At 40.1% G+C, this 60,948-nt stretch overlaps 3 protein-coding genes across 11 annotated transcripts; all 3 read right to left on the bottom strand.

The window, feature by feature from the left end:
* Positions 1–688: 688 nt before the first annotated feature.
* Positions 689–19,818, bottom strand: LOC309667570 (glycine N-acyltransferase-like). 5 transcript variants are annotated; one of them, XM_082476131.1, is made up of 7 exons: positions 18,771–19,818; positions 15,053–15,194; positions 13,220–13,315; positions 10,011–10,118; positions 7,963–8,089; positions 5,534–5,705; positions 689–1,236 (listed from the first exon to the last, which is right to left on the bottom strand). In XM_082476131.1, the coding sequence occupies exons 2-7, from the start codon at positions 15,053–15,055 to the stop codon at positions 834–836; spliced, it is 909 nt and encodes a 302-aa protein (XP_082332257.1). In that variant the 5' UTR covers positions 15,056–15,194; positions 18,771–19,818; the 3' UTR covers positions 689–833. The 5 variants fall into 5 exon arrangements, with proteins under 5 accessions (XP_082332257.1, XP_082332258.1, XP_082332259.1 ...); XM_082476132.1 differs by lacking the exon at positions 18,771–19,818 and adding an exon at positions 18,699–18,751; XM_082476133.1 differs by lacking the exon at positions 18,771–19,818 and adding an exon at positions 15,395–16,631.
* An 8,874-nt stretch (positions 19,819–28,692) lies between these two features.
* On the bottom strand, positions 28,693–42,861 carry LOC309667573 (glycine N-acyltransferase-like). Of its 4 annotated transcripts, none has more exons than XM_082476138.1 (7): positions 41,968–42,861; positions 39,314–39,561; positions 37,620–37,715; positions 34,069–34,176; positions 32,480–32,606; positions 30,213–30,384; positions 28,693–29,804 (listed from the first exon to the last, which is right to left on the bottom strand). In XM_082476138.1, the coding sequence occupies exons 3-7, from the start codon at positions 37,695–37,697 to the stop codon at positions 29,402–29,404; spliced, it is 888 nt and encodes a 295-aa protein (XP_082332264.1). In that variant the 5' UTR covers positions 37,698–37,715; positions 39,314–39,561; positions 41,968–42,861; the 3' UTR covers positions 28,693–29,401. The 4 variants fall into 4 exon arrangements, with proteins under 4 accessions (XP_082332264.1, XP_082332265.1, XP_082332263.1 ...); XM_082476139.1 differs by lacking the exon at positions 39,314–39,561 and adding an exon at positions 41,075–41,136; XM_082476137.1 differs by lacking the exon at positions 39,314–39,561 and having other exon boundaries at positions 41,968–42,859.
* A 5,942-nt stretch (positions 42,862–48,803) lies between these two features.
* On the bottom strand, positions 48,804–60,648 carry LOC309667569 (glycine N-phenylacetyltransferase). Of its 2 annotated transcripts, none has more exons than XM_082476130.1 (6): positions 60,577–60,648; positions 59,786–59,881; positions 54,332–54,439; positions 52,402–52,528; positions 51,378–51,549; positions 48,804–49,306 (listed from the first exon to the last, which is right to left on the bottom strand). In XM_082476130.1, the coding sequence occupies exons 2-6, from the start codon at positions 59,861–59,863 to the stop codon at positions 48,904–48,906; spliced, it is 888 nt and encodes a 295-aa protein (XP_082332256.1). In that variant the 5' UTR covers positions 59,864–59,881; positions 60,577–60,648; the 3' UTR covers positions 48,804–48,903. The 2 variants fall into 2 exon arrangements, with proteins under 2 accessions (XP_082332256.1, XP_082332255.1); XM_082476129.1 differs by lacking the exon at positions 60,577–60,648 and adding an exon at positions 60,059–60,518.
* Positions 60,649–60,948: the final 300 nt, after the last annotated feature.

The following is a 60,948-nucleotide window of genomic DNA, read 5'->3' on the forward strand; positions in this document are numbered from 1 at the left end:
CCATTCCCATCCCCCTTAACTCTTTGGAGGAGTTCCTCAGAGCTATCTGAGAGGCTGTTTCCCAGGCTAGTCCTCAGTAAGCCCCCAGTAAATCTGAAACTCCCAGCTCTCACCTTGTGCAATTTCAGAGGACAGAGACAATGTTAGTATCTCTTTCCTGGAGTAGGAGTTGCAAAAGAAGATATTAATGCCCATCAGTCTTTTTGTTTTAATTATCTCTGCTGCATTATACACACACACACACACACACACACACACACACACACACACACATATATATATATCATCTATATCTATAGCTATAGAAATGTATGGTGTGTGTGTATAGTATATGTCATATGATTATAATACAAGGCTTAAGAAGTGACCTAGGAAAGGAGGATATTCAAAGAGCTACTCAGAAGACATGTGACTCTCTAGTCAATTAAAAACAAAACATAGAAAGCCAGAGGGAAAAAATCATAGAACCCACAAATTATTACAATCCTTCTGGCAAATTGGCAAGGGTCAATGAGCTAGTAGTTCCAGGAAGAACAATGTAGAAAAACATACAACTAAGTATAAAGCATGACTAGGATGCTGAAAGTGTGGGAGTTGTACAAGCCAGACAGCTGGGGTGCCTGGTCTGTTTCCTACTGAGGAAACTAAGGGAATCCTGGGAGGTATTTGAGCACAGAGACTGAGGCTATCCTGTTCACTACCCATCACTGCTTCCTCAGAGCTCAGGACCCTTCATTACCATTGATTACAGTTTATTCCCTCTCTCCATCACCCATTGGCTCCTCCAGCCACATGCCCCGTCCATTCAACACTGTCTTGTGTTCAGGGCTGCTTCACAGAGGTACAAAGTTCCACTGGTTCCAGTCACAGGGCACGGAGATACTCTGCAGGTTGAAGCTCAGTTTTTGCATGATGTGATTGGCCCTATCTACATGGGAATACATGGGGAAGCCAAGTTTGTCTAGAGCCTGAATCTGGACATAGGTGAGGTAGGTGATGAGGCCCTGGGCCCGGTACTCAGGTATGGTGCCTGCCATCCGCAGCTCTCCTGTCTGGTCCATCAGGGCCCAGGACACAGGGGTCCCCTCAGGCCCCAGCAGGCAGAAGGTGGGGAAGGCCCAGATACAGCGCTCGATGAATCGCTGGCTCCTCTCATTGCCACCAAAATGCCAGAATTTATTCACCAAGGCAGCGTGGGTAGGATCCAGGGATGAGAGTTTCAACACCTTTTGATGGCTATTGGGAACAAGGGGAAAGAATAGCCCATAATATTGAAACTGTATACAAGCCTGTGTATCCCTGTCCTTTGAAATAAAAAGCTTTTGCTTTAGCCTCCCAGGCCTCCCTTGAGTGTCAAAAGGCTAACTTCAGAGTTAGTGATTAGAAAATGTGAAGAGCTAGAAACAGAAGAGCTGTTGGGCTGAGAAACTGGTAACAATTTAGACTATAAATCTGCCACATGGCAGAATCACTGGACACAATTCCCTGCAAGATATTGATAAGGGCCTGACACACATTCCTAAGTTGGTTTTACAGGAAGTAGATCCCCACCAGATGAAAACTGCTGACCTCAAGAACATGGACCCTAGACTGGTTGAAACCAGAAGGTTGATGATGCTTGAAACTTCACCTTGATGCCAACCAATTCGAGAACTGTGCACAAGCTGACCACAACCCTGTAGCACCCTCCATCACACTGACTTTAAAACCCCTTCCCTGAAAGCCACTGGGGAGTTCAAGTCTTTTGAGCATGAGCTGCCCATTCTCCTTGCTTGGTGCCCTGCCATAAACGCTGTACTTTCCTTCACCACAACCCAGTGTCAGTAGATTGGCTTTACTGTGAGTGGACACACATGACTTCTTTTGCTGTTTGGTTCGATAACAATATCACATATACTGTGGAGTATTTTATTTGTCCCCTGCCCCAATTGTTCTGAGAGGGGAATAGGAGCATATTTAAGCGTAAGTGCTCTGTAGCCAGGCTGCCTGGGTTCATAATCTGACTCCTTGGGTGATTTGGGGCTGATTACTTCATTTCCCACTTCCTCTATTTCTTCATCTAATAAATAAGGATGATAATCACACCTCCTTTATAGAATCATTGTGAGGCTTAAATGAGTCAATGGATGTAGGGGCTTAGAACAAGCACCTGGCAGATAATAAATCCTCTACAGAAATTAGCTACAATTGTTTCATTTGGCCTCTGCTGCAACCTTCCAACCTAGATAGGGCAGGTGTTCTTATACTTATTTTACACAGAAGGAAAAAGTTGCAGAGATATAAACAAGTGCCCCAAAGCATATGCTAGTAAGCAGTGGAGCCAGAGCTTAAAATATTGATGTGTGAAGGTCCTTGGCTACCATGTTGAACAAGTGGGGAGGCTGAAGTCCAGAAAGGGGCAGTGACATGGAGTGCAGGCAGCCCCCGAGACACAGAACACTGAATCTGAAGGCATCTGCAGGCTGTAAAGAGGCTTTGGGAGGTGTCCTAGGAAGAGCCCATGAGGTGGAACTAGGAGATCTAGACTCAAGCCCACTATGCCCTTAACCATCCATGTGACCGGAACAAGCTATTTCATCATCTGAGTCTGTTTTCTGTCAGGAAAATGGGGATAATATCTCCCATCCTGTCTATCCTCAGTGCAGACAAGGGGATCCAGAGAGATTCTTTGATACAAAGTGAATAAAACTCTCCCAGGAGTACAAACGGAAGGCCATGGGATTGGGCATCTTCAGCTCAAATCTCCACCATCAGTGTTCAGTTCTATTCAGTGTTAGACTGGATATCAATGGGGGAAAATATATTATTTGTTGAAATTCTCTTTATTGGAAAACTTTTGTTTGTCAAGTGAATTTACTGAACACATTTATTAAATACCTACTATATACCAGGCACTGTTTTATCTGTGGAAGATCTATCAGTGAACAAGACAGGGAAGGTACCTGCTCTCTCTCGTGGGGTTTGCAACGTTGTTGGGGAGAGTTCAAACATCCAGTAAGTAAGACTGTTAACTAAATTAGCTAATTTCAAATAATCATAAGTGCTACAAAGAAAATAAAAGTGGGTCATGTGTGGAAAATAACTGGGAAGTGATTTTAGGTGGAGTGGTCTAGCCTGGACTCTCTGGAAGGTGACATTTGAGCAGTTCTGAACAGCAAAAGGAGTCATGTGTGTCAGGATTGGGTGGGGTGGGGGCAGAGGGAAAAGCTGACTCAAAAGGCCTGAGCTTACAAACAACCCAATCAAAAAATGGGCAGAAGACCTAAATAGACTCTTCTCCAAAGAAGACATACAGATGGCCAAGAAGCACATGAAAAGCTGCTCAACATCACTAATTATTAGAGAAATGCAAATCAAAACTACAATGAGGTATCACCTCACACTGGTTAGAATGGGCATCATCAGAAAATCTACAAACAACAAATGCTGGAGAGGGTGTGGAGAAAAGGGAACCCTCTTGCCCTGTTGGTGGGAATGTACATTGATACAGACATTATGGAGAACAGTATGGAGGTTCCTTAAAAAACTAAAAATAAAATTACCATATGACCCAGCAATCCCACTACTGGGCATATACCCTGAGAAAACCATAATTCAAAAAGACACATGCACCCCAATGTTCATTGCAGCACTATTTACAATAGCCAGGTCATGGAAGCAACCTAAATGCCCACTGACAGACAAATGGATAAAGAAGATGTGGTACATATATACAATGGAATATTACTCAGCCATAAAAAGGAACGAAAATGGGTCATTTGTAGAGATGTGGATGGACTTAGAGTCTGTCATACAGAGTGAAGTAAGTCAGAAAGAGAAAAACAAATATCGTATACTAATGCATATATGTGGAATCTAGAAAAATGGTATAGATGAACCTGTTTGCAAGGCAGAAATAGAGACACAGATGTAGAGAACAAACATATGGACAGCAGTGGGGGAAAGGCGGATGGGGGGGTGGGATGAACTGGGAGATTGGGATTGACATATATATACTAATATACATAAAATAGATAACTAATAAGAACCTGCTGTATAAAAAATAAAATAAAATACAATTCGAAAAAAAAAAAAAGCCTGAGCTTGCAATGATTGATGGCAGGAGGAAGACCAGTGTTGTTGGGGGCAGTAAGCAAGAGAGGAGATGAGGTCTAAAAAGTAGATGTGTGTTGGTTCTTATAGGATCATGTTGGAGTTCCGAATTATTTCCAAGTGAGATGGGAAGTACTGGAGTCTTTTAAGCAGGGGAAGAACATGGTCTAATGTGCACTTTTTTTAAAAAAAGATTACTCTGGCTGCCTGGCAGAAAATGGATGCTTAGGAGACCAAAGCAAAAGCTGGAAGAGAAGGTAAGAGGTATAGTGGGTTGAATGGTGTGTCCACTCAAATGGTGTGTCCACCTGGAACCTGAAAATGTGACCTTATTTAGAAAAAGCATCCTTGCAGGTGTAAGTACATTTAGGATCCCAACATGAAATCATCCTGGATTACCTAGTGGGCCTTTAATCCAACAAAAAGTGTCCTTATAATAGACAGAAGAAAAGACACAAACACACACAGAGACACCCATGTGAAGGCAAATTCAGAAATGAGAGTGATGAAGCTGAGCCAGGCTGGGACCTGGAACCCTTTGCTGCAGCACTACAATGCTTGCACCTGCACAAACTTCTCCTCGGGCAACAAAATACAAAGAAACTATAAGAAACCAAAAATAACTGTGTGCATGTGCAGTTGGGGCAAATTATGGACAAAGGGACAAAAAGACCCAAAACGCCCAATTCCCACTTTTGAAGAGCCAGGAGCAAAAAACAGGGTGTTGGGAGCAAAAGCAGGGCACTGCTCATGCCCCCTGCACAAAACACCACCAAAGGGGTGGGCAGGCCACCTAAGCCACCCCTCCGGCCCGACCCCTGGACACACCCCTACTCTCACCCCATATAAGGAACCAGCTCGACCCCCTGCCTCAGCCAGCAAGCAAGCAAGGGAACCTGTTGCTTGTTCTTCCTCCCCGCTGCTGCAGCAAGCTCCCAATAAAGCCTCGCCTGAACTTCTTGTCTGGCCTCTAATCAATTTCTATTGATTGGGGAAGGCCAAGAACCCTGGTTGGTATCAAAGCCACAAGCCAAGGAATGCCTAGAGCCACCAGAATCTGGAAGAGGCAAGGAAGGATTCCCTCCCAGAGGCTTTGAAGGGAACAGAGGCTCGCCAACACATGGACTTGGGACTTCTGGCCTCCACAACTGTGAGAATAAATTTCTGCTGTTTTAAGCCACCCCAGTTTGTTGTGCTTTTTTGTGACTGTCCTAGAATGTGCTGGCTAATTCAGTGGTGACAGATATGAGGCTTCTTTCTTTTTTGTTTTGTTTTGTTCTTGTTTTTGTTTTTTGCCACGCTATGCAGCTTGCGGGCGGAATCTTAATTAGTTCCCAGACCAGAAGGATTGAACCTGTGTCCTTGGCAAGCAGTGAAAAGTGCAGAGTCCTAACCACTGGACCACCAGGGAATTCCCCAAAGCAACTTCTTTCAGACTTACATGGACTTGTATTTATCACCATTGGGTGATACGTTTTTTTCATCCAGCAAGGAAGTAGCCAATTTCTTTGCTGTCTCAGAGACCATATAGAGAAAGCACTGTGTTTGCTTCACCTTGCCCAATTTAATAGCCGCAAGATTTTTTATCACATCATCCAGGCTGGATTGTGAACCTAGATGGAGGAAATGAATTATATGAGATATCACTGTTCTTTAAGTGTCAGGAAAAAGCTGTCCAACGGCTGCAAAGTTTGAAGATTTCCAATTATTAAAACTCGTGTTCCATCATGAAAAGACTTCTAATGGGATAATGGCAAATCACTCTCATATTTAAAAATAATTCAAAATTGGGATAATACTACGATTCCTGAATACATCACAGTACAGTTACGACCATCAAAGGAGATGAGGTATAAAGATAATAACCAAAATTGATTGAAAAATTCTATGCACTCAGTGCAGTAGATTGTTGCTACAGTGGTCTGAGTTTGTTCCTCTTCACTATCATGATTTTTTTCTCCTTAACTGACTATGGGATTCACCATGAAACTTGCTTTGGCCAATGGAAAAACAACAAATATGAATCAGTAAAAAGCTTGAAAAGTGACTATGCATGGAGGTTTGCCTTTTCTCTCTGCTCTTGAGAACCTGTGACTTCTATACGTCACCCAAGCCACTTCATCAGCGCAGTCAGTGGCCAGCACAGACAAAGCCAGCATTAACAGCCAAACTTGAGATTGTGGCTAACTTAGTCCTACCAGCTCACTGACAACCCCCAGCTGACTGCAGCCAATGGGTGAATCTAAGAGAGACCAGCAGAAGAGTCACCCAGCTGAGTCTAGTCCAAATCGCTGACCCACAAAATCGTGAGCTAATAAATGATTGTGGTTTGCAGTCACTATTTGGGGATGGTTTGAAAACCTAACTGATGAAGTCAGGCATAGTGCTAAGCACTTCTCATTCAAGATCTTATTCAATCTTTAAATGGCTTATGTTTTGGGTACTATTCTAATCCTCATTTTTATATATAAGGAAACTGATCCCCGGAGAGTTTGTTCCTTGCCTTAGATCACAGAACTACTAACAGGCCCAACAAGGTCACAATTTTAGGTAGTCTGACTCCAGAGAATACTTTTTTTTTTTTTTTTCTGGCCGCACAATAGCTTGGGGGATCTTTGTTGCAGGATCTTAGTTCCCTGACCAGGAATCGAACTTGGGCCAGGCCTCTGGCAGTGAGAGCACAGAGTCCTAACCATTGGACCGCCAGGGAATTCCCAAATACATTCTTAACTACTAAATTTCTCCTTTGTAAATAAGACAATGATAAAACGGAGATGAGACAGAAGGAAAGCTCTGCTCCCATATTCAAGCTCTCTAATAGATCCTGGAATAAACCATGAATCCTTAGCTATTAAGAAATTATGTTATTCATGATTTCCTATGTAAACCCCATGTACTGCAGTCTTCAAGTTCTAATTCACTATTGTTGGAGGAGGTCATCAAGAAGACGTGCTACCTGTTGACCCATGAGCTGGACCCAGGCAACTGGAGGTTCCCCACTCCCTCCCCTCCTTGGAATGTGCTTCCCACTTGCCTTCCCAGCTCCCAGAAGCTGCTCCAAGGACACAGCCTGAGATTGAAATGTGGTGTTGAGATATCTGGATTGGGTACATGACTGAACCCAGTTAAGGCCACTATATAAATGTTTAAGATTTGGGCAGGTGGGTGAGGTGATATACTCATCCTGCAGTCTCCTGAGACAAGCCTGGAAGTTCCCCTGCTTATTAAGCTTGCCACCTACCAATTGGAAGTGGTTTGCCCGTTTCTTAGGTCTCTCCTTGCCATACATGTATATGGGGGCTGGTTTCAGATTTCACCTGGGAAGCTCCCAAATAAGTTTGTGAACTAACAACTATGGAGGTAGTAGTGGCAGCTGAGAGAAAGAATGGACAGCAGGCTGTCTAGGACTTGGAGTAAAGATTTAGAGGATGTAGGGCTGTAATTCAAAATGAAAAGTGAGGCTTCCCTGGTGGCGCAGTGGTTGAGAATCTGCCTGCTAATTCAGGGGACACGGGTTCGAGCCCAGGTCTGGGAAGATCCCACATGCCGCGGAGCAACTAGGTCCGTGAGCCACAACTACTGAGCCTGCGCGTCTGGAGCCTGTGCTCCGCAACAAGAGAGGCCGCGATAGTGAGAGGCCCGCGCACCGCGATGGAGAGTGGGCCCCGCTTGCCGCAACTAGAGAAAGCCCTTGCACAGAAACGAAGACCTAACACAGCCGTAAATATTAAATAAATAAATTAATTAATTAATTTAAAAAAAATGCTGGGATTCTATTCTCTCTCTTAAAAAAAAAACAAAATGAAAAGTGACACTACAGATACAGACATGGGAGATCTCAGTAGCCAGCACACATCCTGGTTCCCTTACTTTGAATCTGCAAATGTTGCTTCCAGTTGATGACTTCTGGCAAACCAAGGAATTCCTGACATTTCTTAGGGTCCTTGGAGTAGACTTGGTAAGTATTGGTGTAGTGATCAAGGTCATCTGTCATCTCCTGTTTGGGTTGGGAAAAGTAGAATCAACCAAAATGCTTGTATTTAGTGATTGCCATATTCGTTTTCAGGGTTCCATTATATTATGATACTTTTAAATACTAAAATATTAGTTTTTTTGTTGTATTGATTTTATTGAAGGATTATTTACATCATGAGATCAAGTCAAGGACTCCCTGATTCAACTAACAATGAAAAATGTCCTGAACAAAACTACTCCTAATGCTTTAAATTTTCAAACCAAGCAAAAATGATCCATTTAAAATTATTTTTCTATCCCTCCATAAAACTCATTAAGAAGCTTGAAAAGTGACTGAGCACTGAGGCTTGCTGTCCCTTTCTGCTCTTGAGAACACTGTGCCTTCTATATGTCACTGAATCCACTTCCATCAGCAAAGTCAATAGCCAGCAAAAACCGAGCTAGCATCCACTTGGGATTGTGACTAATCTAGTCCTGCCAGCTCATGTAAAATGACAGTTGAGAAGCGAAATCCCTGGCCAAAAGAATAAATCTTGCTTTAGTGCAAAGATTTTTAGAACATGTGGTCTATGAACATGTCTTTATTAAAACCGATACAGTTAACAGGTTAGACAATCCTCCTACAAATTATGAAACCAAGAAAAAGGTGAAGTAGCTTTGCTTTCTTTAAAAAAAAATCATACCATTGTTAAACAAACAACAATTCCACCAACAATTAAAAAACATACTCATTTAGAAAACCATAATTCAGAAAGAGTCATGTACCACAATATTCATTGCAGCTCTCTTTACAGTAGCCAGGACATGGAAGCAACCTAAGTGTCCTCTCACAGATGAATGGATAAAGAAGATGTGGCACATGTATACAATGGAATATTACTCAGCCATAAGAAGAAACGAAATTGAGTTATTTGTAGTGAGGTGGATGGACCTAGAGTCAGTCATACAGAGTGAAATAAGTCAGAAAGAGAAAAACAAATACCATATGCTAACACATACATATGGAATCTAAATAAATAAATAAAAAATGGTTCTGAAGAACCTAGGGGCAGGACAGGAATAAAGACGCAGATGTAGAGAATGGACTTGAGGACATGGGAAGGGGGAAGGGTAAGCTGGGACGAAGTGAGAGAGTGGCATGGACTTATATATACAACCAAATGTGAATCATTTTCCTTAGTTCACTCTGTTGTTTCAGACCTTATGCCTTGCAACTACTATTTTCTCTGCTTTGAACACAGTCCCTCCCTGCCACCATGTAAAAAATCTTATTTGTCTTCAACATCCAGTTTTGGTAAAATTTCTACTAAGAAGCATTTCTGATCCTCTCCCTGCAACCTCTACCACATATAGTCTTTTTCCTGCCCTGTTTTATTTGCTTTATTGATGACAGTAGGTTATAACACCCTGCAGCATCTCAATGGGAAGACAGTATCACAATGAGAAGTTTGGAGTTAGCACGAATGAGTTGGTGTGGTTTCAAAATTGGTGTTTTTAAAAGGTAGGAAATATCTTTTTTTCCCTTGGGTTAAGGGTTTAAAATGGGTTTCATTTATTACAATGCAGAAATCTAGCCTGGGAAATGCTCCTTTGATACCTTTAACAAAAGTGACCATCTATATAATCCTACATTACCACAACCTCCCACTGGTTGCCTCTATTCCCACAAACTGGGTGCAAGAAATGACAAAGTGTGTTTGGTCTTAAGCAGCAGCAGGATGCTATCTGTGTTTTGATCCTGCCTGTTTCACACGACGCTGTAATTTATCTGTGGATTTATCTGTAATCTCCTCCGGGCTGTGGGCTTTTTGAGGACGAGGACTTGTTAACCAACACCTCGATTCATTTCTATAATCCCAGGGTCTACCACACTGCCAGGTGCATGGTAAGCACATAGCAAATATAAACATAGATGCATATTCATTCCACATCTGGCACCTTACCTGCTCCTGAGGGCGGATAACCACCGTATTAAAATCAGGCCACTTGTCCACCAGGGCCTTTAGCTTGAAAGGGTTTCCTTGGTTTATGTGGAAGGTGGTCCCATAAACCTGCAGTATCCGGACAAAGTGAGAGGGTCAGCTTATTAGGAAGGGATGGCAAAGTGCCTTGTTTGATCAGGACAAGGTTTATTTCTATGAAATAATGAAATTTTTTGATTGGAAGTCACCTAATGAGAATTTCTGCAGACCATTTTTTAGGTTCTAATTTTTGCCCCAATAAATATATCTTTAAAAAATATTCATATAGAAAATATTCAGACCAATGAAATTTATGAATAAAAATTATGAACTCTCCCATTGTAGAATTTAATAAAATCTTTAATAAATTTCCTTCTATTCATGTACACACACAACAAACTTCACAAAAAATGAAAAATATCAGATACACTCCACTCCAGGTGTTTCCAACTTTTCAGTGTAAACAGTGACCCTTCAAAGAATATCTTTTTGCAGAAATATTTGCATATGTAACTGATATTTGCTTAGGGAAGGTTTTTAGAAGAGAGGTTGCTGGGCCTAAAGTTATCTACATGTTTAAGGCTTTTTAACATATATTTTTAAATTATCCTCTGGTAAAGGTAAATATTTCCTACCAATAAGTGGAGGCTGTAGTAATTAAAGGTCGGGGACAATTGTCTCTTTGGTCCTTTTATAGTAAATAAAAATAAAGCCAGTTAGTCTACCCATAGAAGAATGCTTACCTTTCTCTTCCCCAGAGTAAAAGGATGGTTTACAAATGGTTAAGATTGAGGAAGGTGAATAGATTCAACTCACCCCAAATTATGCCAGGTCTTTCAAAACATTAGCCTCACATAAGATGTATCCACAATTCACCCCACTGTAAATTTATGGTCTGATCTGTAATAATAGTGGCTAATATTTGCATAGCTTCTCTGCGTGCAAGGCACAGTTCCACCTGTTCAACATAAAGTGTTCTCATCCTGACAATAACCCCAAGAGGTTAGAGCTCTCATTACTCCCTTCTCTTTTTTCTTGGCTGCGTGGCTTGTGGGATCTTAGTTTCCCCTCCAGGGATCGAACCCAGGCCCTGGGCAGTGAAAGCACCAAGTCCTAACCATGGGTCACCAAGGAGGTCCCTCATTACTCCCTTTTTGTATGAGAAAACTAAAGCATGTAAAAGTTAAGCGATGTGGCATCGACATGCAGCTTGACGGTGGAAGAGGCAGGCACAGACCCAGGCAGGCTGGATGCTGAGTCTGCCCTTTTAGCCACAGAACCAACGCGATGTCACTGTCATCAACCTAACTCCCGTGGTAGGATTAGGGTGCATGTTCTTGACAAAACTAATAATAGAAATTGAAATATACAACTTTATCGACCAATGTCCAAGGCGTTATGCCCAGTGGATGAGCATAATGGTTAGTACTTGGCTTCAAGGGTGAACCTGCCTGGAATAAAACCCTGGCTACTTACTGTGTGATCTCGGTAAAGTGCAGAGACCTGGTGTCCCTGTGCCCGTAGAACACCACCCCCAGGATTTTGACACTGATACAGTCAAGATGTGGAACAGTTTCACCAACACGAGGATCACTCGTGCTGCTCTATAGAGCGACACCCATTACCCTCCACTGCTCACCTCCTCCTTCACCTCCAGCAACCATCAATCTCTTCTCCATGTCTATAATTTTGTTATTTCAAGAATTTTATATAAATGGACTCATGTAGCATGTAGCCCTTTGGGATTGGCTTTTTTTTCCACTCAGCATAATTTTCTGGAGCTTCATCCAAATTGTTGCAGGTATCAATAGGTCATTTCTTTGTCATTTAGTAGTATTCCATAGTAGGGATGTACCACCGTTCATTTAGCCATTCACCTATGTGAAGGACATCTGAGTTGTTTTCAGCTTTTGACTATTATGGATAAGGTTGTTATAGACATTCATGTACATAGTTTTGTGTGAAAATAAACTTGTATTTGTCTGGGGCAAATGAGCAGAATTGTAATTGCTGGTTGTGTGCTGGTTGCAAGATTAGTTAGGAACTTACAAATTGCTTTTCAAGAGTGGCTGTACCATCTCCCATTCCTACCAGCAATATATGAGAGATCCAGTCTCTCCTCATTCTTAACAACATCTGAAGTTGAGGGTCTATTTTGCTCAAAGCATGCAGGTAGCCTCAGGTGAGTTGAAGTTGGGTAAGTTGATTATATTTCTGGCCTCAAGAGTAACCAGTTGGGCAAGTAAATTAAGTTTCCTTGGTCAGATGCATCATCTACAACATAGGGAGAAGAGTGACACCCTCCTCATGTGGGAGTTTTGAAGTTTATATGAGTTCACAGATAAAGCCCAGTGGCTGGGACGAGGTAAGGGCTATAAGTGCTTTCTATTGCCACTAATGAACTGCGCTGGCGTTGTTCTGACCTTGATGTCCCCATTGGTGCTGGTGCTGGGCAGTGGTTGCATGTGACTTAAGCTTCTATCTTTAGGTGTAAAAGGAGCTTTTAAAAAGCAGTTTAGGGACTTCCCTGGCGGTCCAGTGGTTAGGACTCCACACTTTCACTGCCGAGGGCTTGGGTTCAATCCTGGGTCGGGGAACAAAGATTCCATGAGATGCATGGCCAAAAAATAAAAAATGAAAGAAAAGCATTTTACTCGTTTCATCAGTCCTCTGAATGTTAAAAATGCAAATATAAATAAAATGTGCATAAATCCAGCCACTTTGTAGCAAATATTGCTGCAATAAAATAATGAATAGTATATAATTATTTCTAGGTCTCCTCCATGGATAGTGCACAATCTTTTGGATTTCAAAGAAATAGGAGTTGACCTATTAAATGTTCCAAGAAGGTACATGGTGGTTAACCTTGCCTTGGGCACAAATGTTTAAAAATTAGTATGTACTTAGATCAACCTTTTAAAGAGAAATCAAGGAAATGTTTTTGAGTCTGCAGAGAGTGGTTTTGTTGCCACTTAAAAGTATCAGGCAAGTCATAGTACTGAGACCTGTTTCCTCTTCTGGGACACGAGTATAATAGACCTCCCTTGCCAAGAGGTGGCGTGAACTATGTGAGATGCAGCATGAGTGATTTCCTGCCACAGAATGGGTGCTCAATAAAAGCTCATTCTCTTTCTCACCTCTGTTACAAGAAGACGCAACCATTTGGTTCCCTAAGAATGTCCCATGCTCACCTTTAAGGACTCAGGGAGGCTCTTCCTTAAGTATTTTTCTAGCATCTGCAGCATCTGTGGACCCTGTAAGTGGAGCATCTTGGCAGGTACCTTAGCCTAGAGAGAAGACCAAGAAACAGCCAGGAATGAGAAGATACTGAACCAATAGGAATAGATTGGCACACATTTACCTGAACCTTAGAAGATAACAGGTGAGATAAATTTGCCTAGAAAACTGCTCTGGGAGAGGGGGAGGAAGTATAGTCACCATAGATTTCTAGCCTTACTATGAAGGACAGGAGTTTAGAAGAGCATCATAAAAGTCCTGAAGGGGTCACCTCATAGAAGACACAAAGAAATAAGAGCCGAAGATTCTACCCTAATACCTATGTCCAAGCCCTTCTTCAGTGCCTTTTATTGGTGTCACTGTCACTGAAGTCCTCACCAACTCCAAGGAAGGATGAGACGGGCAGAAAGCACAGGGTTCTCTTTCTGATAATTTTCACTTCACTTTCTTATACTACCCTGAATTTCAGTCATTAAAGACACATATATTTTAACAAACATATTCTTTTTTAAATTGAAGTATAGTTGATTTACAATGTTGTGTTAATTTCTGCTGTACAGCAAAATGATTCAGTTATATATATATATACATTTTTTAAAAAAAAATTCTTTTCCATTGTGGTTTATCACAGGATATTGAATATAGTTCTCTGTGTTATACAACAGGACCTTGTTGTTTATCCATTCTGTATATAATAGCTTACATCTGCTAACCCCACCCTCCCACTCCATCCCTCCCCCAACCCCCTCCCCCTTGGCAACCACAAGTCTGTTCTCTATGTCTGTGAGTCTGTTTCTGTTTCATAAATAGGTTCATTTGTGTCATATTTTAGATTCCACATAGAAGTGATATCATATGGTATTTGTCTTTCTCTTTCTGACTTACTTCACTTAGCATGATAATCTCTATTTGCACCTATGTTGCTGCGAATGGCATTATTTCATTCTTTTTTATGGCTGAGTAGTATTCCATTGTACATATGTACCACATCTTCTTTATCCATTCATCTGTCAATGGATATTTAGGTTGTTTCCATGTCTTGGCTATTGTGAATAGTGCTGCTATGAACATAGGGGTACCTGTATCTTTTTGAATTAGAGTTTTGTCTGGATATATGCCCAGAGTGGGATTGTTGTATCATATGGTAATTCTGTTTTTAGTTTCTAAGGAACCTCCATACTGTTTTCCAGAGTGGCTGTACCAACTTACATTCCCACCAACAGCGTACAAAGGTTGCCTTTTCTCCACATTCTCTCCAGCATTTGTTATTTGTAAAGTTTTTAATGGTGGCCATTCTGACTGGTGTGAGGTGATACCTCATTGTAGTTTTGATTTGCATTTCTCTAATAATTAGTGATGTTGAGCATCTTTTCATGTGCCTATTGACCATTTGTATTTCTTCTTTGGAGAATTGTCTATTTAGGTTTTCTGCCCATTTTTCGATCGGGTTCTTTTTTGGTTGTTGTTTTTATAGAGTTGTAAGAGCTGTTTGTATATTTTGGAAATTAAACCCTGTTGGTCACATCGAACAAACACATTCTTTAAATATGCAAGCGCATCTTTCATGATTAAGTTACTGTCCATGATTATCCCAATGTCACCACTAACAAGCTATGTAATCTTCAAAAAGTTACTTGACTTCCTTGTTCCTTGGCTTCCTCATTAATAAATTCTCTGAAAAGAGATCCTATCTTAGAAAATTGCTGTGATAATTAAATGAGTTAATACATATTAAGTGCATAGAGAAGTTTCCAGCATATATTATCTCAAAATGTTATTATTTTTACCATTGTTATTATTAATATTGTCACTGGCCGTTAACTACACAGTAATTCAAATCAGTCCATTGGGTTGTTCTTCTGTATTGAAGGAATGGGATGTAACTTAAACACAGACCATGATGTGAACGTCTTCAGTTAGAATAGTGCCCTGGGAAAAATCATAGACATGAGGATTAAATGAAGTAATCCACGCACTGGCACCAAATGAATGAAAAAGTGCATGTAAAATTCTTAGCAGAGTGCCTAACAGAGAATAATATTAATATGTCATTATTATTATCATTCCCTGAAGGAAGCAGGAAAAAGGTAGATTTATGTACTTAGTCCTTTTGTGCTGAGGCACTTTACCTTTCCAGATCTCTGTCCAGCATGTTCTTGGCTTTCTTCTTTATAGGAACATATGTCCTTTGGCATGGTCAGTTAAGATACAGACTTGTAGAGATGGAACCAGTGTTGCTTACTTTCAATGGGAAAATGCTTATGGTTCCAAGGATCTCATTTACCTTTTGGAACCTGCTGTGTGAACAGATTTGAGATTGCTTGAATGAGTGAATATTCTTGACTTTTCCATGTGTGTATCCTGCCCCACACCCCCAGGTGCTTTCCAGTTCTTTGGGGACACCAACAGGCCATTTTTTTCCCTATGTCCACTTATTGGTTTGGGGAGAGGAGAGTCTTTGACAGCATCACTATAGCTGTGGTTATATCTTTTAAAAATACATTTATTGTTGAATAATTTAAATGGGCATAATTAAAAACATATATAGGGTACAATTCTATGGGTTTGACACACGTATATGCCTATGAAACCATCACCACCTTTCAGATATAGAACATTTCCTTCATCCCCTGTGTTTCTTGATTTCTCTTTGTAGTCAGTTGCTCCCCATTGCTAGCCTACTCAAGAACTGATCAGCTATCACTATGGATTAGTTTGCCTTATATTGAATATAATGTAATCATACTATGTACTTTTCATGTGGTATAATGATGTTAAGATTAAAACAATTTGATCACGTATCAGTTGTTTGTTAATTTTTATTTCTGAGTATTATTTCATTGTAGAAATATACTACAATTTATTTATCCATCCATCTGTTGATAGGTGTTTGGGTTGTTTCTTTTCTTTTCTTTTTCTGGATATAATAAGTAGAACTACAATGGATATTCATGTAAAAGCTTTGTAGTGGTTATATGTTTTCACTTATCTCAGGTAAATACCTAGGAGTGGAATAGCTGGATTGAATGGAAAGTATATGTTTAACTATATAAGAAACTGCTAAACAGTTTTTTCTAAGTAGTTGTTTCATTTTACATTCCTACCAGCAAATCATGAGAGTTCCAATTATTCCACACTTCAACAATGCTTTGGACTGTTGGTCTTTTTTTTTTTTTAAGTTATTATTATTTTTAAAAATTTTATTTTATATTGAAATATATTTGACTTACAGTGTTGTGTTGCTTTCATGTTTACAGCAAACTGACTCAGTTATACATATACATATATTTGTTCTTATTCAGATTCTTTTCCCATATAAATTATTACAGAATATTGAGTAGAGTTCCCTATGCTATACAGTAGGTCCTTGTTGATTATCTGTTTTATATGTAGTAGTGTGTATCTGCTAATCCCAAACTTCTAATTTATCCCTCCGCCCACACCTTTCCCCTTTGGTAACCATAAATTTGTTTTCTAATTCTGTGAGTCTGTTTCTGTTTTGTAAATACGTTCATTTGTATCATTTTCGGACTGCTGGTCTTTTAAATTTTAGCTAAACTATGGATGTGAAGAGTTATCTCACTGTGGTTTTAATTTACCTTTTCATGATGACACGGTACTGGTAATTCATGTTCTTTTTAAAAATTTCTTGATCAGTTTAGAGCAGGGTTCCTTAAATTTAGCACTACTTCTATTTCAGCCCAGACAATTCTTCGCTGTGGGAAGCAATTCTGTGTACTGTAGAACCACAGTAATGTTCCTGGCCTCTACCCACTAGCCATCAGTAGTAACACCTCCACTCTCAATTGTGAAAAACAAATGTCTCCAGACATTGGCTCCATCTCCTTGAGAGCCTCAGGATAGTGGAAGTCTAACGTTCCGAGAGGCAAATGTGACCTTTTATCCAGAAGCATCTTGTAAGAGGTAAAATGAAGCAGAAGAGGCAAAATGAGCTTGATGCCAAATTTCTAGGGTTGTAACATTGTTATAATACTACAAATCACATAATGTGAGACTGCTGTACATATAAGCATGCACACATACACACAGTGGAAAGTACCACCAGCACCAACAACAAATATATCGTCCAGTTAATAGGGTAGACTGAAACCTGAAGAGGCTCTAGAACACTGTACAGTCAGGGTGAGCGTTTAGCTTTGGCAAAGGGCAAAGTCCACAGTTCAGACCCAGCCTTTGCCTTATTGGAAATGTTTGCAAAATGCTGAACAATTCAAACACAGAAAACAAGTTCTAAAGAATAGTTTTATAAAACAACATTAACAAATAGGAACAAACAAGACACAATCTCTATGTCTAGCACTAGGATAAGATTACATAAATTATGATCTCTTAGTATGTTGCAACTCTAGGAACCATTAACATAATAACTATCACACACACACATACACAGGAGAATACTAAAATAAAAGGAGAAAATGTAGAACATAAAACAGTACATAATTCCTGATTATAATAGGTAAGTCTTTGCTTACACATATTCTATATGCAACATATATGAGAATTGTAAGGATGTAGAAAGATAAATTTAGAAGGGAAAGCAAAATATTAAGACATTTTATGGGGACTTCCCTGGTGGCGCAGTGGTTAAGAATCCGCCTGCCAACACAGGGGACACGGGTTCAAGCCCTGGTCCAGTAAGATCCCACGTGCCGCGAAGCAGCTAAGCCCGTGCACCACAACTACTGAGCCTGTGCTCTGGAGCCCTCAAGCCACAACTACTGAAGCCTGTGAGCCTAGAGCCCGTGCTCCGCAACAAGAAAAGCCACCGCAATGAGAAGCTCGGGCACTGCAAGGAAGAGTAACACCTGCTGGCCACAGCTAGAGAAAGCCTGCGCACAGCAACAAAGACCCAACAAAACCAAAAATAAATTAAGAAAAAAAAGGACATTTTATGGCCATAGCATTATCGATAAAATCTTTTAAATTAACTTTCTTTTTCACATGATTTGAATTAACAGTAAATCTGGCCTGCATTCTGGTCCACATTCCTCTGCATATTTCCTCTTTGACTTTGAACAGACTACTTCACTTTCCTGGTTAACCTGTATCTAAAGAAAAACCTACGTCCTTTAGAAAGTTTCCTACAGGACTAAATAGAACGATGTTTGCTTAGTATCTCGGCACATTAGGTGCTAGATAAATGTTACTTGGAACAGCATCCTTCCTTGCAAATGTTATTACTTCTCCACTCACCCACCAGCTTCCCAAATCCCTCCATATCATTTGTCTGCTTAGAATGAAACCTGGCTTAATCCTTCCAAGAATTTTTTCCACAGTACACCTGCTGTATACAGAGTACCTGCAATGCATTATTTCTCAAATTGAATAGACTCCCTTTTCTTCAACCTAAGTGTCAATAAATAAGCTCGGCCCTTCATGTGGAAACCAACAAGAGCATTTGATTTTTCCCACCTTGTCGTGAGAGAAAAATGAGGAGGCAAGTGTCACAAAGCAGTGATTCTCTCCAGTGAGATGAGCCCTCACCTTGTCTCCACGGAGAAAGGTCCCCAGGAACAAATGAGAAGCAGCAGACTTTTCCAGAATATGAACTTCCCTTTATCCTGGCAAGTACAGCCAGGAACTGCAAAGTGTGTTTTGGTAATTTTTCTACAGAAATAGCTAAATTGAAGCTGTTGAAGTAGACCTTGTCTCTTTAAAAGCAGTGGGGAGAAGCTTCTGTTAGCTGGTGTGGAATCCAGTGGCACCTGGTCCCTCCCTCTGGGTCACATGTTCTGCTGCCTCTGCAAATTTGGGAGTCTGATTGTAACTAAGGGTTTGTATCCTAATCCTACCATTTACCAGCTGTGTGTCTTTGACCAAGTCATCTAATCTCTCTGTGCCTCTGTTTCCTCATCTATAGGTGAGGTAAATAATACTACCTATTCTCACTAGGTTGTTTTTTTCCCCCAATTTTCTTATAAATTTTATTTTGTTTTTTATTTATTTATTTACTTTATTTTTTATTGGAGTATAGTTGATTTACAATGTTGTGTTAGTTTCAGGTGTACAGCAAAGTGAATCAGTTATCATATACATATACTTACTCTTTTATAGATTCTTTTCCCATATAGGTCATTACAGAGTATTGAGCAGAGTTCCCTGTGCTATACAGCAGGTCCTTATTAGTTAGCTATCTTATATAAAGTAGTGTGTATATGTCAATCCCAATCTCCCAATTTATCCCTCCCTAGGTTTTTGTTTTTTTAAGTTAAATGGGCTAACATTTGTGAAATGCTTAGGTAAGTGCCTGACAAATATAAAATGTATATTAATGTCTCTTAAATGAAACACAGCAAAACAAAATTACCGTCATGTAGGGTAAGCTGCATATGTAAATATCTCTCAAAATATTTAGTGAAATACTTTTTCCCTGTGCTTATGGATCAAGCCCCTTTTGATATGATCATTCTAATGTGACACAATGAAGAGAAGAATGTCAGAAAGAGATGACATGTTGTCCTACTGCACCGTCCTACACAGTTATACACAGTGTGAGCTTTTCCTAGAAACATCTTCACCAAATGCCTCATTTATGTTGACTCAAGGCGGCCGCTCCTAACTAGCTCATTATATATAAGTGAAGATGCACAAGTCACAATGTTAGATAAGGTTTTGCCTTAATTTGGGATTCCTGGTATTCAAGGAAAACAAATTCATGTTAAAACATTATCTGTAGTCAGATAGCATACAGAATGTATCTTGCAAACGGAGATAGATAGAAGTATGGAGGCAAATTACTTTTACAATATCAGGGAACTAACTTAGGAAAAGAAACAGTTTCCTGTTGTAAAAGCATAGAAAGCCAGGGGGAATTTTATTTATCTTACATATAGATTGTTCCAGCTTTCCTTTGGTGTTAATCCACTGTGTTTGCAATGGCACAGATTCTTACCAGTCAGCCAAAGAAAACTGAAGACTGTTCCATTATCCTTAACTCTGTGGGCTAAAGAACATAAACTAGTTTGATATGGCTACACAGATTGAAGTGTGTTCCTTATCCTGATAGTCATTCTGAAGGGCAGTCATAGGTGACCACTTGGAGCTAGCGGTGTCCCATCAGCTAGCAGGTATAACTCCAGGTGTACTTGACAGTTCCAGATTCTTTGAAAGGACCCATAGTACACTGGGGGAGTTGGGGAGGAAATACACTGGAATGGTCTTAACTAAGATTCCCACAGTCCTGGCTTAGCAGAGAAGAACCTGATTCCCTCATAGGATAAGAAGCCAGAAGCCTCTCATGAGATGTGGTTAAATTTATTATTTCTGTAGGTGTTTCATATCTGGGTTATGTCATGAAGAACAGTTCCTGATTCTCAGGAATGTTTGTATGTCTGTCTTTACAGCACAAGGAATTTTCTTTTCGTAGTATTGTCCAAAAAGTGTATCATTATTGATAAAATTAATGTAATACAGTTTAGTACAATCCTCACTTTTTTTTTATGTCTAAGAAATTTTAACCTTTTATCATTTCATTAGGAATAACTCAAGGTTTCAAATGTCTGAGTGTTTGGGATTTAATTTGTAGTATTACTGCAAAGGAAATACCTCTGAACATTGATAAAGGGCTAGTCTGACTGAGAGTTGGAGTGATTCAAATGATTAGGTTGAATGACAGTATTTTATAATCTTGATCAAGTTTGATCGATTCTTATCAACAAGACTTTCCAAAAGTATTGTTCCAGCAAACATTCCATGAATGTTTATTCATAGTATCTTACTAATATTCCTAAAGGCTAGTAGTTGATCAGAGTATCATTTTTTTTAAACATTCTGAAATTATATTTTTATTGGTTTTAATAAGATTTATAACCTACTCAAAAATGCAATAGAGTGGGCACCATAAAACAAATTTTTTAAAAAAATTTATTCATTTATTTTTGGCTGCGTTGGGTCTTCGTTGCTCCGTGTGGGCTTCCTCTATTTGTGGCGAGCAAGGGCTACTCTTTGTTGTGGTGCACAGGCTTCTCATTGAGGTGGTTTCTCTTGTTGTGGAACATGGGCTTTAGGTGCGTGGGCTTCAGTAGTTGTGGCACATGGGCTCAGTAGTTGTGGCTGCAGGCTCTAGAGCACAGGCTCAGTAGTTGTGGCACACAGGCTTAGTTACTCCGTGGCATGTGGGATCTTCCCGGACCAGGGCTCGAACCCGTGTACCCTGCATTAGCAGGTGGATTCTTATCCACTGTGCCACCAGGGAAGTCCCACAAAACAAATTTGTTTGAAAGCACTAGAACCAGCACATGAATAGTCATGACATTCAGTGGCATGTCCCTTGGTGTTTTTTTTAAACATAGATTTTATTTATTTATTTATTTTTGGCTACATTGGGTCTTCGTTGCTGTGCACGGGCTTTCTCTAGCTGTGGTGAGTGGGGGCTACTCTTCCTTGCAGTGCACGGGCTTCTCATTGCGGTGGCTTCTCTTGTTGCAGAGCACAGGCTCTAGGCAGGTGGGCTTCAGTAGTTGTGGCATGCTGGCTCAGTAGTTGTGGCTCATGGGCTCTAGAGTGCAGGCTCAGTAGTTGTGGCTCATGGGCTTAGTTGCTCTACAGCATGTGGGATCTTCCCGGACCAGGGATTGAACCCATGTCCCCTGCACTGGCAGGCAGATTCTTGACCACTGTGCCACCAGGGAAGTCCAGCATGTCCCTTGTTGAAATACAGTTTTTATAATCTGTACTGGTGGATACATTACAAACAGGGTAAGCTGCATGTAGAATAAAATGAAGAGATTTTAAAAGTAGAGATTAAAGACATTAGAGATTAAAGATGAGAAATTATTTTAATGAAACTTCCTTTTGTTGTCAACTTAAAGAATCTCTGCACATGGTGGCACCTTAAAAAAATCTACAAATAATGGACATATATGATACTCTGAGTATCATTGTTCAAAATCATATTTAAAAGCATCAGTTGAATATATATCCATTATTTGTGGATTTTTTAAGGCGCCACCATGTGTAGAGATTCTTTAAGTTGACTGAACCAGCAATAACTTGGAAGAAGTAAATTATAGAGTCAGGATGGGATTTTTCTTATAACCTAAACAAGTTATTATCTGCAGTGAAGGGAAACATATATACAATGGAATATTACTCAGCCATAAAAGGAAACGAAATTGAGTTATTTGTAGTGAGGTGGATGGACCTAGAGACTGTCATACAGAGTGAAGTAAGTCAGAAAGAGAAAAACAAATACCATATGCTAACACATATATATGGAATCTAAAAATTAAAAAACAAATGGTTCTGAAGAACCTAGGGGCAGGACAGGAATAAAGACGCAGACGTAGAAAACGGACTTGAGGACATGGGGAGGGGGAAGGGAAAGCTGGGACGAAGTGAGAGAGTAGCATTGACATATATACACTACCAAATGTAAAATAGATAGCTAGTGGGAAGCAGCCGCATAGCACAGGGAGATCAGCTCGGAGCTTTGTGACCACCTAGAGGGTGGGATAGGGAGGGTGGGAGGGAGACGCAAGAGGGAGGGGATATGGGGATATATGTATATGTATAGCTGATTCACTTTGTTATACAGCAGAAACTAACACAACATTGTAAAGCAATTATATTCCAATAAAGATGTTAAAAAAAAAAAAAAAGAATATCTATAAAGTCCCTTCCAGGGAGGCTCCAAGGAGGTCTTTCTCAGATTTCTTTTCCAGAATCACCTGCTTTTAGATCATGTAAGGATTGATCATGTAATTGATGAGGAAAGGCAGCCTGCTCCTACTGAAGATAGCATTGAATGTACTAAACTAGTCTTTTTCAATATTTACCTAGATCAGATTGTAAAATATTGGAATTTAGTATTGACGGAGCTATTTCCTGTGACATGGGCCTGCCAATGAGCCGATCATACCCATATAGGATGGGACATAATGGGATAGTACTCAGCAATAAAATGAATGAAATACCAACACACACAACATGGCTTTAGTCTCATAGGCGTTTGGTGAATGGAAAATCCAGGCATAAAAGAATATTCAATATATGATGCTAATTTTACAGAGTTCAAGAACCTGAAAAATTAATCACTAAAGAGATCTTAACCAGCCCTTGCCTCTGGTAGGGCTGTAGATTGACTGGCAAAGGGTATGAAAGAATTTTTAGACGTGACAAAATTGCTCTATTTTTTGAAAAGAATGCAGGTTTCCTGAGCGTAAGTAAGCTTGTTTCAACCCCACAGAACTACTCTCTCTCTCATTTTCAAAGAGAGAGAGAGAATCTCTGTGTATTAAACCTGTTGCGTTGTTGTATGTCCAAACACTTTTTTAATTTGTCCTTTTAATTAGATACTATTTTGCCTGTCTCTATGATTGAAAGGTTTAAGACCTTTCCAGAGAAATTTGATGACATCACTTCTCTGTTTGCTAAGTATCTGGGGCTGTCAATGAGAAGTCTGAAGTCAGTAAGATTCTTATTCTTCTCATCATAACCAGTTTATTCCCTCTCTGTGGAACCTTGTGGGATCTTGTCTTCATCTTTGGGGCTCAGAAATTTTACAGTAATATATCTAATGAGTTCTTTTCACACTCAGTCTTAAGTAAGTTATTTCAATCTTAAATCATTCCTCACTTCTGGAAAATCTGCTTCTTCTGATGCTTCTGCCACCTCTTCTTTTTCTTCCTTTTACATTATTTTCATCATTCCATTTGCTCTGTTCTCATTTTTTGGAATGCCATTTAGATGGATGTTTAAACTTGTCAATGTTGTTCAGTTCCCTTATATTTTCTTTCATATTTTCCATCCCATTTTCATTCTATGTGATATTCTGAGATATACCTTCTACCAGAACTTCTTAGCTTTCTAATTATCTATCAACCATGTCCACTTTGCTACTCAGTCCATCTATTGAGATTTTTATTCAAAGTTCCAGTATTTAAATTCTGAAATCTCTAGTTGATTCCTTTTTAAGAATGTAACATAACATAGCAACAACTATACTTTTCTAAAGTCTCCTAATTGCTCTATTTCTCTTTCAGCAGGTGTGAATTCATCCACAGGTCGAGTTTGATGCCTTTCTTTCCTTGTCAATTCTTTGGTCATTCCTGGTTTTCTTATCTTTGAGTTTGAGAGTTCCTATTCACAAGTTTAAAAGAGCTACTGTTCCACGTCCCTGGTATTTTGGAGGATGGGCCTGGAATTTTATAAGTTGTGGCAGTAATTTGCCCTCTTTGTGTGAGGCCCTCCCCTCTTCCAAGGGTCAGAGCTCTCTGTTGCTTTCGGTTCCCAAAGCCCCTCCCCTACCCCCCACTGCCTTCTGCCCTGGTAACACTCACATTTGCAAAATGCTTAGCAAAAAATCAGGATGGAATCAAAGGCCAACCAGCCACGCTTGCATAGTCTAGCTCTGACCAATAACAGGCCTGAGTTAGGTTTATTCTAGTTTGTTTGTCTGTTGACTCTGGGCTGATTCTGCCTTGCATGCTCTTCTAGTTGACATTTCACACATGTATTATAGGTGGCAGCTTCTTACACTTTTATTTCACCCTAGTCTTAGTCCTTTTCATTCTCCAGCTTATAGGAATTCCCCAACACATCTGGAGCATCAATAAATTCTTTTTTCTCTTCCCTGACTCTTATGGATGTTAATTCAATCATTTGATGAGAATTCAGCAAATGATAACTGGCCTCCATCTGCAATCTTGAGCCAATTCTCTAACTGGCATTTGTGCAATCCTTTTCATATCTATTTTTACAAGTGCATGTATTTTTATCTGCATTTAAAAAATGGGCAACCAAAATCTACAGTGTTGATGGGATTTGCCCAGTATCATACACTGAGTGGCTGAGCCATACCCGTAATTCAGATACATTCCTGACCCCTAATCCCATGTTTTTACCCCATTACCCAGGGTACTAGATTTAGGCATATTAAAGCAATATTCTGTAAGTATACAACATGTAGCAGTTATAAAGCACTTTCACATGCATTGTGTTATCTTTTCCTCATGAAAGCCCTTGATATAGCATTATTATTTATCCTAGACAGGAAATCCTGCAATTAAAACAAATAAGAAAGTTACCGAGACAATTGAGCAATGACACTCAGGGTCTGGAGACTTCAAGTCTCTAGACAGGCACGGGCATAAACCTTGGGGTATCCCGGATATTTCTTTGCCACCTACCTCAAACAATAAGGCAATCAACACGTTAAAAGGATATCCAAATAAACCCACCAAAGGCTGGGAAGTCTTGTTTCCCATAAAATATCTTATCTTTATCTTTAAGGACACTGGATTGCTCCTTTTCATTCTTTCTTTTTCTTTTTTTCTGTTCAGTGACAGTAGTTTCCACTACTCTGTCTTCCAGCTCACTGATCCGTTTTTCTACCTCATTTAGTCTACTATTGATTCCTTCCAGTGTATTTTTCATTTCAGTTATTATATTCTTCATCTCTGTTTGGTTGTTCTTTATATTTTCTAACTCTTTGTTAAAATTTTCTACAGTAAGTCCCCTACATATGAACCTTCAAGTTTCAAACTTTCAAAGATGCAAACATACGGTCGCATGTCTAATCACATAAGTTAGGTCACATGTCTGGCATACATTGTCAAGTTTGTGCATCCTTTACAAGTGGCTGTGTTTTTGTGTACTTTACTGTACAGTACTGTACAGAGTACAGTAGTACAGTATCTTTTTTCAAGCCCAGGATGTCTGGAAGTAAGGGTAAAAGCAGCGGTGGTGTAGCTGGTACTGCTAAGAAGCACCAAGCAATAACAATGGAAACAAAAGTGAAAATAATTGAGAGTGGAGTGAGGAGAAAAGATACCTTGCCCTCCATCTCCTATTTCTGATGATCCTTCAGCTCTACCATCTCCCACCTCCTCTCCCTCCTCCAGTCAGTAACTCTTCTTGCCTGTTCACTCAATGCCAGCCCCTGTATGCCAGCTGTTGTACTGTACTACTGAACTTTTCAAGGTACTACACTGTAAGATTAAAAATGTTTTCTTTATTTTTGTGTTTCTTTGTTTTTTATGTATTATTTGTGTGAAAAATATTATAAACCTATTACAGTACAGTATTATATGGCCGATTGTTTTAGTTGGGTGCCTAAGTTAACTTTGTTGGACTTACGAACAAATTGGACTTACAAACACACTCTTGGAATGGAACTCGTTCATATGTAGGGGACTTACTATAACGTCTTGCTCTGTGTATCCACTGTCCTCCGAAGTTCCTTGATCACCTTTGTGATCACTACTCTGAACTCTTTCTCAGGCAGGTTGCCTATCTCCACTTCACTTAGTTCTTCTGGGGTCTTATCTTGTTCCTTCACCTGAAACATATTCCTCTGCTGTCTCATCTTCTCTGAGTTGCTACTTGTATTTTTATGTATGTGGTAGGTTAGTTACATTTCTTGGCCTTGCAGAAGTGGCCCTCTGTAGGAGGCATCCTATGTGTCCCAGCAGTGCACTCCCCTCTCGACACCCAAGCTATGTGCTCTAGGGGTTCCCCCTAAGAAGGCTACGTGGGTTTTTCTGTTGTGGTGGGCTAAGTGTGTGGGCGGTCAGGTAGGCCCTTAACTGGTTGGTTGCCAGGCCCCGCCTTGTGTGGATGTAGCTGGCTGCTATTTACTGGGGCCTGGTCATGAGGTGGCTACTTGCAGAATCCTAGGGGGTCCCTGGAGCTAGTGCTGGCTCACTGGTGGGCGGAGTCAGGGTCCCGAAGACTCTGGGACTGTTGCCCACCCGCTGGCTGGTTAAGTCAGATCTTGGGGTTAGTGCCAGACTACTGGTAGGCATAGCTGGTTCCTAGAGTGTGGCTATGGAATCCCAGAGCTCATTTAATATTATTGGTGGGGGGGGGGGGGGTGGTTCTTGACTCAGTTGGGTACGGGGTCCAGGGTGTCCTAAAGGTTGCGTTGGCCAGCTAGTGGGCTGGACCAGGGCCCAGCCAGTGCCAGTGTAGGATCTGGCCTGCAGTGCAGGATTTTAGTTTTCTAGCTTCTTGTGTCTTCCCTCTGGTGGGTGAGGCTGGTCTAGAGGCATGGTCTGGCTTCCCGGTGAGAGGGGCCGGTCCACTGGTGGGCAGAGCTGGGTCTTGGCCCTCTGGTGGGCTAGGCTGTGTCTAGGGGCAAGCCCAGAGGTGGCTGTGGGCTCTTTAGGCTTTAGGCAGGCTGTCTGCAGATGGGGGTGGATGTGTTCCTGCCTAGTTAGTTGTTTGGCCTGAGGTGTTCCAGCACTGGAGCCTACAGGCTGTTGCGGGGCCAGGTCTTGGAGCTAATGAGCCAAGATGTTAGCTATCAGCAATGTCCCGCTATATGCTGCCACCAGTGTGTGTTTTCCTTTACCCGAGCCTGAATTCCTTCTCCCTGTTTCAGGACCACAAAGCCTCTTTCTCCTTGATGACTACAGGGAATTCTTGGAGGGGAGTGTCAGCTTGTACTCATACAGAAATGAAAGTAGTATGGCATCAGAATTTTCATCTATAGTCTAGGAATAAGATATATTCTATTATTTCACTAAACCAGTGGTTCTCAAAGCATGGTCCCTGGGCCAGCAGCGTCAACATCACCTGGAAACTTGCTAGAAGTGTAAATTCTGGAACTCTCCCCAAGATCTACTGAATCAGAAAATCTAGGGGTGAGGCCCTGCAACCTGTGTGAACAAGGCTGCTAAGCGATTCTGATGCAGGCTCAACTTTGAGAACCACTAAACTAAATGTCAACCAGAGGTGACTTTACCTCCAGGGGACATTTACTAATATCTGGAGACGTTTTTAGTTGTCATAATTGGGATGGAGGGTGCTAATGGCATCTAGTGGGTAGAGGCCAGGGATTCTGCTAAACATTCTACAAATGCACAGGACAGACCTACAGCAAAGAATTGTCCAGTCTAAAATGTCCATTGTGCCAAAGTCGAGAAACCTGCTCGAAACTGAGCCTTCACTCTCTCAACTGGCGAAGAAATTAAACCTCAGTTGTGTGTGTGTGTGTGTGTGTGTGTGTGTGTGTGTGTGTGTATGTTTGTGGGGGCCTTCATCCCCAATTCCATAGCTTAATTTCAGGTTTAGGTGGACCAGAGGGAACAGGTTCTTAATCCAGGTGATCACCTTCATTCAGGTACTCTGTTTGCTGCCCGGTACTGGTGTTTAGTGCTGTTTCTCTCGAAGGGCTGGGGCAGGAAACTCTCCCACCTAACCTGTCCCAACCAGGAAGAATATCTTTCCACACCAGCAACCAGATTCTCCCATGAGGCAATGGTCTGAACCGCACAGAATTCTGGCATCTTGAAGTAACATGCCAAGGTCAAGCGGAACAGTAGGCATGCATGCTATACCTTCCACCCCCTCAACTTCCATCTCTTCTCAATAAATCCCCACCTTCCTGGGTCTGAGTGTTCCCACTTTCCTCTCCCCATTAGCTCACGCCATGTTTCCCCAACACGAACCACTTAGCTTCAGCTTATACAATCAAACACAAAATCTCTTTATTGTTTGAGGGTTTCAGGTGACTTTAGGAAGCTCAGCTTTTAGGAACAATATTGAATCATTTTCCCCAGAGTGGAAGGGTTGGGGGGGGACAGGCTAACATAAGTTAGTCTTTTTCTTAATAACTCTCCCTGCTATATCATGCATATCATGTGTAACATAATATGTCATATATATTTGTATATAGCATATTTAATACACCTGTAAAGCAGCAATCAGAGGAGAGGATAATGTCTACAGACGTAACGAGTAGAGTCCACTTGCTCTTCACTAAGGGAAAAGCCATAGAAAGAGAGGACTAAGTCGTAATGCCCAGGAAGTATTAGCCCTCCCTGGAAAACCTGGCAAGGGTCTACCAACCCATGCCCGAAGAGTCCCAGGGGAAGCCATCTGGGGCAACATGTAGCAGATGAAGAAGCATGGCAGAGATCCTGGAAGCATGGGGAACGGAACTATGAAACCACTGCAGGAGGACCAGATGATGCTTATGCTGAGATATCTAAGGCAAGCCCATCGACGGTGGTGGTCCTTCGACCATTCACACTGCTGCCCCAGGACCCACACAATGTCCACTCCTTTACCTATGATTACAATTACAATTGGTTCTTTCCCTCCACCCACCCATCGGCTCCTCCAGCTGCATCCTCAGGCCCGTCCCATACTGTCTTGGATTCAGTGCTGCTTCACAGAGGTACACAGTTCCACTGGTTCCAGTCGCAGGGCACAGGGATATGATTCAGACTGTGACTCATTTTCTGCATAATTTTGTTATTCTTGTCTACATGAGAATACACGGGGAAGCCACGTTCGATCAGAGCCTGGGTCTGGTAATAGATGACGTAGGTGACGAGACCATGGGCCCGGTACTCAGGTAGGGTGCCCCCCATCCGCATCTCTCCTGTCTGGTCCATCAGGGACCAGGACACAGGGGTCCCCTCGGGCCCCAGCAGGCAGAAGTTGGGGAAGGTCCGGATACAGCGCTCGATGAATCTCCGGCTCCACTCATTGCCACCGAAATGCCAGAACTTATTCACCACGGCAGCGTGGGTAGGATCCAACGATGAGAGTTTAAACATCTCTTGGTCACTATGGATGTTCCAAGAGAAAAGCAAAGTCCATGAGTTTAGAGGTTTATATTTGTTCTTACCTCTATTATCTTGAGAGACAGAGTAGGCAGAGGAAATAGCGAACGCAAAGTCTGGAGTATAAGTGAGCTTGTAATGACAGAGGGACAGAAAGAAGGCCGATGTTGTTGGACTGAGTGAGTTAGAAGGACAAGACAGGTCAAAGAAGTTGACATAGGCCTGACATATTCCAGGTGAGAAAAGAAATGGGGAGAAACACGGTTTGAATTACGTTTTTAAAAAAGATTATTCTGGCTGCTTTGAAGAAGATGGATCGTGGGGAGCCAGAGTAAACGCAGAAAGAGAAGTTGGGAGGCTACTTTGGTAGTGAGAGGTGTAAGTAGCGTAGGGTAGCTTTTATCAAACTCACATGGCCTTGGGTTTGCCATCGCTAAGTGATAAGTTCTTTATATCCAGCAGGGAAGGAGCCAGTTCCCTTATTGCCTCAATCGCCATGTAGAGAATGTTTTGTGATCGCTTGACTTTGAAGGATTTAGTGGCTGCAAGACTTTGGATTACTTCATTCAGGCTGGATTGTGAACCTAGATGGGATTATAAGGAGAAATGCAATGATTTATGTCCATGCTAGGGAGAAGCTCTCCAGTGGAGTAGGAAGTGTCTGAGGATTTCTAGTCAGAGAACTTTGGTGATGGGCTCGGTGCTGCTGCTGTACGACTGGGGTCATGTAATCAGGGTTTGTGCAATTTTCCTTGTTTTGCAGAAGCAAAAACATGCCTAGAAATTCATTCAGCCATGGTCATGCCATTAGAGGCAATACCAAGACTGGAACTAAGTTTTCGGGGCTACATAATCATGCAGTTTTGATGATCAAAGAAGGTGAGTTATAATAATTATAGTTGCCGGGACTTCCCTGGTGGAGCAGTGGTTGGGAATCCGCCTGCCAGTGCAGGGGACACGGGTTCAATCCCTGGTCTGGGAAGATCCCACGTGCCATGGAGCAACTAGGCCTGTGAGCCACAACTGCTGAGCCTGCTCTCTAGAGCCCGTGTGCCACAGCTGCTGAGCCCACGTGCTGCAACTACTGGGGTCTGCGCGCCTGGAGCCCGTGCTCCGCAACGGGAGAGGCCACCGCGATGGGGGGGCTGTGTACTGCAGTGAAGAGTGGCCCCCACTCACCGCAACAGGAGAAAGCCTGCGCACAGCGACAAAGACCCAACGCAGCCAAAAATAAATAAAATTTTAAAAAATAATAATAATTATAGTTGCCAACATCTCTGGAGTAATTACTATGTTCCCAATGTGGTAGATTGTTGCAGTAATGACCCACAATTTGCCCACATCTCCTTGTACCCATTCCCTGGAATAGTCCCCTCCTGCACTGCATCTGACCTTGGCCATATGACTTGTTTTACCAATGGGAAAGAGTAAATTTGATGCAGAGAGAGGCTTAAAAATGCTTGCACATTGGGGGTCACCATGTCTTTGTGCTTCTGGTTACCCTGAGGCCAACACCACATGAAAAGGCCTAGGCTAGCCTGCTGAAGACATGTGCTCTTATCATGATGTCACCAGGGCCTAGCCAGCACTGACAGTCAGACCATCATTCAGACTTGTAAGTTAGGCCATCCTAGAGCAACCAGCCCACAGTCACCCATCAACTGACTATAGATGCATAGCTACACCCAGAGGAGACCAGCAGAACAACTGCCTTGCAAAGCCCAGTCCAATTGTTGATTCACAGAATTATGAGGTTTGCTATGCAGTGAAAGTTAACTGAAACATTCAGGTATTGCACTAAGCAATTCCTAGCTAAGATTTCATTTATTCTTTTCAACACTGCTGTGTTTTACGGACCATTATTTATTTTTTATTTTTTTAGTAAATTTATTTATTTATTTTTGGCTGCGTTGGGTCTTCATTGCTGCGCACGGGCTTTCTCTAGTTGTGGCGAGTGAGGGCTACTCTTTGTTGCGGAGTACGGGCCCTAGAGCACGTGGGCTTTGGTAGTTGTGGCACACAGACTCAGTAGTTGTGGCACGCAGGCTCAGTAGTTGTGGCTCCTGGGCTTAGCTGCTCCACGGCATGTGGGATCTTCCTGGACCAGGGCTCAAACCCGTGTCCCCTGCATCGGCAGGCGGATGCTTAACCACTGCACCACCAGGCAAGTCCTAGGTACAATTATTACCCTCATTTTTATATATGAAAGTCAGGATCTCAGATAGGACAAGTCCCTGGCTAGGATCACATGGCAAAGTAACAGGCAAATGCCATCCTAGGTAGTCTGACTCTGGAGACCACGCTCATAACCATATAAGCTGCTCTTTATGACCTAGTTGGTGTTTTGTGGCACGAGCTGTCATTCCAATTCTAGGAATGAAAGTCCCTGGGGAAAGCTCTGCTCTGATACCCAACCACCCTAAGGCATCCTGGATATGTCCACAAAATATGCCATAAATCCTTAGCTCTCAGGGGATTACGTTACAGTCCTCTATATGAAGCCCATTAGGTACAAGCTTTGAGGGTGTTTTTTTCCCCCTTTACAGGTATAGTTGCAGCTGAGTAAAAAAACTGACAGCAGGCTGAGGGTCTGGGGCTTGGAGAAAGGAGATACACGTCATAGAAATTGTTCAGGATGGAGATGTGATTCAGCACACATTCCATTCCTTTTATACTTACTTTGGATCTGCAAATGCTGTTTCCAATTGATGACTTCTGGTAAGCTGAGGAATTCCTGACAGTTTTTGAGGTCTTTGGAGTAGATATGGTAAGTATTGGTGTAGTGATCAAGGTCATCTGTCATGTCCTATTATCATTGAGAAAAGGGGGGCAAAACAAATGTCTTATTTTTCGTGATTGGAATACTTTTTTCTAAATTCTACTATACTGTGGTATTTTTAAGTACTAAAATATTGGTGTTTGTATTGGTGCATTAGAAATTTTTCTGAACCATTTAAATCATGAGATCAAGATGGGAGATTCAGGTATTCAAATTATGATGAAAAACTGCAGAACACTAGTATTCTCTACCCATATATTGTGTTAAAATTTCAACTCAAGCAAAGACACAACTATTTAGAAAGCATTCTTTTATATTTTCATCTTCCTCAACAGGAAGAAGAGAAAAGCAATTGACAAGGAAAAGCTTCTGTTGCAAGAATAAATTTTTCTATATTTCAAACACTTGCAGAATACACAAACTATGAAGATGACAGTATTAAATTTGGTTATTGATATTTCTGGATTGAAATTTCCATCTATACTAAATTAAGACAAAGAAGATGAAAACCTATTAGAAATGCTTTCATAAAATAATACAAAAGTTGAACAAATTGTAATTACAGAAAAACAAAGAAACCACTTATTTAGAAAGATCCCCTCAAATTATTAAATAAGAGATGCGATTATTTGGAAGAAGGCACAGGAAAATATTATCTTGAGTGCAGAATTAGAAACCTTTTCAAAAGTAGTTGGAATTGTTGCACAAAAATACACTCAAAAGTCAGCAATGATACCACTAACATATTTTGTTTCTTAAGATCCCATTTAAGATAAAAGGTCAAATAATTTTATTGCAGTTCGGTTTTTATTATTAATATAAATTTCTTCATTTTATATACTGTTTAATTCCATGGATTTTAAATAACTTATTATTTGTAGGAAAGATATATTTGTATTTTTATAAATTTATAATTTTACTGGATGTTTTAAAATAAACTTAGGGTTTTTTGTCTTTGAAATGTATTAACTATTTAGTTTCACTAATTTTTAAATGTTTCCCCAAAATGCATATGCAAATTCTAATATTATAAATTTTTTTTTTAATAATCAGGCAACTAACTGTTCTGTTTCATACCTTCCTATCTTTGTCCTTGTTACTTTCTCTGATTAGAATGTCCTCCTTTCTTTGTCAACCTAACAAAGATATATTTATCTACAAAATCCAGTTCAGATGAAACATCCACTAAGAAGTGTATCTAATCTGATCCTGTAACCTCCATCTCCAAACTCCATAGTTTAATCAGCTTTTGCCTGTGCTATCTCCATATAGTGTACATTTTCTGTTTTTGAACACTTTACACTAAGTTGTAATTTATTTACTTACCTGTATTCTCCTCCAGGCTGTGGGGTTCTTAAAGGCAAGGACTTGTTCACTATCACTGCAATTCATTTCTGTAGCCCCAGGGTCTACCACATGGCCAGGCACACGGTAGGCACATAGCAAATATAAACATAGATGCAAATTCATTCCACATCTGGCACCTTACCTGCTCCTGAGGGCGGATAACCACTGTATTAAAATCAGGCCACTTGTCCACCAGGGCCTTTAGCTTGAAAGGGTTTCCCTGGTTCATGTGGAAGACAGTCCCATAAACCTGCAGTACCCAGACAAAGCGAGAGGGTCAGCTTATTAGGAAGGGATGGCAAAGTGCCTTGTTTGACCAGGACAGGTTTATGTCTATGAAACTGTGAAATTTTACAGCAGTAAAGGGACAAATAGGGCATCTGGGTCTAAAATCTCCACATGCTACTTTTTTTTTTTACCTCAGATGAGAGCTTTTTCTTCCCATCTGATATAAATCAAACATGCATATGGTAAAATATTGGGACAAAGTTAATTATCATAAGAACACTGTTCTTTTTTTGGTAGGACTTAATATTATCTTTTCCCAGACTTTCTTCTATTCATACTCATAGAGATACACAATTTTACAAATGTAAAATGATCTGATACATGATATTTTTCACCACTGAATAAATTGTGGGTGTATTTCTATGTTCATAAATACAAAATTTTTCAATTATGTTCTAATGACTGCGTAGGGTTCCATTATTTGGTTGTATCATGGTTCATTTGTGCATTTGCCTGCTGATGGTCATTTCAGCTTTTTCCAAATTTTCATTTTAACAACTAATTCTTTGCAGAGCATGCTTGCACAGAAATCTTTGCATGGGCACCTGATATTTTCTTAGATTATCCATCAGGTAACTGCTGGTTCAAAGGTTATGGACATGTTTAAAACTCTTTAACATGTATGTCCACAGTACCCTCTGGAAAGGTAATTTCCTCCCACCAATAAGCAAAGGCTAAAGCAAAATGCTCAAGAGAATGGGCTGTGGAAGCCTACAGTCTAGGTCCAGTCTTGAGTCCCCAACCCCGCCTTTTTGCATAGTTTGTTGAGAGAGAGAGGAAAGCAGGGAGAGAATGAATGAGATAGCCTGTGGACATTAAGTGTCCTGGTGGTTTGGGGTTGGGGGAATGCAGTGGTGGATACCACCATGGGCCACATGACTATTGTGAACATGAAGCCTCTGCAGATACCAGCATGGAAACATGCCAATGACCAAAGGCCAAAAAAAAAGGTATGCAGTTTAATGGTTTCTACCATGGGTAGATGATGACCAAAGTCTGTACCAACATCTTTCCCTCCTACCACCCTCCATCCGATGTGAACTACTGTTGTTACACTATGGAGAAAGAGAAGGGGGAAAAAATCTAAGTTGCCTGAGCTTATCTGAAATCATTGTTTTCAGCCATGAATGGAGGCTTGATATAGAAATTCCGTATAGTTTGGCAAAATATAGATGTTTCTTTTTACGCCTTTGCATTTGGGGGTGTGTAAAATTGTTTTACATTAATACATTATCCATTACAAGATCTGAAAATATGTGTAGCTCTTCCTCTTTCTTATTCCCCGGGCTGAATTAATTAAAACTCTTTTTTTTTTTTTTTCTGCTGAACTCAGAACGTAGTGAGCCAGGCAACTACTCTAAATTGACTCAACTGGAGTTGACACAGGCAATAAAATGTACTTAATAGCCAACACTTAGAAGAACAGATGGACGTTTTGTCAACTGAGACTCAAGCAAGTATTGAGTTCTAGGTTATACCTCCATTAAAAGTACCTGGCAAACAACTATTCTAGATTTCAACTAGGGTAAAAATGTGTATCTTTAATATACAACCAATGCTGTTTCTTCATGAAAGTTGTGGAACCAAGAGGGCCGCCTTATCTTACCACAGAGATGCTCCAAGTAAGGACACTTGGAAACCACCAAGAGTTTCCTCAAGATGTTTGGGGTCCACTTAACCCAAGGAGTAAAGAGAAATTTATTTATTTATTTTTATTATTTTTTTTTCTTTATTTTTTTTTTTAATGTCTGAAACATTTATATTAACATATTTCCATACAAATAACCCAATGAAAGTTTAGTATTAGTTGTTTTGTTTGTTTGTTTTTTTATACTGCAGGTTCTTATTAGGCATCAGTTTTATACACATCAGTGTATACATGTCAATCCCAATCACCCAATTCAGCACAGCACAATCCCCACCCCACCGCAGTTTTCCCCCCTTGGTGTCAATATGTCCGTTCTCTACATCTGTGTCTCAACTTCTGCCCTGCAAACCGGCTCATCTGTACCATTTTTCTAGGTTCCACATACATGCGTTAATATATGATATTTGTTTTTCTCTTTCTGACTTACTTCACTTAAAGAGAAATTTAAATCACAAAATTCTATACTACAGAGCATGGAAGAAAAACTTTTAGGTTGAAGAATTTTCAAAAATAGCTACTTACCATAAAAATATCTTAGGCAAGCATTCATAACATGTATAACTGATGTAACCTCTAAGAAAAATTGACTGTCTCTTTGAGAGGTTGCCTGGATCTTAAGGATTATCAAGTGACAGTAGTTAAATATTAGGTAACAGAGATTAATATTAGTGGGATCCACCAAAGTGGGTGACATTTTAGTTTCAAATTAGTTGATTTGAAGTCATTTTTGGCAGTAATTAAAGAACAGGGCGAGTTGTTTCATTAGTCTATTTCTAATAAATGAAAATGAAGGCATATGATCTACAAATAAAATAATGCTAACATTTTTCTCCTTTATACAGAAAGATGGAGTAACAAATCTATTAGGGAGTGAGGCAGGTGAATGCATTTATCTTATCTAAAATGTATGCGTCTTATAGGAGTGTCTTATAAAACAGTAGAAATCTAGTTCTCTTTCTACAAAAAATTTGCAGGGAAACAAATACACACACACACATTACACACACACACACATTCACACACACACGGTTGTACTTAAATTCCACTGGAATGGACCCCATCCCTTTGGTTGCTAAAGAAAAACACAGGTGAGGACCCCAGCCAATCATTAGAGTTGCTCTCGAACAGTTCTGGATGTGGGCATCTATGTATGTGTTCTATTTAATCCTGAGATTTCTGATCAGTTGTACTTGGTTAACAGAGATCCTCAGAGTCAGCCACAAAATAGCTTGATATGCCATAAGTTCGGAGCAACTGGAAAATCTAAGTGAAATAGAAATTGACTTATTATTAATTTTAAAGAAGGCTCATGATGGTTAACCTCTCACCTGACAAGTGTTCTTTTAAGGAGAACAAATTAAAAATTAACATGTAGTCTCAGCTAACTTTGTAGGAGAACTCTGGGCAAGTTTCCAGTGCTATTATGGAACGTTTCTTGGAAAGGAGCAAGGGAATATTTTTTGAATCAGCTTGGAGCAAAAAGCAATGTTAGGTCTCAGGCATTCCTACGTTCATACCATAGCACTGTAGCTCACTATTTGTGGGGTATTGGGCAAACCACTTCACTGAGCCTCCATCTTCACATCAGTGACATGGGCATAACAGCAAATATCTTGTAGCGAGGTTATGCAAATTAAATGAGAGAAAATATGCACTAGTGCCTGGCACAGAATAGGTGCTCAATAAATATTAGTCTCTCTTTCCCTTCATCACAGGAACTTTCTATTCCTACTCCCCTCAGAATTTTCCATTGTCACCTTTAAGGATGTAGGAAGGCTCTTCCTCAAGGATTTCTCCAGCATCTGCAGCATCTGGGCACCTTGCAATGGGAACATCGTGCAAGACACCTTGTCCTGGAGAGACAACCAGGAAACAGCCAGGAATGAGAAGATCAGGAGGAGATTCAGAAGCAAAAGTAGCAAGTTCTCTGCTAATTGCCAGAGCCCTCTTCAGTGTCTCTTTATTGGTGTCATATTCACTAAAGTCATCAGCCATTCCAAGGAAGGATGAGACTGGCAGAAAGTGCAGAGCCTGCCTTCTGAATTTTTCAGCTCACTTTCTTAAAACTCCGATGAATTCTAGTCATTAACTTCACTTTACATTAGCAAACACATTCTAAAATATATATAACATTTTTTAAAAAATTTAGTTGCTATCAGTGATTTTTCTGACTCTACCAGTAATAAGCTGTGCAACCTTGGAAAGTTACTTAGCCTCTCTGTACCTTGGTTTCTTCAAAGTAGATGGGATAATAGTATTACCTGACTCATAGAACTGTTGTGAGGATTAAATGAGCTAATATGTTAAAAGAGTAAATAAGTGCTTAAAGAGTCTGTCACATAGTAAACACTGAGCATATGTTATTTTATTACTACTACCACTCCTCTTCCTTACTGTCCTTTCTTTCCCCTCCTCGTCTCCCCCCTCCTCCTTCTCCCCACTTGAGTTAAAGTGCTGTATACTGCATGATATTTTGATGCCACCTTTTTAATATAGGGCATTTTGACATGGTTTAAAATATAAACAAATTATCTTATTGTTTGTTTGTTTCTTTATCTATTTAGGCCACACCATGTGGCTTGCGGGATCTTAGTTCCCCAACCAGGGATTGAACCCAGGCCCCAGCAGTGAAAGCGCCGAGTCCTAACCACTGGACGGCCAGGGAACTCCTTGTTTATTTAATTGCCAAGTCCTATTTCAGGCTGGTGCTCTCACTTTATCACTGAGCCTCACCCTATTTTTGAGTCTTACTCCATCTCTAAGCCCTACTCTTGGATCTATGATACATGTTGCATAATTACTAGGTAGCATAAAAATAGTATTTTTACATATTTGACTCACTGCATCAAATTGGGATGGTCAAAACATCCCATAAAAAAAAAAATCCCATAAAATCCTACTGACATGAAAAAGGAAGAAAAGAGGCAGTGTCACAGTGTTCTGATTTGGAACTGTGATCTTAGGAGTACCAAGTTACTTTTTAATGAAGACGCCGAAGAGGTATTCTGAGAAGGTGTTGTATTAAAACCCACCATGCCTGAGATGACATGCAGAACTGGGTAAATTTGTGATTTTAGAATAGCAAGGGCATTTCTGTTTTTGGCCAAGGTGGAATACAGTAAGTCCCTTATATATGAAATTTCAAGTTTTGAACTTTCAAAGATGCGAACGTGCGTCGCTCATCCAACCTATGGACCAGGGAGTTGTAACGACTTTTGTTTTTTAATATTTATTTATTTATTTATTTGGCTGCGCCGGGTCTTAGTTGCGGCACGCGGGATCTTCATTGCCGAGTGCGGGATCTTCACTGCGGCATGTGGGATCTAGTTCCCTGACCAGGGATCGAAACTGGGCCCCCTGCATTGGGATGCAGAGTCTTAACCACTAGACCACCCGGGAAGTCTCAATTATAGTGACTTTTAAGAAATATTATTTATGTCACACTTTTCACCTGGCAGTAAAGGCGAGTGATGAATCAGGAACAATCTTGCGACAATTTTGGAAGGGTGGTAACATCTACAAGGCCATAAAAACATTGACTTTGCTTGTTGTGAGGTTACAGCCATCACCATGAATGGGGTTGGGAAGAACCTTTGCCTGCAGTTTGCTCACGACTTTTGTGGATTTGAGAAGGTGGATGAGGAGTCCAAAGAGGTCTTCAGCAACTTAGTGACCCTCAGCGAGAAGGTGGAGCTAGATCTGCAATAAGACGACTTCATTGAATTCCTTGCTGCCCAACATGAGGAGCTTACTAATGAAGACCTGATGGAATTGGAGGCCCAGAGAAAGGATGAAGAGAGACAAGAGGAAGAAGTAACTGAAGAACTGAAGAGATTCACGACGTAGGAAATGACAAGGGGATCTTCTTTATTTGAGGAGGCACTGTTAGTTTTTGAGGCACAGGTCCCGAATGTAGAATGGTACACAAAAGTTGCAGCAGCCATTCAGAACGCAATCCAGTGCTACCGTGTCATCTATGACAAGAAAAAAAAAGAGCTACTACCCAGACATCACCGGATCGTTTATTCAAGAGAGTAGATAGAATTGAATCCAGAGGATCTTAAGACTGTAAAAAGTATAGCATTCCTGAGGCCAATCTTATCTTTTATCTAGAGGCAACTCACAAGGAGTATAAGATGCAACGTAAAGATGAATGTCAAATCTGTGGGGTGAAGTCAGAATGGCCATCGTTAAAAAGTCTACAAGTAATAAATGTTGGAGAGGGTGTGGAGAAAAGGGAGCCCTCCTACACTGTTGGTGGGAATGTAAACTGGTGCAGCCACTATGGAAAACAGTATGGAGGTTCCCCAAAAAACTAAAAATAGAGTTGCCATATGATCCAGCAATCCCACTCCTGGGCACATACTCAGACAAAATTGTAATTTGAAAAGATACATGCACCCCTATGTTCATAGCAGCACTATTTAAAATAGCCAAAATATGGAAACAACCTAAATGTCCATCGACAGAAGAATGGATAAAGAAGATGTGACATATATATATATATATATATATATATATATATATATATATATATATATATATATATATTACAACGGAATATTACTCAGTCATAAAAAAGAATGGAATAAAACCATTTGCAGCAACATGGATGGACATAGAAATTATCATACTAAGTGAAGTAAGTCAGAAAGAGAAAGACAAATGCCATATGATATCGCCCAAGTGTGCAATCTGAAATATGACACAAATGAACATATCTACGAAAGAGAAACAGATTCACAGACATAGAGAACAGATTTGTGTTTGCCAAGCGGGGGAGGGGGGTGGTGGAGGGATAGAATGCAAGTTTGGAATTAGCAGATGCAAACTATTATATATAGGATGGATAAACAACAAGGTCTTACTGTATCGCACACAGAACTGTATTCAATATCCTGTGATAAAACATAATGGAAAAGAATATGAAAAGGAATATATATATATATTTATAAAACATGTATATATGTATATGTGACTGAATCATTTTGCTGTACGGTAGAAATTAACACAACACTGTAAATCAACTATACTTCAACAAAATTAAAATATCTGTGGGGTGTAATATTACCATGTTTCCTGAAAAGTATAGGGCTTGGAACCACCCTCCAAGAATGCACACACAAACCAACAACCAAGCATGGTGCCTCATAAATAAGGTAGATTGAAAACAACTGAGACTGTGATTCTCCAGGATACTGGACACACTCACTGTGAGCTGGCAGAACTGGGCAACAGGCAATGTCCTTGGGAGTAAAATTCAGAACCTTGGACCTAGTTTTTCCCAGAGAAGAAATTAATCCAAAGAAAACAATTCAAAAGAAGAAAAAAGCTCTCAGCAGAATCTGATAAAGCTACACAAAGATAAGCAAGGACTGAACAAAATCCCAGTGTTCAACATTAGGGGAAGGAAATATAAACTATGGTGCAACTCCATGATATTAGCATAATTCCTACACATATGGACACATGGGAAAGGGTTGAAATAAAATGAGAAAATGTAGGGCCTAAAACAGTTCATATACCACATACATAAGCAGAAATTTATAAGAGAACACAGACAAATAAAAAGATAGATTGTGGTAGTAGCAATATAGGTGAAAGCTTTAAAGTAAGTTTGTTTATTATACTATTTAAATAAACAATAGGTCTGGTCTGTATTCTTGTCCTTACTCAGCTACTCATTTCCTCTCTGACTTTAAGTACAGCAATCTTCTTATCATTCATGGAGACAAAAAACTGCCTACTTTAAAATATAACCAGAAGGATTCAACAGGGTGCTGTTTAGAATGCTTTCACGCATTAAGTGCTCCATTCACCACCACCCCACTGCCAGAAAATGCCCAGATCTTTCCTCATTCCTTTATTAGTTCAGATCCAAAAACTGCAAGAATTTTTCATAGTACCTAACAAGTTGTCTTTTACAGAATAGGTGCCAGATACACGTTTCTTAAGTTGAAGTTATTCCTTTTCCTTAGGTATATTTGTCATCGTATTCTGAGCAGAACAAAGTATGAGCATTTTGATTTGTCTCATGTAAGTGGAGAGGATGTCACAAAACAATGATTATCTTTTTTTTTTTTTTTTTTTGGCATGAGTTCTCACCTGGAAAGCTGTCTTCACACCAATCTTTGCAGGAACAAATGAAGAGGAGAGACCTTTAGATCATGAAATTTCCCTCTGGCGCAGACAGTTAAGCAGGTCTCGCAGAGTGCTTTTAGGTACGTTTTCTTCACAAATTGCCGAGCTGAGGCTTGTCATGTGGACCTTGCACTAGGCAAAAAGTTGGGTGTTAGCTCTCATGAAATCTATCCCTTGCTCTCTGGGTCTCATGTTGAGGGAGCTGGTTTTGCAAGGCTGGGAGGCTGCCAGTGTGCCATCTGAGCTTCTCTTTCTGAAACGCCAGGCTGCTCTTTGCCCCGCAGGCCCTGTCGTTACTCTGATAACCAAGCTATGTGAAGCCAACAAGCCAGATACTGGAAGGGTCACACTGTATAGGCAATACCTTTCTCCTCCCCTTCCCATTCTCAAGTACCTGCAATAAGAGAAAGATATTAGGAAAGATATGGTTCAGGTCTGGTTTGCAGAATCTGACTTTTCTTCCTACACGTACGCAGTACAGAAAATCATTTGCACAGGGTGACTAAAGCTCTTAGGATCCTCGCCTTTTTAGGATAATCTGTGTCCCCTCCCCTGCCCATTCAGAGGCTCCAGTTAAACATCCCCACCATGATTCAACTCGGGCACTTCTTAGTCTCACTTTTATAGAGAAGGAAACTGAGGCTCAGTGTGGCTGAACTGGATAGAATTTAAACCCAGAGCCTTTCCCTCCAAAGTGCCCAGTACCCCACATGAACACTTGTTCTACCATTCTCAGAAGAGAAAGGAGGGTTCATAGAAAAGAGAGCCCACTCTGTGAAATGACCAGGGAGGGAAGGTTGACACTATCTGGGTCCTCGACCTCATCACTCTTATCCTTGTTCAGCAGGTTAGTGGAGGGGAGGAGTCACTCTAATCAGAGGAGCAGGGGCAGGGTTGCCTAGTGTCCAGAAAATTGAAAAACTTTGTGTGCTCCTTCAGTCCATAGACCAGCACAGCACAAGTTTACACATGTTCACCTCTGTCCTCCTCGAATATTAATTCTCCATCTTGTCTCCTGGGGTTGAAGTTGTTATAATTATTCATTACTCTTTCTCCAAGGCGAAAGGCCATTGAAACTGTTCTGTCTCAGAATGGCCATCATCAAAAAGTCTACAAACGATAAATGTTGGAGAGGGTGTGCAGAAAAAGGAACCCTCCTACACTGTTGGTGGGAATGTAAGTCGGTACAGCCACTATGGAGAACAGTATGGAGGTTCCTTAAAAAAAACAAAAATAGAGTTACCATATGATCCTACAATTTCACTCCTGGGTATATATCCGGAAAAGACAAAAACTGTAATTTGAAAAGAAACATGCACCCCAATGTTCATAACAGCACTATTTACAATAGGCAAGACATGGAAGCAATCTAAGTGTCCATCGACAGATGAATGGATGAAGAAGATGTGGTATGTATATACAAACATATACATGTATGTATGTATATATAAAATAATATTCATTCAAAAGAATGAAATAATGCCATTTACAGCAACATGGATGGATCTAGAGATTATCATACTAAGTGAAGTAAGCCAGACAGAGAAAGAGAAATATCAAATGATATTGCTTATATGTGGAATCTGAAAAAACAAAGATACAAATGAACTTATTTACAAAACAAAACAAAAATAGACCCACAGACATAGAAAACAAACTTATGGTTAACAAAGGGGAAAGTGGGTGGGGTGGGGGAGGGATCAGCCTAGTGGACCCCTTGGCCCCAGTAGAGTCCATATCCCGCAAAGACTATCTACAACACAAGAGTGGGGTCCTTCTCTCTCCCACCTGAACCCAGACCCCTGGTCCTCTGTCTCTTTCAGCCCTTACACTCACTCACTCAGTCAGAAGATTCAAGAGTCTTTATTACCCTTTAACCTTAAACTACTCTCTTAACCTCTCTGGAATGTTTTCCCAGCTGGAAAAAAAATAGTGTTGTCATGCCAGGTAACCAAGGGTTTTCTCTGCTCTTCTGTTACCAACCCTCTCCAATGGGTCCCCAAGAAGGGTCCTCCTGCCTGGTGTCACTCCCACCAATAAAATGAGAACTAGTTCAGCTTAGAAGCAAAGGAGAGCTTTATTCTCCCATCAGGGAATGGAGAGGCGCAAGTTCTGGCTCTAGAGCACACACTCTCCCTGACAGGTGGTGGGCAGGGCTGCTTTATAAGGTTCTCTCCTTGGCAGGGTGGGTGTGGAGTTCTCCAGGGTCTGGGGCAGGCGTATTGCTCAGGGATCCAGATGGCAGTGTCGGGTGCAAGGTCTGTGCACACGGCCCTCTGCCGCTGCCACCATCTTGAATCTTGGCCTTGTGGGCGGTGCTTCTGCACATGGCCCTCAGAGCTGAAGTGTCCGTGCAGCCATTTACACCAGGAACTGTGGCCTGAAGTGCCAGGTGTGAGCCCTCTGCACGAGGCACCCTGTGAGCAAATGAAACCAGATGAAGCACAAAAGAAAAGAGAAAGGTTAGATTTGATTTTATTACCCAGATTCTATTTGTATTCCCCGGGAACTGGCTTTGGTTTTTTTTGAATTTTTATTTTATATTGGACCGTAGTTGATTAACAATGCTGTGTTAGTTTCAGGTGTGCAGCAGAGTGATTCACTTATACACATACACGTATCTACTCTTTTTCAAATTCCTTTCCCATATAGGTTATTACAGAATATTGAGGAGAGTTCCCTGTGCTATACAGTAGGTCCTTGTTGGTTATCTATTTTACATATAGCAGAAGGGTGGGAGGGGGCAGGGATAGATTGGGAATTTAGGATGGACATGTACACACTCCCTGGGAATTGTTAATGGGATTTGCCGGCGACACTTCCTTGACTCTGTGGTTATTACCTTTGCTGTGTTACACAAGATAGCAGACATAAATCTTCTCACACACTTTGGGGTCAGGTACAAGGGAAAAGGTTCAGGAGCACTGGTGTCAGTCTTCGTGGAAGTGTTTCTCTGGGTGCTGGGTTAGGGCTGCCAATGATGACAGAAGCAGCATAGCGGAGGGACTCAGATGAGCAATTTGGGGCCGAACTAACAGGGTTGAGATCCTGACTGCACCTCTTACCTACTGTGACCTTGGACGGATTAGTTGATCTTTCCACGTCTCTGTGTCTTGTATGTACAATAAGGAGTAAATAATAGTACTCTTATCTAAGAAGGGCCCGTCATTAAGTGGAATTCAGGCTAGTGGGTTTCCCTGTGCCGACTGACCCCTAATGAGTCCCAGAAAATATATGATCTTGTAGTCTATCCAGCCTTTTCTCATCATTAGTGTGGGGACAAAGCTTTCTCCGCTTTCTAAATCCTAGGTAGAAGCAGAAATAAGATCATATCTTTTCTTAATTTAGATATGCAGAGTTATAATTGCTTAGACAATAATAGCTTAAGTTCCTGGTACATGGTAAGCATATAGAAATGTTATATTAAATCAATGAAAAATTATCTAATACAATGCAATATGCATAAAAATGTTTAGTGGCAAATAATTCTTTCCTTAGGGCTCTAGGCCCAGCCATACTCATGAGGCCAGTGGAGTTCATGAATGTCTGATAATTTAGCTAATTCTGGTTCTAATATTCAAAATTCTGAATAAAATAAGGCTAGATCCCCAGTGACATTGTATCAAATTATCTAACAGATGTATAATTGCAGTCCCAGAAGGAGAAAAAAGAGAGAGAGAGAGAGGAACAAAACATTTTTTAATGGCCCCAAAATTGCAAATTTGGTTTAAAATATCTACCTACACAACCAAGGATCTCAATAAATCTTAAGTTTAAACACAGAGTAAAACAAGCCTAGAAATATGATAATTAAATTTCTGAAAGGCAAAGATAAAAGGAAAGTCATAAAAGCAGTCAGAGTCAGTAAAATGGCATAATAGGAAACCCTACACTCTCCAAACCCTAGGCACACCAGTTTAAAAATAATACACAGCTCAATTCCCCTTGTGAGAAATCCAGAGACCACTTGAGAGGCTCCTGCACACTAGGTGGGCATGAAACCAGCAGTACTGAAGCCACTAGGGAAATATGTGGTACCTTCTTACCATAATCCCCCAAGCCCTGCAGCACAGCACTTCATGCTGCGAGGAAGACCCCCAACTCCCAGCTTGTCCCAGGGGAGATGAGAGGACTGGACCGGACATGCAATGGTCTGACTTTTCAGGAGCAGCCTGAGGGGCTTATTTTTCCATCTTGCCTGAGTCTGAGTGTTGAGAGGAAAGAGCCCCATGTTGGGAACCACTGAGAACAAAGGTGATGGTTTGAACTAGTGCACACTCACTGGTAATAGCCCCTCCTCCCCAGCTTAATGCAGAGTGAGCAAGCCAAAACCCCCAAATTCCAGCTTTTCCCAAAAGCAAAAACTAAAAATTGTTCGCAAGGATGTAGAGAAATTCAGCCACTTGTGCACCGTTGGTAGCAATGTAAAATGGTGCAGATGCTGTGAAAAACAGTATAACAGTTCCTCCAAAAATGAAAACTAGAACTACCATGTGATCCGGCAGTTCTACTTCTGGGTATATAGACAAAGGAGTCGAACTCAGGATCTTGAATAGCTATCTGCACTCCCATGTTCATTGCAACATTATTTACAGTAGCCAAGATGTGGAAGCAACATAAATGTCCGTGGACAGACCAATGGATAAAGAAAATGTGGTACATACATAGAATGGAATATTATTCAGCCTTAAAAAAGATGGAAATGCTGCAATATATGACAACATGAATGAAACTTGAGGATTTTATGCTAAGTGAAATAAGCTAGTCACAGAAGGACGAATAGTGCATGATTCCACTTACATGAGGTATGTAAAATAATGATACGCATACAAGCAAAAAGTGGAGTGGTAGTTACCAGGAGCTGGGGAGAGGGAAAGATGATGAGTTGCTTATCAATGAGTATAAAGTATCCATTTTGTAAGATGAAAAAGTCCTAGAGGTCTGCTGTGCTCATAGAGAACAATACTGTGCTGTACACTTACATATCTGTTAAGATCTCATATTTTTCAACCACAATAAAATAAATACGTAAAATTAAAAAATGGGGGGACAAAGCAGTCAGAGACATAAAAGACACATTTCCTTCCGGGAATAATAAGAATTGCAGTTGACTTCTCATCACTACAAAGTTCGAATGCACTGGAACAGCACCGTAAAAAGTGCTTCAGGAAAAACATTGATAAAATTCTACATCCCAGTGAAAATACCCTTCAAAATTTAAGTAAAATAAAGCCCTTTTCAGGTAAAAATAAGCAGCTAATATAATTTATTACTAGAATCTGTGCTGTTTTATGTTGTCAGTATTCAGAAAATTCCAGTGATGCGATGATGATTGCAGATGTCATATAGAAGTGCTGTCTTAGACCAACAGAATTTCAGGTCATCTCCCAAAATAAGGAAGTGCTTCTACCTTGGTGTCTCAGCTTGGAGAATTCTTATTTTTTTTCTACCACTGGTACATCCTCAGTGTCTTTCTTCTCTGATAATCATACCTATGATTACACTAATTCATTAGAGATGTGAGAATTTTGTTGTTTCATGGCTTTATTGAGATGTGAGAATTTTTTTAAATTCCTGTGTCTTGAAGGAAAAAAATATAGATACATAAATATATAGATACATACCACTATAGATTAGTACACAATGCACTATTATATTCTATTCTCAAATTCCTTTTTGAGGAAGACAAAAAATTCATTATCTTAAAAATATATTTGATGACAATGCAACATCTTTTCTGTTTCCTTTCTGAACTCTTAGAAGGGTGGATTGTACTACAAGAGAAGGTTGAGAGTAAAGTCGTCTTCCTGAACATTTTCGAAGCTTTAATTTTCTGAAACCACACAGCACATTAGTGCATAGCATACAATGTTAGTTGGAGGGTTTTCAATATGTAAATTCCTTTATTAAATTGTATAAAATGTCCTACAGCTTGGTATGAGAATAATGGCTGATATTAATTGTAAAACTCCTCTTTACACACAAAAGAACATTACATTTGAAGTATCCCTTTCTACCTAGAGTAGTCTTGTAATACAAGTAATACATACTTGTAATACAAGTAATTCATATTCATCCTGCAACTTGAAACAAGTTGATAACATGCCAATTTTTTTTATCTTGTCAATTTAGAAAAAAAAGTCATATTCAATATTTATAGATTTAACCTAGTTCACAGAATGTACAAATGTTATGTGTGATAAAAATCCCACAAATTTGATCCAATTTTATAGATTTTTCCTGATTTACCTCAAATTTAAAGTATCTCTGCCACATACATTTTAACAGTTATTGTTAAATAACAATTTTCTTTTTGCATGTGTACTGTTTCTGGAAAAGAAGATGTTAAATTGTCCTGCTATTGTGATATGACAAGCTATAGTACTTAAGTTGTCTTGCTCTGCATTCCATGTACACGTTCTAAATAGAGATAGATATGATGGTGCTGGAAAGAAGAATAATGGCACCACTAGAACAGTGGGTTGCATTTATTCCTTATTGATTATGGATAGTTTCCTTACTAGCCATATGTATTAGAAGAAAATTGTGAACCAGTAAAATAAACCAGACAGAAACAGAAATCCTGCATGATATCACTTATACGTGGGATCTTCAAAAAAAAAAAAGTTGAACTCACAGAAACACAGAATAGAATGGTGGTTGCCAGGGTTGGAACGTGAAGGAAATAGGAAGGTCTGCTGGACCCAAAGGGAAATTCATGAGTGATTTGGGAGTAGGGACTCTGGTGGTTCTGTTGACCACTCACGCTGCTTCCCCAGAGCCCAAACAACACACACTGCTTTACTGCTGATTACAGTTTATTCTTTCTTTCTGCCCCCTGCTCAGCATCTCTTGCCACATGACCAGCCCACCCAGCACTGTCTTGGGTTCGTGGCTGCTTCACAGAGGCACACAGTTCCACTGGTTCCAATCACAGGGCATGGGGATATGTTGCAGATTGTGACTAATTTTCTGTACGATTTTGTTGGCTCTGTCTGTATGGTTATATACGGGGAAGCCGAGTTTGTCCAGAGTGTGGGCGTGGACAAACAACATATGGGAGACGAGACCCTGGCCCCGGTACTCAGGCAGGGTGGCCCCCATCCGCACCTCTCCTGTCTGGTCCATCAGGGACCAGGACACAGGGGTCCCCTCAGGCCCCAGCAGGCAGAAGGTGGGGAAGGTCCGGATACAGCGCTCGATGAATCGCTGGCTCCTCTCATTGCCACCGAAATGCCAGAATTTATTCACCATGGCAGCATGGATAGGATCCAGGGATGAGAGTTTAAACATCTCTTGGTTACTATTGAGAAGAAGGAAAAAGAACAGTCCATAAATCACACATACTGTGGAGTATTATATTTGTTTGCCCCCAAATTGTCTTCAGACAATGCAAATGAGAGCACAGGTAAAGGTATAGATTCTGCAACCAGACCACCGGGATTCATAATCTGGCTAGTTGTGTGATCTCGAGCAGGCAACATAATGTCTCTCTGCCTCCATTTCTTCTTTATAAAGTGGGGATGTTAATAGTACCTTCCTCAAATACTGATATAAGAGCAATTACTTCATGAGTACCTAGGACTTGTGCCCATAAACAATAAGCAGTACATAAAAATTAAGTATCGGTCCTTTCAGTAATGCAGTGACTCTCCCCTTAATATGAGGGAATTGATATCACCCCTATTTTACAGATAAGAAAAATAGGTAAACAGAAAATAGGCAAGTGCCCCAAAGCACATGCTAGCAAGCTGTATATAAAGCCAGAGCACAGAATCATGGAATCTTAGAATGTTGGCGTCAGAGGGTCCTTGGCCACTGTGGGAACTGAAGTCCAGAGAGGGGGAGTGATGTGGCATGCAGGCGACCCCCGAGGTACAGAACACTGAATCTGAAGGTATCTGCAGGCTGTAAAGAGGCTTCGGGGGGTGTCCTAGAAAGAGCCCACCATGTGGAACTAGGAGATCTAGACTCAAGCCCATTATGCCCTTAACCATCCATGTGACCTGAACAAGCTGTTTCATTATCTGAGCCTATTTTCTGTCAGGAAACTAGGGATAATATCTCCTACCTTGCCTATCTCATGGGGTGGACAGGAGAATCAAATGAGATTATAGATGTGCAGGTGCTTTTCAGGTGTCATGTGTGATACAAATGTGAATAAAGCTTTTCCAGGTATATTAACACACAGAGGGTCATAGGATTGGGCATCTCCAGCTCAAATCTGCACCATCAGTGTTCAGTTCTATTCAGTGTTAGACTGGACATCAATGGGGGAAAATATATAATTTGTTTAAATTCTTTTTTTTTTTTTTAAACATCTGCCTTTTTCACTTTCTATATATTTTCTTAAATTTTATTTATTTATTTATTTATGGCTGTGTTGGGTCTTCGTTTCTGTGCGAGGGCTTTGTCCAGTTGCGGCAAGCGGGGGCCACTCTTCATCGCGGTGCGCGGGCCTCTCACTGTCGCGGCCTCTCTTGTTGCGGAGCACAGGCTCCAGACACGCAGGCTCAGTAGTTGTGGCTCACGGGCCCAGCTGCTCCGCGGCATGTGGGATCTTCCCAGACCAGGGCTCGAACCCGTGTCCCCTGCATTGGCAGGCGGATTCTTAACCACTGCGCCACCAGGGAAGCCCCCTGTTTAAATTCTTTTTACTGGAAAACTTTTGCTCTGTGAATTCATTAAATGCGTATTTTTCAAGCATCTGCTATGTGTTCAGTCTGGTTATTGAGGATCTATCAGTGAACAACATAAAGAAGGTCGCTGCACTTGTGGAGTTTGAAATGTTGTAGGGGAGAGGGTCAAAGAACAAACAGGTCAATACATACACAAACAGGCTGATTTCAGATAATGATAAATGCAATAAAGAATAAAAATTGGGTTTTGCAGTTGAAGACTTATGGGAAGCGGTGGTTTTAGACAGGGTTCTCTGAGAAGAACTCTCTGAGGAAATTACATTTGAGAGTATGAATGGCAAGAAAGAGGCAAATATATGAAGATCAGAGGAAAGGACATTGTAGGCAGACAAAGTGCAAATACATGTGTGAATGTATGAGATCGAGCTGCAGAAAGATGGCCAGAGCTGCTGGTGGGAGTTAGCTAGAGGGACAGAATGAAGTCCAAAAGGTGATGGGTTCCAGGTCTTACAGGACCTTGAAAGTCCATGAAGGAGTTTGGTTTTATTAAAAGTATGCTGAGAAACCTCAATGGCTTCTTTGCGGGTGAATGGACATAACCCACATTACATACTAAAAGCAATCACCCTGGAAATGGTTTGTAGGGAGACAAGAGTGAATATAAGGAGAGAAGTTGGGAGGCTACTTCAATAGTGAAAGATGTGAATAGTGCAGAGTGTCTTTTTTCAAACTCACATGGCTTTGGGTCTGCCATATCCAGCAGGTAAGTTCTTTGTCTCTGGCAGGGAAGGAAGAAGTTTCCTCACTGTCTCAGACATCATATAGAGAATGCATTGTGTTTGCTTGACCTTAACGAATTTAGTGGTTGCAAGATTCCGTATCACCTCATCCAGACTGGACTGTGAACCTAGAGAGGGATAAAGTTAGGAGAGAAGCAATTGTCCATTTAGATGCTTCATGAAGCTTCCCAACAGAAGCTATGCAGGACTTAAAGTCAGACAATGTTGCCTCTGCTATTTCAAATGACCATGTGACCATGGCCATGTCGCTACCTAAGCATGTTTTCTCTTCTGCAATACAGAGATACTAGAAATCCTGACTATAGTACTGTGAAATCGAGGAGAATTGGTATTTAGAAAACAGTAGGCAACCTTGCATGTTCACATACTACATGCCCAGGTATTGGTCTGATACCACATTTAATGCTTACATTAACCTTATGTTTTAGGTACTTTTATTATCTTCATTTTTTATATGTGAGGGAACTGAATAATAGTTAAGTTACAACACTTGCTCAAGATCACAAAACAAGTAACAGGCAGAGCAAGGATGTCACCCAAGGGAGTCTGACTCCAACAATGACAGGTGTTCTTGTGACTGGGGTGGTGCTCAGTGGCACAAGGACTTATCATTCTAATTCTAGGAATGGAAGGCCAGAGGGGGAGCTCTGCTGTCACATCCAGTCACCCTAAGGGATCCTGAATATGTCCGAAAAATATATCATGAATCCTCCGGTAACGAGAACTTGCATCACTCACACGTTCTTAAAAGAACCTTAGTGTTTGCAATGTTTGAATTCAACTCCACTGAAGAGATGGTGGCAGCTGATATAGGGAATGAACATCAAGCTGAGTGTCTGGAGTTTGGTAAAAGGAAATAAAGGTTGTAGGGGAATGTACTCAGGTTAAAAAGTGGCCCTACAGGTATATAGATATGAGCAGTCCTAGCACCCAGCACACATCCCAGATCCCTTACATACTTTGGATCTGCAAATGTTGTTTCCAGTTGATGACGTCTGATGTGCTAAGGGATTCTTGACAGTTCTTGAGGTCCTTAGAATAGATTTGGTAGCTGTTGGTGTAGTGATCAAAGTCATCTGCCATCTCCTGTTTGGTTGGGTAATATAAATAAATCAAATTGATTATACCCAGTGATTGGAATACTTGTGCTTGGTATTTCATTATACAGTGATATTTTACAACCTAAATATTGATATTCTTCTTGATGTACTATCATCATTCCTGAATCATTTATATCATAAGACTAAGTAAAGGATTTAATGAATTATTCCACTTATGAGTAAGAAAAACTTGATGAACTAGGTATTTATATGTTACATTACAATTTCAAATCAGCCAAACACATACCAGTTTACAAAGCATTCTTCAGTAATTCTGTAATCCTCAGGAGAAGGAAGGAATTTTTGTCAAAGACAAGTTTCCATTACAAGAGTAAATGTTACTCTGTTTCAAAGAGTCTCAGAACAAATGGATTATGAAAACAATATTGAAATTGACACAGGTAACTTTGTATTAGAATCCTCACATGTGATAAAGCTATACAGAGTGAAGACACATGATGTCTTTAAAATGTAAACCACAATGCACTATTGTTTAAAAAATAATTCATATTCCCAACAAAACTGAAATGCAAAATTTGCTCAACAAGATCTCCTCAAAATTAACAAATAAAGGATGAGATTTATTTTGAAGGCAAAGGAAGGAGAGAACAACTACCCAACAAGGGTAGAACAGCTGGAAGCTGTTGTACAGAAATGCCCTCAGCATTAATATCACCAACAATCTCTGTTTTGTTTTGTTTTGTTTTAAATTAATTAATTAATTTATTTTTGGCTGCATTGGGTCTTTGCTGCTGTGCGCAGGCTTTTCTCTAGTTGCAGCGAGCGGGGGCTACTCTTCATTGTGGTGCTTAGACTTCTCACTGCGGTGGCTTCTCTTGTTAAGGAGCACGAGCTCTAGGTGCGCGGGCTTCAGTAGTTGTGGCACGAGGGCTCAGTAGTTGTGGCTCATGGGCTCTAGAGCGCAGGCTCAGTAGTTGTGGCGCACGGGCTTAGTTGCTCCGCGGCATGTGGGATCTTCCCAGACCAGGGCTCGAACCCGTGTCCCCTGCCATTGGCAGGTGGATTCTTAACCACTGCGCCACCAAGGAAGTCCCACAATCTCTGTTTTAAAGGTTGCATATAAAAGCGAATATTATTCCATTTTTAGATTTCAATAATTAAATTATCTTTATTTTTGTATTCTGTTTAATTTGCTTTTTTAAAGTCACTATACATTTAAATTTTACTTGTAAATAATTTATATCAAAATACGACGAGATGAATTTTTATTTTATATTTGCAATATGCTTGCGAACATATTTATATTTGAAACAGATTAACCACTTAGTTTGAGTGATTTTTAAAAGTCTGGTACTGAAAATATATGCCCAAATACAAGCATTGTAATTTGTTCTTTATATTTCCTTAACATTATTCATGTTTAACTTCACATATTTTTGGGTGTTATTTTCTCTGCTTAGAATGCAATCTCTGCTCTTGTCAACCTGTCAAAAACCTATTATTCTTCAAAATTCAGTTTTGGTGAAATGTCTGTCATGAAAGCTCTCTAATCCTCTCCCTGCATCCCCTGACATCCATAGTTTCAATCATCTCTTGGTCAGTGCTACTTCTGTATCTCGTATGTTTTTGTACATTTTCAAAGCATGTTGTAATTTATCTGCTTGTCTGTGTTTCCCTCCAGGCTGTGAAGTTCTTGAGGACAAGGACTTGTTCACTATCACTGCAATTCATTTTGGTATCCCCAGGGTCTACCACATTGCAAGGTACATGGTAGGTTCATAGCAAATACAAACACAGATGCATATTCATTCCACATCTGGCACCTTACCTGCTCCTGAGGGCGGATAACCACTGTATTGAAATCAGGCCACCTGTCCACCAGGGCCTTTAGCTTGAAAGGGTTTCCCTGGTTCATGTGGAAGACAGTCCCATAAACCTGCAGTATCCCGACAAAGTGAGAGAAGGTCAGCTTATTAGGAAGGGATGGCAAAGTGCCTTGCGTTTGATCAGTTCAAAGTCTGTTTCTATGAAATGAGGGTAAGTACCTAATAGGGCATTCAGTTCAATCTTCAGGTTCTACTTTATTACTCCAAATGGAAATAGATTTTGGGGTCAAACGATGAGACTATTATATGAATATATTTTAAAATCCAGATAAATAAAATGAATAAATTAAAAATCATCTACTATCACATTGTAGAATTTAGTGTTCTCTTTCCATTTATTTACACATAGTTTTTAAACATGAAATTACCTAATACATATTAATTTAACATCTATTCCCCCCCATACATACACATACACACTATCCTATGAGCGTATTTCCATGTCAGTAAACACAAATCTACATAGTCATTTTTAATGACAGCATAATAGCCATTATATGGAAGGACTCTAATTCAATTTTACTATCTCTTATTGCTGGTCATTTCAGTGTTTTCTAATTTTTAACAGTTTTTTCTTCAATGAACATTTTTTTTTTTGCATAAATCTTTGCAAATATGCCTGATATTGGGGCTTCCCTGGTGGCACAGTGGTTGAGAATCTGCCTGCCAATGCAGGGGACACGGGTTCGAGCCCTGGTCTGGGAAGATCCCACATGCCGCGGAGCAACTAAGCCCGTGCGCCACAATTACTGAGCCTGCGCATCTGGAGCCTGTGCTCCGCAACAAGAGAGGCCGCGACAGTGAGAGGCCCGCGCACCGTGATGAAGAGTGGCCCCCACTTGCCACAACTAGAGAGAGCCCACGCACAGAAACGAAGACCCAACACAGCCAAAAGTAAATAAATAAATAAATAAAAATTAAAAAAAAAAATATGCCTGATATTACAAATTCTAGAAGGGGAATTTCTAGATCAAACGTCAACTGCAGTTTAAAGATTTTCTTTCTTACACACATCTCCAAATTACCTTCCAGAAAGGTTAAATGAACTCCTGCCTACTTAATAAGTAGAGACAGAGCATAGTATTAAGAACACAAGCTTTGGTGACCAAGGTCCAAGAACATCACATATTGGGCAATCTGTTTAATCTTTACTACAAGCATCGGTTCAAACATTGGTGCCCTCAAAACACTGAAGAGGCTGAGAAAGAGAGATTCTCCAAACTAGAATGGACCCTGCGGTTGTGGGGAGGGGAAAAACAGTAGTGCATACTAGGGCAGACCTCAGGACCTAAGTGCATTGGAAACATGAGGCCTCAGCAGATGGTATGGAAGGATGCCAAAGACCAGGGACCAATGGAATGGTGAACATTTCAGTGACAAAGGACCACACCTCACCCTGTGCCTCCCTACCTTTGCCATGAAATGTTTATGTCAGACTAAGGGGAAAGAGTGGGAGGCAAACTTTGACTTTACTGTTTTTTTACAAAATTATTAAATTTCTGCCATCAGCAGGGGCTCAATATAGAAATTAAATGCAGTTTTAGGGAAAATAAAAAATCATAAAAATACATTTTTTAAACATTGGAGTTTGGAACCAGTGACATTTATATATCACATTTCTGTGCACATGGTAGCAACACTAAGCCTGAACACAGTGATGCAGGCAGCCACTACAAATTGAATGAATTGGAGTTAACATGTGAGATAAACCTATTTATAATAGTTTCCACTACTTTGAGAAAGAGATGGGCCGTCCTCAGGCCATGATACACGAATTTTTCTCTCACTTGAGACTTTAGTGAGTATTGAATGAGAATGAGTTTTAGGTCATACATTTGTAACAAGAACCATTCCTACAAATATTCTAGATTTCTGCTTATGGGAAAAAACTATGTCATCAAAGAATCAACTGAGTAGAGAGGAAAAGAACCATTATTTACTCATTAAAACCGAGGATCTCATATTGTGGGTTACTTTGCCTCGCAAGAGAGTTGGCTAAGGCTAGTAGTGCCAAGAATTTTTTCCAAAAAGTTGGGATCCACTTAACACAAGAAGTAAATAACAATTCAAACATCAGAGATCTACCCTATAGAGATGGAAGAAAACAATTTAACCTGGAAAACTTTTCAAAGCAGCCACTCAAGATAAAAATATCTCAGTCCACAGAGCACCTAACTGATTTCGTAGCTCCCCCTCCTAAAAAAAATACAAAAGACTTTTGAGTTAGACTTTTGAGTTCGTGTCGAGCACTTTGTGTAGTTCCTGATATTTGGTAAGTGTTCCAGAAGTGTTGGCTATAAATTTTATCATATTTTATTTAATCCTCCCAACAGCTCTGCAAGGTAATCATAACCCTGTTTAAGGTTGAGGAATGTCTACCGAGAGTATTTACTTTCCGGTTTTACTCATTTTACATGCAAGAGCACTGAGACTTAGAGATGTTTAATTTTTGCAGTGTTACCCAGAAAACAATGAATTTGTGGGGTCAGAACAGTCTGACTCCTGACCTTGTTCCTCTCGAAGGTTCCCTACCCTACCTCAGTCAGAAGGATCAGCGTCTCTGGGCTACACTCAGCACTCATGGCTGAGTCTACACACGATCCCTATACAAGGTGTCAGAGCACCAGGAAAAGGTAAGAAAAGGTGTAATATGATGCTATTCCTTCCAGGTTTCCCATCAGCATGATCAGTGTAATTAACCATACTGAATTATACATCATATTCATGCTGCCCTGAGAAGTCCAGAGCTGTGATTCATCAACAAAAGAAAATGAGATTTATTTTAGAGACAAACTTTGTAAATTAACAGTTTATACCTAAGGTTTTTTGTTGTTGTTGTCTCTTATTGTTTTTTTGGGGGGGAGTGCTTATAAAGGTATTGATTTTTAATTTTTAATTCCAATTGTTCATTGCTAGCGCATAGAAAAACAATTTTTGTATTATGTATATTCACCTTAAAGCCTTTGCTAAACTTAGTTATGTATCTAGGAGCTTTTTAGGGTTGCTTTTTGGTAGATTCCTTAGGGTTTTTTACATTACACAATCATACCGTCTGTGAATAAACACTAATTTATTTCTTTCCAATACATATCTTTTATTTCTTTTTCCTGCCTTATTGTACTGGCTAAGATATCCAGTACCATGTTGAATAGAAATGTGAGAATGAATATCTTTGCCTTGTTACCTATCTTAGGAGGAACATTCACTCTTTCACTATTTAGTATGATGATAGATGTAGATTTTTCCAATATGCTTTTTATCAAGTTGAAGAAATTCCTTCTATTCCTAGTTTTCTGAGAGTTTTATTTCTATGAGGAATATTACATTTTGTCAAATATTTTTTTCTGCATCTATTGAGAGAAGATCATATGGCTTTTCTTTTTTAGTCTGTTGATATGGTGAATTACATTGATTGATTTTTGAATGTTGAACCTGCCTTGCATTTCCAAGATAAACTCCCCTTGGTTATGATGTATTATCCTTTCGATATATTGATGGATTTGACTTGATAGTATTTTGTTGAGGGTAATCTCTGTTCACAAGGGATATAGTTCTGTAGTTTTCTTCTCTTGTGGTACCCACTTCTGATTTTGGTATCAGGGTAATTCTGGACTCATAAAATGATTTGGGAAGTATTTTCTCCTCTACTCTATTCTGCAAGAGTTTGTGTAGAAGGGGTATTATTTTTTCCTTACATGTGTAGTAGAAATTGCCACTGACACCATCTGGGCATGGAGTTTTCTTTGTTGGAATGTTTTAAATTACAAAATCAATTTCTCCAATAGATATAGGACAATATAGTTTGCATTTTTCTTCTTCAGTGACCGTTGGTAATTTGTGCTTTTCACAGAACATACGTTGCAAAATTTATGAGCTCAGTATTGAAAATAGTGTATCCTAATATCTTTATAATGTCTATTGTGTTTGTAGTAATGCTCCCTGTTCTATTCCTGATATTTATAATTTGTGTCTTCTATTTCTTGGTCAGTTTGGTTAGAACTTTACCAACATTATTGGTTTTTTTCACTGAACCAGAGCCTAGATTTATTGATTTTCTTAATTATTTTTCTCCTCTCAAATTTATTGATTTCAGCCTTATCTTTCATAATTTTCTAAATTGTGTTTGCTTTGAGGTTAATTTACTCTTTTTTTTCTAGTTTTTAAGGTAGAAACTTAAAGCATTGATTTGAGACCATTATTCTTTTTTACTATAAGCACTTAATGCTATCTATTTCCCAGTTATCACTGCTTTAGTTGCATCCCAAAACTTTTCAAAAGTTGTATTTTTATTTTCATTCAACTAAAATACTTCCTAATTTTCCTTGTGATTTTTAAGCATGATTTATTTAGAAGTGTATAATTTCTAGAAATTCAGGTATTTCCCAGACACCTTTCAGGTTTTTTTTTTTTTGAATTTAGTTCTATATTGTTCAAGGACATGCTTGGTATGATTTCAATTCTTCTAAAATTTTTAAAATTATGGTCTACTTTGGTAAATGTTCCACGTGCAATTGAAAATAATATGTACTCTGCTGTGGTTGAGGGAAGTATTCTATAAATGCCAATTAGTAGCTGGTTCATTGTATTTCATATGTAATAAGTTCACATATATTTAAAGGTTTTCTGCCTATTCCACAAATTGCTGAGAGAGGAATGTTGAAGTCTTTATACCTGTGTGTTTCCCTATTTCTTCTTTCAGTTCTATCAGTTTTTGTCTCAGGTACTTTGAGCCTTTGTTGTTGGCTGTATACATTTCAGCCTTTCTTATGTCTCCTTGATGAATTAATGCCTTTATCATAATGCAGTGGCACTGTCTAGCAATAGCCTTGCCCCTTTGCAACATATATTATTGCAAGAAAAAACACTTCTCTATGGTATAAGATCACTTCTTAAACACAATTTCTGTCTCACCCCAAGTTAAACATAATAATCCTTTGGGGTTTGACAAAAACAGAAATTGACCAGTTATTAATTACAAAGAAGTATCATAATGGTTAACTTTTCATCAGGCACTTGATTGTTTGGGAAGAATAAATTACACATTAACTTTGCCAGTTCTGGACAAACTTCCAGTGTTATATAACCTAAGAGTTGAAAGGGCACAAGGGAAAGTTTTTGGGTCATCACACAGCAAAGAACATAGTGGATTCAAATCATAGCATTACCACTCACTATTGCTGTGATCTTGGTCAAGTTATATAACTGAGCCTCCGTTTCCTCTTTGATTCTACAGACATGATGTACCTGCCTTGCAGAGAGATGATGTAAACTAAATGAGATGCAAGATGAGTGAGTGTCTGGCACAGAGTAGGTGCTCAGTGAATGCTTGTTCTCTTTCCCACCTTTTTCTTAGGCTGTTGCTAGTCCTTTTTTCCCTAAGAATGTTCCACTCTCACCTTTAAGGACTCAGGGAGGCTCTTCCTCAAGGATTTCTCTAACATCTGCAGCAGTTGTGGACCTTGTAAGTGGAACATCTTGGCAGGTACCTGAATCTAAAGAGAGGATCAAAAACCAAGGGATGAGAAGTGCTGCAAGACAAACAAAGACACCTAAGCCCTGTTATCCTGGAAAACAGTAATTGCTAAAGAAAGCTCTCCGTCCCCTTTGTGTTTTTGAAATGTCTTCCTGCAAAGAACTGTCCTTCATCCGTTTGGCTTAGTAAGACTCACCATGTCCCCCTGTTACCTATGACAAGTCCAGCTACTAAGCCTTCAAATTCCCAATCTTCAACAAATGAACAGCTCATACAACTCAACATCAACCCCACCCCCAGACAACCCAATTAAAAAATGGGCAGAAGAACTGGGTTCTTTGTAGCCCTGTTTACTCTTCCTTCATAAATGGTTAGCTTGACTGTTTATCCCCACTGAACCATCAGAACAAAGTGTTCTGATGTCTTAACAAAAGTTATAGGCTTGAGCGCACATTAATCAAGCTTCTCTCCTCCACACAGGGCTCTGCACTGTGACCTACCCTCAGCCCGAGCCAACACTGGCATTCAGAATGATACTCCATGAACCTTGCTTACTCCTTTCCATAGAAGAATAACCATTTCCTGCCTGACCTTTCAGGTGTTTGTAGATGTTATGGTCTAAGAGTTCTTCTGTTGAAATAATACCCTCTTTCTATTACAGCACTCCTTTTCCCCACTCTTGAAATAATCCTTTCAAATAAAGGCTCTCCTTACCGAAGTCTGGTCTTGATTTTTATTCAACGGTATCTTAGTATGGCTTCATTATAATTGAAATAGACTATTGTGACTAGTCTGGAAACCTAAGTATTGATTTATTCATCCATGCAGTCATTCACTTATGCAATTGCTCAATAAATATTTATTGAGAACTCACTGTCATCTCAACAAACGTGGTGAGTGTCACCTCAGCTAGACTGAACTACATTTCTCAGAATTCCCTTCTCTGCACATTTCCAGCTAGGGTGGGCCACAGAGAGATTCCTAAGGAGGACCTGGAGGGCAGAATTGAAGCAGCAGGCATTTTGCAGCTAACCTCACGACCCAAGGTAGGGGCTGGGCTGGCAAGTGCTTCACTCTCCCCAGATC

Source organism: Balaenoptera physalus (assembly GCF_965194825.1).
Source record: "Balaenoptera physalus genome assembly, chromosome: 10".
In the NCBI taxonomy this organism is placed as follows: Eukaryota; Metazoa; Chordata; class Mammalia; order Artiodactyla; family Balaenopteridae; genus Balaenoptera; species Balaenoptera physalus.

Bases quoted from the DNA above. Each gene is read 5' to 3' on its own strand.
- LOC309667573 (XM_082476138.1), bottom strand. From the start codon at position 37,697: ATGTTCCCATTGCAAGGTGCCCAGATGCTGCAGATGCTGGAGAAATCC. The intron at 32,607-34,068 runs GTAAGGTGCCAG...CAATGATAATAG, and splicing joins TTATCCGCCCTCAGGAGCAG to GACATGACAGATGACCTTGA. The intron at 29,805-30,212 runs GTGAGTTTGATA...GAACATCCATAG, and splicing joins GATGGCAAACCCAAGGCCAT to TGACCAAGAGATGTTTAAAC.
- LOC309667569 (XM_082476129.1), bottom strand. The intron at 54,440-59,785 runs GTGAGAGTGGAA...GGGATACTGCAG, and splicing joins GCCTCCCTGAGTCCTTAAAG to GTTTATGGGACTGTCTTCCA. The intron at 52,529-54,331 runs GTAAGGTGCCAG...CCAACCAAACAG, and splicing joins TTATCCGCCCTCAGGAGCAG to GAGATGGCAGATGACTTTGA.
- LOC309667570 (XM_082476131.1), bottom strand. The intron at 10,119-13,219 runs GTGAGCATGGGA...CGGATACTGCAG, and splicing joins GCCTCCCTGAGTCCTTAAAG to GTTTATGGGACCACCTTCCA. The intron at 8,090-10,010 runs GTAAGGTGCCAG...CAACCCAAACAG, and splicing joins TTATCCGCCCTCAGGAGCAG to GAGATGACAGATGACCTTGA.